General features: G+C 46.6%; 2 pseudogenes; both read right to left on the reverse strand.

Moving 5' to 3' along the window:
* Positions 1-25798: 25798 nt before the first annotated feature.
* Positions 25799-29177, reverse strand: LOC123057079 (ABC transporter I family member 11, chloroplastic-like; annotated as a pseudogene).
* A 21588-nt stretch (positions 29178-50765) lies between these two features.
* LOC123057080 (ABC transporter I family member 11, chloroplastic-like) lies at positions 50766-58849 on the reverse strand (annotated as a pseudogene).
* Positions 58850-60948: the final 2099 nt, after the last annotated feature.

A 60948-nucleotide genomic window follows, 5' to 3' on the forward strand; every position in this document is an offset into this window, starting at 1 on the left:
ATACATGTGTGGATACATAGACAACACCATGTCCCTAGTAAGCCTCTAGTTGACTAGCTCGTTGATCAATAGATGGTTACGGTTTCCTGACCATGGACATTGGATGTCGTTGATAACAGGATCACATCATTAGGAGAATAATGTGATGGACAAGACCCAATCCTAAGCCTAGCACAAAGATCGTGTAGTTCGTATGCTAAAGCTTTTCTAATGTCAAGTATCATTTCCTTAGACCATGAGATTGTGCAACTCCCGGATACCATAGGAGTGCTTTGGGTGTGCCAAACGTCACAACGTAACTGGGTGGCTATAAAGGTACACTACGGGTATCTCCGAAAGTGTCTGTTGGGTTGGCACGAATCGAGACTGGGATTTGTCACTCTGTGTAACGGAGAGGTATCTCTGGGCCCACTCGGTAGGACATCATCATAATGTGCACAATGTGACCAAGGAGTTGATCACGGGATGATGTGTTATGGAACGAGTAAAGAGACTTGCCGGTAACAAGATTGAACAAGGTATCGGCTACCGATGATCAAATCTCGGGCAAGTATCATACCGATAGACAAAGGGAATTGTATACGAGATTGATTGAATCCTTAACATCGTGGTTCATCCGATGAGATCATCGTAGAGCATGTGGGAGACAACATGGGTATCCAGATCCCGCTGTTGGTTATTGACCGGAGAGTTGTCTCGGCCATGTCTGCATGACTCCCGAGCCCGTAGGGTCTACACACTTAAGGTTCGATGACGCTAGGGTTATAGGGAATAGATGTACGTGGTTACTGAATGTTGTTCGGAGTCCCAGATGAGATCCTGGACGTCACGAGGAGTTCCGGAATGGTCCGGAGGTAAAGATTTATATATGGGAAGTCATCATACGGTCACCGGAATAATTCGGGGGTTACCGGTATTGTACCGGGACCATCGGAGGGGTTCCGGGGGTCCACCTGCCCTGGAGGGCCCTATGAGCTGTGTGTGGAGAGGGACCAGCCCCTTAGTGGGCTGGGCGCCTCCCCCTAGGGCCCATGCGCCTAGGGTTGGGGGAACCCTAAAGGTGGGGCGCCCTCCTTGCCTTGGGGGGCAAGGCAACCCCCTGGCCGCCGCCCCCTCCTCAGATTGGATCTGAGGGGCCCGGCCCCCCTCTCCCTTGCCCATATATATATGTGGGGGTGGGAGGGCAGCCGCACCCAAGTTTTGGCGTAGCCCTCCCCGTCTCCCAAGTCCTTCTCCTCTCCCGCGATGCTTGGCGAAGCCCTGCAGGATTGCCACACTCCTCCTTCACCACCACGCCATCGTGCTGCTGCTGGATGGAGTCTTCCCCAACCTCTCCTTCTCCCCTTGCTGGATCAAGGCGTGGGAGACGTCACTGGGCTGCACGTGTGTTGAACGCGGAGGAGCCGTTGTTCGGCGCTTAGATCGGAATCAACCGCGATCTGAATCGCTGTGAGTACGACTCCTTCATCTGCGTTCTTGCAACGCTTCCGTTTAGCGATCTACAAGGGTATGTAGATGCACTCTCCTTCCCCTCGTTGCTAGATTACTCCATAGATTGATCTTGGTGATGCGTAGAAAATTTTAAATTTCTGCTACGATCCCCAACAGTGGCATCATGAGCTAGGTCTATGCGTAGTTTCTATGCACGAGTAGAACACAAAACAGTTGTGGGCGTCGATATTGTCAATTTACTTGCTGTTACTAGTCTTATCTTGATTCGGCGGCATCGTGGGATGAAGCGGCCCGGACCGACCTTACACGTACGCTTACATGAGACTGGTTCCACCGACCGACATGCACTAGTTGCATAAGGTGGCTAGCGGTTGTTTGTCTCTCCCACTTTAGTCGGATCGGATTCAATGAAAAGGGTCCTTATGAAGGGTAAATAGAAATTGGCATATCACGTTGTGGTTTTCGCGTAGGTAAGAAACGTTCTTGCTAGAAACCTATAGGAGCCACGTAAAAACTTGCAACAACAATTAGAGGACGTCTAACTTGTTTTGCAGCATATGCATTGTGATGTGATATGGCCAAAAGGATGTGATGTATGAGATTGATCATGTTCTTGTAATAGGAATCACGACTTGCATGTCGATGAGTATGACAACTGGCAGGAGCCATAGGAGTTGTCTTAATTTATTTATGACCTGCGTGTCAACATAAACGTCATGTAATTACTTTACTTTATTGCTAAAGTGTTAGCCATAGTAGTAGAAGTAATAGATGACGAGACAACTTCAAGAAGACACGATGATGGAGATCATGGTGTCATGCCGGTGACAACGATGATCATGGAGCCCCGAAGATGGAGATCAAAAGGAGCAAAATGATATTGGCCATATCATGTCACTATTTGATTGCATGTGATGTTTATCATGTTTTTACATCTTATTTGCTTAGAACGACGGTAGCTTAAATAAGATGATCCCTCACTAAAATTTCAAGAAAAGTGTTTCCCCTAACTATGCACCGTTGCGAAGGTTCGTTGTTTCGAAGCACCACGTGATGATCGGGTGTGATAGATTCTAACGTTCGAATACAACGGGTGTTGACGAGCCTAGCATGTACAGACATGGCCTCGGGACACATGCGGAACACTTAGGTTGACTTGACGAGCCTAGCATGTACAGGCATGGCCTCGGAACATGGAAGACCGAAAGGTCGAACATGAGTCGTATAGAAGATACGATCAACATGAGATGTTCACCGTTGATGACTAGTCCGTCTCACGTGATGATCGGACACGGCCTAGTCGATTCGGATCATGTTTCACTTAGATGACTAGAGGGATGTCTATCTGAGTGGGAGTTCATTAAATAATTTGATTAGATGAACTCAATTATCATGAACATAGTCTAAATTGTCTTTGCAAATATGTTGTAGACAAATAGCTCACGTTGTAGCTCCCTGTTTTAATACGTTCCTGGAGAAAAGATTAAGTTGAAAGATATTGTAAGCAATGATGCGGACTAGGTCCGTAGTCCGAGGAGTGTCCTCACTGCTACACAGAAGGCTTACGTCTTTGATGCACCGCTCGATGTGCAAACCCCTACAATGTCGTCTGTGGATGTTGTGAACACCTGACAGACACATCCTGATGACTACTTAATAGTTTAGTGCACCATACTTTACAGTTTAGAATCGGGATTCCAATGACGTTTTGAACGCCATAAGACATATGAGATGTTACAAGAGCTGAAATTGGGATTTTAGGCTAATGCTCGTGTTGAGAGGTATGAGACCTCTGACAAGTTCTTTTGCCAACAAGATGGAGGAGAATAGCTCAGCTAGTGAGCATGTGCTCAGTATGTCTGGGTGCTACAATCACTTAAATCAAGTGGGAGTTAAACTTCCAGATAAGATAGTGATTGATAGAGTTCTCTAGCCACTATCACTAAGCTACTAAATCTTCGTGATGAACTATGAAATGCAAAGGATGGAGTTGATCCCGGAGCTGTTCGCGGTGCTTAAGACCGCAAAAGGTAGAAATCAAGAAGGAGCATCAAGTGTTGATGGTTTAACAAGACCACTGGTTTCAAGAAGGGCAAGGGCTAGAAGGGAAACTTCACGGATGGCAAACCAATTGCCGCTCCAGTGAAGGAACCCAAGGTTGAACCCAAAGCCGAGACTAAGTGCTTCTATTGTAAGGGGAACGGTCACTGGTAGCGGAACTACCCCAAATGCATGGTAGATAAGAAGGCTGGCAACTTCAACAAAGTATATACGTGTTATTAATGTGTACCTCACTAGTACTCCTGGTAGCACCTGGGTATTGGATACCAGTTCAGTTGCTATTATTGGTGACTTGAAGCAAAAGCTACGGACTAAACGGATACTGGCTAAGGGCGAGGTAACGATGTGTGTTGGAAGTGTTTCCGAAGTTGATGAGATCACCATCGCACGCTTCATCTGCCTTCGGGATAAATGTTATCAGGTGTCTACGTTGAGCATGAATATGATTAGATCATGTTCATTGCAATACGGTTATTCATTTAAGTTAGAGAATACTGGTTATTCTGTTTACATGAATAATGCCTTTCATGGTCATGCACCCTATGTGAATGGTTCATCGAATCTCGGTCGTGGTAATACACATGTTCATGCCAAAAGATGTAGAGTTAATAATGATAGTACCACTTTGTTGTGGCACTGCCGCTTAGGTCATATTGGCGTAAGATGCATGAAGAAACTCCATATCGATGGATGTTTGGAGTCACTTGATTTTGAGTCGCTTGACACATGTGTGCCATGCCTCATGGGCAGGATGACTAAGACCCTGTTTTCAGGTACAATGAAATGGGCAAGTGACTTGTTGGAAATCATGCATGCTGATGCGTGTGATCCAATGAGAATTGAAGCGTGCAGTGGATATCGCTATTTTCTCATCTTCACTGATGATTTGGGTAGATATAGGTATATTTACTTAATGAAGCACAAGTATGAAAAGTTTGAAAAGTTCAAGCGATTTTAGAGTGAAGTTAAGAATCATCATAACAAGAAGATCATGTTCCCATGATCTGATCAAAAGGGGATTTTCTGAGTTATGAGTTTGGCAATCACTTAAGACATTGTGGAATTGTTTCACAGTTGAAGCCACCTGGAACACCACAGATAAATGGTGTGTCCGGACGTCGTAATCGAACCTTATGAGATATGGTGCGATCTATGATGTCTCTTACTGATCTACCGTTTTTCATTTTGAGGATATGCGTTAGAGACAGCTGCTTTCACTTTAGATAGGACACCATCTAAGTCTGTTGAGATGACGTCGTGTGAACATTTGTTTGGCAAGAAACCAAAGTTGTCGTTTCTTAATGTTTGGGGCTGCGATGCTTAAGGCTTCAGCCAGAGAAGCTCGAACCCAAAGCGGACAAACACATCTTCATAGGATGCCCAAAGGTGACAGTTGGATACACCTTCTATCTCAGATCCGAGGGCAAATTGTTTGTCGCTAAGAACGGGTCCTTTCTCGAGAAGGAGTTTCTCTCGAAAGAATTGAGTGGGAGGAAGATAGAATTTGATGAGGTTGTCGAACCTTTACTTCAACCAGAGAGTGATGCAACACAGAAAGATGTTCTCTGTGGCGCCTACATCTGTTGAAGAGGAAGTTAATGATAGTGATCATGAAGCTTCGGATCAAGTTGCTATCGAACCTCGTAGGTCGACAAGGATATGTACTACTCATAAGTGGTACGGTAATCCTGTCTTATATATCATGTTGTTAGAGAACAATGAAGCTACGAGCTATGGAGAAGTGATGGTGGGCCCGTATTCCGACAAATGGTTAGAAGCCATGAAATCCGATATAGGATCCATGTATCAGAACAAAGTATGGACTTTGGTGGACTTCCCCGATGATCGGCAAGCCATTGAGATAAATGGATCTTTAAGAAGAAGACGGACTTGGACGGTAATGTTACCGTCTATGAAGCTCGACTTGTGGGAAAGAGTCTTTTCACAAGTTCAAGGAGTTGACTATGATGAGAATTTCTCACCCGTAGCGATGCTTAAGTCCGTCGGAATCATGTTAGCATTAGCTGTATTTTTTGATTATGAAATCTGACAGATGGATGTCAAAACAAGTTTTCTTACTAGTTTTCGTAAGAAAAAGTTGTATGTGATACAATAAAAGGTTTTGTTGATCCTAAGGATGCTAAAAGGTATGCTGGCTCTAGCAATCCTTCTATGGACTAGAGCAAGCATCTCGGAGTCGGAATATATGCTTTGATAGAGTGATCAAAGCTTTTAGGTTTATACAATGTTTGCTAGAAACTTGTATTTACAAGAAAGTGAGTGGGAGCACTACAACATTTCTGATAAGTATATGTGGATGACATATTGTTGATCTGAAATAATGTAGAATTTCTGGAAAGCATAAAACGGTTGTTTGAAGAGTGATTTTCAAAGGAAGGCCTGGATAAAGCTGCTTACAAATTGGGCATCAAGATCTATAGAGATAGATCAAAACGCCTGATGATACTTTCAAAGAACGCACACCTTGACATGATTTTGAAGGAGTTCAAAATAGATCAGTCAAAGAAGGGGTTCTTACCTGAGTTGTAAGGTGTGAAGTTGAGTAAGACTCAAAGATTGACCATGGCAGAAGAAAAAGGAAGGACGAAGGTCGTCCCCTATTCTTTTGCCATAGGCTCTATACGGTATGCCATGCTGAGTACCGCACCAGATGTGTGCCTTGCCACATGTCTGGCAAGAGGGTACAAAGGTGATCTAGGAGTAGATCACCAGATAGCAGTCAAAATTATCCTTAGAGGAATAAGGAAATGTTTCTCGGTTATGGAGGTGATAAAGAGTTCGACATAAAGAGTTACGTCGATGCAAGCTTAACACCTATCCGGATAGCTCTGAGTAGAGATACCGGATACGTATAATGGAGCAACAATTTGGAATAGCTCCAAGTGGAACGTGGTAGCAGCATCTACGATATAAAGTTTTGCGAAATACATAGGGATCTGAATATGGCAAGACCCGTTGACTACAACCTCTCTCACAAGCATAACATGATCAAACCCAGAACTCATTGAGTGTTAATCACATAGTGATGTGAACTAGATTATTGAGTCTAGTAAACTCTTGGATGTTGGTCACATGGCGATGTGACCTGTGAGTGTTAATCACATGGCGATGTGAACTAGATTATTGACTCTAGTGCAAGTGGGAGACTATTGGAAATATGCCCTAGAGGCAATAATAAATTAGTTATTATTATATATATTTCATTGTTCATGATAATCGTTTATTATCCATGCTAGAATTGTATTGATAGGAAACTCAGATACATGTGTGGATACATAGACAACACCATGTCCCTAGTAAGCCTCTAGTTGACTAGCTCGTTGATCAATAGATGGTTACGGTTTCCTGACCATGGACATTGGATGTTGTTGATAACGGGATCACATCATTAGGAGAATGATGTGATGGACAAGACCCAATCCTAAGCCTAGCACAAAGATCGTGTAGTTCGTATGCTAAAGCTTTTCTAATGTCAAGTATCATTTCCTTAGACCATGAGATTGTGCAACTCCCGGATACCGTAGGAGTGCTTTGGGTGTGCCAAACATCACAACGTAAATGGGTGGCTATAAAGGTACACTACGGGTATCTCCGAAAGTGTCTGTTGGGTTGGCACGAATCGAGACTGGGATTTGTCACTCCGTGTAACGGAGAGGTATCTCTGGGCCCACTCGGTAGGACATCATCATAATGTGCAAAATGTGACCAAGGAGTTGATCACGGGATGATGTGTTACGGAACGAGTAAAGAGACTTGCCAGTAACGAGATTGAACAAGGTATCGGATACCGACGATCGAATCTCGGGCAAGTATCGTACCGACAGACAAAGGGAATTGTATACGGGATTGATTGAATCCTAGACATCATGGTTCATCCGATGAGATCATCGTGGAGCATGTGGGAGCCAACATGGGTATCCAGATCCCGCTGTTGGTTATTGACCGGAGAGTTGTCTCGGCCATGTCTGCATGACTCCCGAGCCCATAGGGTCTACACACTTAAGGTTCGATGACGCTAGGATTATAGGGAATAGATGTACGTGGTTACCGAATGTTGTTCGAAGTCCCGGATGAGATCCCGGACGTCATGAGGAGTTCCGGAATGGTCCGGAGGTAAATATTTATATATGGGAAGTCATCATACGGTCACCGGAATAATTCGGGGGTTATCGATATTGTACCGGGACCACCGGAGGGGTTCCGGGGGTCCACCTGCCCCGGAGGGCCCTATGAGCTGTGTGTGGAGAGGGACCAGCCCCTTAGTGGGCTGGGCGCCTCCCCCCCTAGGGCCCATGCGCCTAGGGTTTGGGGGAACCCTAAAGGGGGGGCGCCCCCTTGCCTTGGGGGGCAAGGCAACCCCCCTGGCCGCCGCCCCCTCCTCAGATTGGATCTGAGGGGGTCGGGCCCCCTCTCCCTTGCCCCTATATATATGTGGGGGTGGGAGGGCAGCCGCACCCAAGTTCTGGCGTAGCCCTCCCCCTCTCCCAAGTCCTTCTCTCCCGCGATGCTTGGCGAAGCCCTGCAGGATTGCCACGCTCCTCCTTCACCACCACGCCGTCGTGCTGCTGCTGGATGGAGTCTTCCCCAACCTCTCCTTCTCCCCTTGCTGGATCAAGGCGTGGGAGACGTCACTGGGCTGCACGTGTGTTGAACGCGGAGGCGCCGTTGTTCGGCGCTTAGATCGGAATCAACCGCGATCTGAATCGCTGCGAGTACGACTCCTTCATCCCCGTTCTTGCAACGCTTCCGTTTAGCGATCTACAAGGGTATGTAGATGCACTCTCCTTCCCCTCCTTTCTAGATTACTCCATAGATTTATCTTGGTGATGCGTAGAAAATTTTAAATTTCTGCTACAATCCCCAACAGATACTATGGATCAAACCCTAACAAAACTAACTCGATTACATGGTAAATCTCATCCAACCCATCACCGTCCAGCAAGCCTACGATGGAATTACTCACGCACGGCGGTAAGTATCATGAAATTGGTGATGGAGGATGGTTGATGATGACGACGGTGACGAATTCCCCTCTCCGGAGCCCCGAACTGACTCCAGATCAGCCCTCCCGAGAGAGTTTAGGGCTTGGCGGAGGCTCCGTATCGTAAAACACGATGAATCCTTCTTCTTTATTTTTTTCTCCCCGAACACGAATATATGGAGTTGGAGTTGAGGTCGGTGGAGCTCTAGGGGGCCCACGAGGTAGGGGGTGCCCCCACCCTCGTGGCTAGGGTGCGGGCCCCCTGGCCTTGATTCTTTGCCAGCATTTTTTATTATTTCCAAAAATAATCTCCATGGAGTTTCAGGTCATTCCGAGAACTTTTTATTTCTGCACATAAATAACACCATGGCAATTCTGCTAAAAACAGCGTCAGTCCGGGTTAGTTCCATTCAAATCATGCAAGTTAGAGTCCAAAACAAGGGCAAAAGTGTTCGGAAAAGTAGATACGACGGAGACGTATTAGTTCGCGGTGTTGGCCTGTGGTGGAGGGCACCTCATCTTCGGTAACTCCGGCTGGCACAGTGGCTTCCTGGCACGGTACATCAGTTGTTGAATGTTCTGGCATTCACGACGGCATCCTGAGCAGTCATATATGGCACATCGGCTCAGTTGGTGGTGAGGTTGGTGCCTCCCGCATTGTGGCGGCGCCCTCATCACTCAGGAAGTGTTTGTGCCAGTGTGGGGGTGGCGACACTTGCAGGTCTTCCCGCATTCGTTCGGTAATGTGGGGGTGCGTAGGAAGATTTGCTCCGGGCAAAAGTTGACATCGCGATGCCTGCGGACGTCACACTCCTCCTGGGGGTCGTTGTCGAGCTCTTCTACATCCTCAGCTCTTGGGTCACATCTTCGGGTCAAGGTTGAGCGGCGTGAGATTCCCTCCTGAGGGTGTCGCCTTGAAGTTTTTGTTACCGTGGGTGCTTTCCAAGGGCTGGACTAGCACGACATCGTGGCCAAGGTGGAGCAGCGTAGCATCTACCACATCGACGACAATGAGTCTCGGTGGCGTGGTGCTGCAGGGGCTCTGTTGGGAAACGTATCATGGAAAACAAAAAAAATCTACGCTCACACAAAGATCTACCCATGGAGATGCATAGCAACAAGGGGGAGAGTGTGTCTACGTACCCTCGTAGACCGAAAGCGGAAACGTTTGACAACGTGGTTGATGTAGTCGAACTTCTTCTAGCTCCGACCGATCAAGCACCGAACGTACGACACCTCCGAGTTCTGCACACATTCAGCTCGGTGATGTCCCTCGCCTTCTTGATCCAGCAAAGTGTAGAGGTTGTAGATGAGTTCCGTTAGCACGACGGCGTGGTGATGGTGATGATGAAGTGATCCGCGCAGGGCTTCGCCTAAGCACCGCGAGAATATGACCGGGGGTGTAAACTATGGAGGAGGCGCCGCACACGGCTAACAATTGATGTTCTATATGCTAGGCGCCCCCCCTCATATATATAGGTGGGAGGGAGAGGGGAGAGGCCAAGGGATGCCCTAAGTGGGTCCGAAACCCACATGGGCTCCTACCCTGGTTCGCCCCCCCTCCCCCTTCCTTGTATGGGCGCCATGGGAAGGAAGGGGGAGGTGGCGCCCCCCCTTTCTCCCTTGAGGAGGGGAAGGAAGGAGGGACTTGCCCTCCCCCTTTTCCTTTCCCTAGGGCTGGCCGGCCTGGTGGAGGGGCACACCAGCCCCTTCTAGGCTGGTCTGTTCCTCCCTTGGCCCATTAAGCCCATATCTTTGCCGAGGGTGCCCGGAACCCCTTTCAGTGACCCTATATGTACTCGGTACCCTCCGAAACACTTCCAGTGTCCGAATACCATCGTCCTATATATCACTCTTTACCTCTCCACCATTTCGAGACTCCTCGTCATGTTCGTGATCTATCTGGGACTCTGAAAAACATTCGGTCATCAAATCACATAACTCATATAATATAATATCGTCATCGAATGTTAAGCGTGCGGACCCTACGGGTTCGAGAACTATGTAGACATGACCGAGACACCTCTCCGGTCAATAACCAATAGCGGAACCTGGATTCTCATATTGGCTCCTACATATTGTATGAAGATCTTTATCGGTCGAACCGTTATGAGAACATACGTTATTCCCTTTGTCCATCGGTATGTTACTTACCCGCGATTCGATCGTTGGTATCTTCATACCTAGTTCAATCTCGTTATCGGCAAGTCTCTTTACTCGATCTGTAATACATCACCTAGTGACCAACTCCTTAGTATTTGCTTGCAAACTTATGATGTGTATTACCGAGAGGGCCCAGAGATGCCTCTCCGTTACTCGGAGTGACAAATCCTAATCTCGATCTATGCCAACCCAACAAACACCTTCGGAGATACTTGTAGAGCATCTTTATGATCACCCAGTTACGTTGTGATGTTTGATATCACACAAGGCATTCCTTCGGTATCTGGGAGTTGCATAATCTCATAGTCGAATGAATATGTGTTTGACATTAAGAAAGCAATAGCAATATACTGAACGGTCATTATGCTAAGCTAATGGATGGGTCTTGTCCATCACATCATTCTCCTAATGATGTGATCCCGTTATCAAATGACAACTCATGTCCATGGTCAGGAAACCTTAACCATCTTTGATCAATGAGCTAGTCAAGTAGAGGCTCACTAGGGACAAAGTGTTTGTCTATGTATTCACACATGTATTTAGGATTCCGATCAATACAATTCTAAAATGAATAATAAACAATTATCATGAATAAGGAAATATAAAATAACAACTTTATTATTGCCTCTAAGGCATATTTCCTTCAGGCTCGACGGAGGATGTGTGATGATGGACACACGCATGGCGGTGGCGATGTTTGGCGCCATGGCGCCATTGACAGCTGGCCGGTCTAGCAATGATGATGCAGATTTCTTCCTGGAGATGGATCATCCGTACGATGGTGGTGGTGGCTTCTGAGGTGTGTGTTGGAAATATGCCCTAGAGGCAATAATAAAAGAATTATTATTATATTTCCTTGTTCATGATAATTGTCTTTATTCATGCTATAATTGTGTTATCCGGAAATCGTAATACATGTGTGCATAATAGACACCAACATGTCCCTAGTGAGCCTCTAGTTGACTAGCTCGTTGATCAACAGATAGTCATGGTTTCCTGACTATGGACACTGGATGTCATTGATAACGAGATCACATCATTGGGAGAATGATGTGATGGACAAGATCCAATCCTAAACATAGCACAAGATCGTATAGTTCGTTTGCTAGAGTTTTCCAATGTCAAGTATCTTTTCCTTAGACCATGAGATCGTGTAACTCCCGGATACCGTAGGAGTGCTTTGGGTATGCCAAACGTCACAACGTAACTGGGTGACTATAAAGGTAGACTACGGGTATCTCCGAAAGTGTCTGTTGGGTGACATGGATCAAGACTGGGATTTGTCACTCCGTATGACGGAGAGGTATCACTGGGCCCACTCGGTAATGCATCATCATAATGAGCTCAGAGTGACCAAGTGTCTGGTCACGGGATCATGCATTACGGTACGAGTAAAGTGACTTGCCGGTAACGAGATTGAACGAGGTATTGGGATACCGACGATCGAATCTCGGGCAAGTAACATATCGATAGACAAAGGGAATAGCGTACGGGATTGATTGAATCCTCGACATCGTGGTTCATCCGATGAGATCATCGTGGAGCATGTGGGAGCCAACATGGGTATCCAGATCCCGCTGTTGGTTATTGACCGGAGAGTCGTCTCGGTCATGTCTGCTTGTCTCCCGAACCCGTAGGGTCTACACACTTAAGGTTCGGTGACGCTAGGGTTATGAAGATATGTATATGCAGAAACCCGAATGTTGTTCGGAGTCCCGGATGAGATCCCGGACGTCACGAGGAGTTCCGGAATGGTCCGGAGGTAAAGAATTATATATAGGAAGTGCTATTTCGGGCATCGGGACAAGTTTCGGGGTTATCGGTATTGTACCGGGACCACCGGAAGGGTCCCGGGGGTCCACCGGGTGGGGCCACCTGTCCCGGGGGCCACATGGGCTGTAGGGGGTGCGCCTTGGCCTAGATGGGCCAAGGGCACCAGCCCCTATAGGCCCATGCGCCTAGGGTTTCCACCATGGAAGAGTCCATGTGGTGGAAGGCACCCCTAGGTGCCTTGGGGGGGAGGGAAACCTCCCCTTGGCCGCCGCCCCCCCTAGTAGATGCCATCTACTAGGGCCGGCGCCCCCCTGGCACCCCTATATATAGTGGGGGGGAGAGGAGGGATTTTACACCAGCCCCTGGCGCCTCCATCTCCCCCCGTTACGTCTCTCCCTCGTAGTCTCGGCGAAGCCCTGCTGCTGTGACGCCCTGCATCCACCACCACGCCGTCGTGCTGCTGGATCTTCATCAACCTCTCCTTCCCCCTTGCTGGATCAAGAAGGAGGAGACGTCTCCCGTCCCGTACGTGTGTTGAACGCGGAGGTGCCGTCCGTTCGGCGCTGGTCATCGGTGATTTGGATCACGTCGAGTACGACTACATCATCACCGTTCTTTTGAACGCTTCCGCTCGCGATCTACAAAGGTATGTAGATGCATCCAATCACTCGTTGCTAGATGAACTCCTAGATGATCTTGGTGAAACGAGTAGGAAAATTTTTGTTTTCTGCAACGTTCCCCAACAGTGGCATCATGAGCTAGGTCTATGCGTAGTTCTTCTTGCGCGAGTAGAACACAATTTGTTGTGGGCGTAGATTTGTCAACTTTCTTGCCGTTACTAGTCCTTTCTTGCTTCAGCGGTATTGTGGGATGAAGCGGCCCGGACCAACCTTACACGTACGCTTACGTGAGACCGGTTCCACCGACTAACATGCACTAGTTGCATAAGGTGGCTGGCGGGTGTCTGTCTCTCCTACTTTAGTTGGAGCGGAATCGATGAACAGGGTCCTTATGAAGGGTAAATAGAAGTTGACAAATCACGTTGTGGCTTTAACGTAGGTAAGAAAACGTTCTTGCTAGAACCCTAATTCAGCCACGTAAAACTTGCAACAACAATTAGAGGACGTCTAACTTGTTTTTGCAGCAAGTGGTTTGTGATATGATATGGCCAAAGTTGTGATGAATGATGAATGATCTATATGTGATGTATGAGATGTTCATGCTATTGTAATAGGAATCACGACTTGCATGTCGATGAGTATGACAACCGGCAGGAGCCATAGGAGTTGTCTTTATTCTTTTATATGACCTGCGTGTCATCAAGAAACGCCATGTAAATTACTTTACTTTATTGCTAAACGCGTTAGCCATAGTAGTAGAAGTAATAGTTGGCGAGCAACTTCATGGAGACACTATGATGGAGATCATGGTGTCAAGCCGGTGACAAGATGATCATGGAGCCCCAAGATGGAGATCAAAGGAGCTATGTGATATTGGCCATATCATGTCACGTTTATTATTTGATTGCATGTGATGTTTATCATGTTTTGCATCTTGTTTACTTAGAACGACGGTAGTAAATAAGGTGATCCCTCATACTAATTTCAAGAAGTGTTCCCCCTAACTGTGCACCGTTGCGACAGTTCGCTGTTTCAAAACACCACGTGATGATCGGGTGTTTTATTCAGACGTTCACATACAACGGGTGTAAGACAGATTTACACATGCAAACACTTAGGTTGACTTGACGAGCCTAGCATGTACAGACATGGCCTCGGAACACGGAAGACCGAAAGGTCGAGCATGAGTCGTATAGAAGATACGATCAACATGAAGATGTTCACCGATGTTGACTAGTCCGTCTCACGTGATGATCGGACACGGTCTAGTTTAACTCGGATCATGTAATACTTAGATGACTAGAGGGATGTCTAATCTAAGTGGGAGTTCATTAATAATTTGATTAGTTGAACTTAATTATCATGAACTTAGTCTAAATATTTTACAATATGTCTTGTAGATTAAATGGCCAACGTAGTCCTCAACTTCAACGCGTTCCTAGAGAAAACCAAGCTGAAAGACGATGGCAGCAACTATACGGACTGGGTCCGGAACCTGAGGATCATCCTCATAGCTGCCAAGAAAGATTATGTCCTACAAGCACCGCTTGGTGACGCACCCGTTCTCCCTGCAGAACAAGATGTTATGAACGCTTGGCAGGCACGTTTCGATGACTACTCCCTCGTTCAGTGCGGCATGCTTTACAGCCTAGAGCCGGGGCTCCAAAAGCGTTTTGAGAGACATGGAGCATATGAGATGTTCGAAGAGCTGAAAATGGTTTTCCAAGCTCATGCCCGGGTCGAGAGATATGAAGTCTCCGACAAATTCTTCAGCTGTAAGATGGAGGAAAACAGTTCTGTCAGTGAGCACATACTCACTATGTCTGGGTTGCATAACCGCTTGACTCAGCTGGGAGTTAATCTCCCGGATGATGCGGTCATTGACAGAATCCTCCAGTCGCTTCCACCAAGCTACAAGAGCTTTGTGATGAACTTCAATATGCAGGGGATGGAAAAGACCATTCCTGAAGTATTTGCTATGCTGAAATCAGCAGAGGTAGAAGTCAGGAAGGAACATCAAGTGTTGATGGTCAATAAAACCACTAAGTTCAAGAAAGGCAAGGGTAAAAAGAACTTCAAGAAGGACGGCAAGGAGGTTGCCGCGCCCGGCAAGCAAGCTGCCGGGAAGAAGCCAAAGAATGGACCCAAGCCCGAGACTGAGTGCTTTTATTGCAAGGGAAGCGGTCACTGGAAGCGGAACTGCCCTAAGTACTTAGCGGATAAGAAGGCCGGCAAAACAAAAGGTATATGTGATATACATGTAATTGATGTGTACCTTACTAGTGCCCGTAGTAGCTCCTGGGTATTTGATACCGGTGCAGTTGCTCACATTTGTAACTCAAAGCAGGGGCTGCGGAATAAGCGGAAACTGGCAAAGGACGAGGTGACGATGCGCGTCGGGAATGGTTCCAAGGTCAATGTGATCGCCGTCGGCACGCTACCTCTGCATCTCCCTTCGGGATTAGTTTTAAACCTTAATAATTGTTATTTAGTGCCAGCTTTGAGCATGAACATTGTATCAGGATCTCGTTTAATTCGAGATGGCTACTCTTTTAAATCTGAGAATAATGGTTGTTCCATTTTATGAGAGATATGTTTTATGGTCATGCTCCTATGGTGAATGGTTTATTCTTTATGAATCTCGAACGTGATGCTACACATGTTCATAATGTGAGTACCAAAAGAAGTAAGGTTGATAATGATAGTCCCACATACCTGTGGCACTGCCGCCTTGGTCACATAGGTGTCAAACGCATGAAGAAGCTCCATGCTGATGGACTTTTAGAGTCTCTTGATTATGAATCATTTGACACATGCGAACCATGCCTTATGGGTAAAATGACCAAGACTCCGTTCTCAGGAACAATGGAGCGAGCAACCGACTTATTGGAAATCATACATACTGATGTGTGCGGTCCAATGAGTGTTGAGGCTCGCGGTGGCTATCGTTATGTTCTCACCCTCACTGATGATTTAAGTAGGTATGGGTATATCTACTTAATGAAACACAAGTCTGAAACCTTTGAAAAGTTCAAGGAATTTCAGAGTGAGGTTGAAAATCAACGTGACAGGAAAATCAAGTTTCTACGATCAGATCGTGGAGGAGAATACTTGAGTCACGAGTTTGGGGCACACTTAAGAAAATGTGGAATAGTTTCACAACTCACGCCGCCTGGAACACCTCAGCGTAATGGTGTGTCCGAACGTCGTAATCGCACTCTGTTAGATATGGTGCGATCTATGATGTCTCTTACCGATTTACCGCTTTCTTTTTGGGGCTATGCTTTAGAGACTGCCGCATTCACTTTAAATAGGGCTCCGTCGAAATCCGTTGAGACGACACCGTATGAATTATGGTTTGGGAAGAAACCTAAGCTGTCGTTTCTAAAAGTTTGGGGATGCGATGCTTATGTCAAGAAACTTCAACCTGAAAAGCTCGAACCCAAGTCGGAAAAATGCGTCTTCATAGGATACCCAAAAGAAACTATTGGGTACACCTTCTACCTCAGATCCGAAGGCAAGATCTTTGTTGCCAAGAATGGGTCCTTTCTGGAGAAAGAGTTTCTCTCGAAAGAAGTAAGTGGGAGGAAAGTAGAGCTTGATGAAGTATTACCTCTTGAACCGGAAAATGGCGCAACTCAAGAAAATGTTCCTGAGGTGCCTGCACCGACTAGAGAGGAAGTTAATGACAATGATCAAGATACTTCTGATCAAGCCCCTACTGAAATTCGAAGGTCCACAAGGACACGTTCCGCACCAGAGTGGTACGGCAACCCTGTCTTGGAAATCATGCTGTTAGACAACGGTGAACCTTCGAACTATGAAGAAGCGATGGCGGGCCCGGATTCCGACAAATGGCTAGAAGCCATGAAATCCGAGATAGGATCCATGTATGAAAACAAAGTATGGACTTTGACTGACTTGCCCGTTGAGCGGCGAGCCATAGAAAATAAATGGATCTTTAAGAAGAAGACAGACGCGGATGGTAATGTGACCATCTATAAAGCTCGGCTTGTCGCTAAGGGTTATCGACAAGTTCAAGGGGTTGACTACGATGAGACTTTCTCACCGGTAGCGAAGCTGAAGTCCGTCCGAATCATGTTAGCAATTGCCGCATTCTATGATTACGAAATATGGCAAATGGACGTCAAAACGGCATTCCTTAATGGTTTCCTTAAGGAAGAATTGTATATGATACAGCCGGAAGGTTTTGTCGATCCTAAGAATGCTGACAAAGTGTGCAAGCTCCAACGCTCGATTTATGGGCTGGTGCAAGCATCTCGGAGTTGGAACATTCGCTTTGATGAGATGATCAAAGCGTTTGGGTTTACACAGACTTATGGAGAAGCCTGCGTTTACAAGAAAGTGAGTGGGAGCTCTGTAGCATTTCTCATATTATATGTAGATGACATACTTTTGATGGGAAATGATATAGAACTCTTGGACAGCATCAAGGCCTACTTGAATAAAAGTTTTTCAATGAAGGACCTTGGAGAAGCTGCTTATATATTAGGCATCAAAATCTATAGAGATAGATCAAGACGCCTCATAGGTCTTTCACAAAGCACATACCTTGATAAGATATTGAAGAAGTTCAATATGGATCAATCCAAGAAGGGGTTCTTGCCTGTGTTACAAGGTGTGAAATTGAGCTCAGCTCAATGTCCGACCACGGCAGAAGATATAGAAGAGATGAGCGTCATCCCCTATGCCTCAGCCATAGGTTCTATTATGTATGCCATGCTGTGTACCAGACCTGATGTTAACCTTGCCGTCAGTTTGGTAGGAAGGTACCAAAGTAATCCCGGCAAGGAACACTGGACAGCGGTCAAGAATATCCTGAAGTACCTGAAAAGGACTAAGGAAATGTTTCTCGTTTATGGAGGTGACGAAGAGCTCGTCGTAAAGGGTTACGTCGACGCTAGCTTCGACACAGATCTGGATGACTCTAAGTCACAAACCGGATACGTGTATATTTTGAATGGTGGGGCAGTAAGCTGGTGCAGTTGCAAGCAAAGCGTCGTGGCGGGATCTACATGTGAAGCGGAGTACATGGCAGCCTCGGAGGCAGCACATGAAGCAATATGGGTGAAGGAGTTCATCACCGACCTAGGAGTCATACCCAATGCGTCGGGGCCGATCAAGCTCTTCTGTGACAACACTGGAGCTATTGCACTTGCCAAGGAGCCCAGGTTTCACAAGAAGACAAGGCACATCAAGCGTCGCTTCAACTCCATTCGTGAAAATGTTCAAGATGGAGACATAGAGATTTGTAAAGTACATACGGACCTGAATATAGCAGATCCGTTGACTAAACCTCTCCCTAGAGCAAAACATGATCAACACCAGAATTCCATGGGTGTTCGATTCATCACAATGTAACTAGATTATTGACTCTAGTGCAAGTGGGAGACTGTTGGAAATATGCCCTAGAGGCAATAATAAAAGCATTATTATTATATTTCCTTGTTCATGATAATTGTCTTTATTCATGCTATAATTGTGTTATCCGGAAATCGTAATACATGTGTGAATAACAGACACCAACATGTCCCTAGTGAGCCTCTAGTTGACTAGCTCGTTGATCAACAGATAGTCATGGTTTCCTGACTATGGACACTGGATGTCATTGATAACGAGATCACATCATTGGGAGAATGATGTGATGGACAAGACCCAATCCTAAACATAGCACAAGATCGTATAGTTCGTTTGCTAGAGTTTTCCAATGTCAAAGTATCTTTTCCTTAGACCATGAGATCGTGTAACTCCCGGATACCGTAGGAGTGCTTTGGGTATGCCAAACGTCACAACGTAACTGGGTGACTATAAAGGTAGACTACGGGTATCTCCGAAAGTGTCTGTTGGGTGACATGGATCAAGACTGGGATTTGTCACTCCGTATGACGGAGAGGTATCACTGGGCCCACTCGGTAATGCATCATCATAATGAGCTCAGAGTGACCAAGTGTCTGGTCACGGGATCATGCATTACGGTACGAGTAAAGTGACTTGCCGGTAACGAGATTGAACGAGGTATTGGGATACCGACGATCGAATCTCGGGCAAGTAACATATCGATAGACAAAGGGAATAGCGTACGGGATTGATTGAATCCTCGACATCGTGGTTCATCCGATGAGATCATCGTGGAGCATGTGGGAGCCAACATGGGTATCCAGATCCCGCTGTTGGTTATTGACCGGAGAGTCATCTCGGTCATGTCTGCTTGTCTCCCGAACCCGTAGGGTCTACACACTTAAGGTTCGGTGACGCTAGGGTTATGAAGATATGTATGTGCAGAAACCCGAATGTTGTTCGGAGTCCCGGATGAGATCCCGGACGTCACGAGGAGTTCCGGAATGGTCCGGAGGTAAAGAATTATATATAGGAAGTGCTATTTCGGGCATCGGGACAAGTTTCGGGGTTATCGGTATTGTACCGGGACCACCGGATGGGTCCCGGGGGTCCACCGGGTGGGGACACCTGTCCCGGGGGGCCACATGGGCTGTAGGGGGTGCGCCTTGGCCTAGATGAGCCAAGGGCACCAGCCCCTATAGGCCCATGCGCCTAGGGTTTCCACCATGGAAGAGTCCATGTGGTGGAAGGCACCCCTAGGTGCCTTGGGGGGGAGGGAAACGTCCCCTTGGCTGCCGCCCCCCCTAGTAGATGCCATCTACTAGGGCCGGCGCCCCCCCTGGCACCCCTATATATAGTGGGGGGAGAGGAGGGATTTTACACCAGCCCTTGGCGCCTCCATCTCCCCCCGTTACGTCTCTCCCTTGTAGTCTCGGCGAAGCCCTGCTGCTGTGACGCCCTGCATCCACCACCACGCCGTCGTGCTGCTGGATCTTCATCAACCTCTCCTTCCCCCTTGCTGGATCAAGAAGGAGGAGACGTCTCCCGTCCCGTACGTGTGTTGAACGCGGAGGTGCCGTCCGTTCGGCGCTGGTCATCGGTGATTTGGATCACGTCGAGTACGACTACATCATCACCGTTCTTTTGAACGCTTCCGCTCGCGATCTACAAAGGTATGTAGATGCATCCAATGACTCGTTACTAGATGAACTCCTAGATGATCTTGGTGAAACGAGTAGGAAAATTTTTGTTTTCTGCAACGTTCCCCAACAGTGTGTGCATGTCGTGTACACTTTGGGTTAGTTGCACCGGGTGTATGCTCCTGGTACATCATGCGAGCGGATAGGAGTTCTAGATGGTGGGGAGTGATGACACTCCCCATTATTAAGTGTGTAAGTGTGAGTGGTGGACTCGGCTTGTTTTATGTATGTTCTTGTCAGGCCTTTGTTGAATAATTGAATAAATATGGATGCGTGCATCTATTGATGCCAAGGCTTGGGGTTTCAACCTCCATTTTGAAAAAACTATTTGACCAAACCAATGAGGCCATACGTGGGTATTCAACTAGGAGAGAAACCTGAGTAAACTCCATGCAATGCATTCAACAACAAAGAACGTCGAGTGAATAACGGCATGAACAGGTTCAACCAATGAAGGTCGTACCTAGAGTTTCTACCCCTAGAACTTGACCTCATGCACCCATAGAGCACCACCAAGCCGATGTTGCCCCATGCGTCCATCACCTACTGATCCATCATTGCACAGCGGCGTAGACGCACAATCCTAACGTGGACCTAGCCACAAAGATAGAACCATGTCCATGCAACACTTGCTGTTGAGAAGCACGTAAGAATGCCTGTCATCCCCGCCGATCCCATGCCACTAAAGGCCTGACTACCGACACAGAGCCAATTTGGACCACTCAAACTGAGCACCTTGGACAAGGGTGGAATCCCGGCATCAAGCAAAAGTTGAGTCGCCACATGCCATCTTGGACCATGTAGAGCACTCAAAATCTCCGCATCGAGCAGGAGACATCCAATGTCTGAAGCACGTCGCCATGAACCTTGAATAAGAGGCTAAACCCATTGATCGTACGCCTCGCGGAGACGGTTAGCAGCATGGGGTCGCGCCGCCATGCGCAAAATAACCAATGCACATGCAACTATACAGTCACAAATTGCATCGATACATGGACCAGTAAGATGTATTGCCATCGTGAATCACCACCACCATTGTTGATGCCATGACCGGCAGCCACGCTTCCCAATTGAATAATTAAATTGTATGAAGATATGTAAACTATGTCAATAGCGCTAATCGCTCCATTCCAACATATTCAGTGTGCATGCTCTACCCCAATAAACAAGTTGAGCATGCAGCCAGTTTTGTTTACAAACTGATAAAACCAGTTTTTATGCGACTTGAGGCTTATTGTTGTGTTTGTTGCTACTGTTAAAGAGCTATCTCTTTGCAATCTTTGGCTTTTCTTCTATGCAACCACCCGTTGGCAATTGTGTCCTTAGCAACAAGTGGTCTTGCATTCCAAAGGCAGTGCAATTAGCTTAGTTTGGATGTTTAGATTAGAGTTCCTAGTGTCCATTTCTGCTCTCATGTTACTGAATATCTTAGTTCCCTGAATCATAATTATTCCGCAAGAAGTTCTGAAGCAATGCAGCTTGCATGGATTGGAAAATACATTGTCTCTGCTGCCTTAATCTAGCTGCAATTACCATTATAGTTTGTCTGGTGTCCTCCAAATGTCCACAAAGCGGCTTAGGAAAGTAACGAGCAGGAGCACTAGGTTTTTTTTAGGAAAAGCAGGAGCACTGGTGTGTCCTAGATCTACCGACCAAATTGGTCTTGCGTGTCAGTTTTGTGTGGTGTTGTTTTATCGTAAAAAAAGACAGGTTCATGCAAGAGCGCCGAGGTGCACCCCGAATCTTAGTGTGGGTCACTGGTGGAAGAGCTTCAAGGAAAGAAATGGCAAGAGGCCAGGGCACAAGAGCAATACTGTCTTCTATGTTTTCACATCAATTTCCCCCAACGCCTCCTATTCTTAAGTAAGACACGCATCCAGACTCTGATTCTTAGTCACATGCTCTTTCATTTTTGGCTTCTTGACATGGCTACTAGGTACAACTTCGCTAGACCGTTTTCTCTCCTAGGTTCCTGCTTTGGCTGTTACCACTTCACTATTCTACATGGTTTGATGTATCAATAGTACATGGTGAAGAGTCAAATATGGTTGGTATATAAAGACAGCAAAAGGTATTGATGGTTGATAAGATGTACAACAAAAAGGTATGTGGGTGCATTTCATTCGCTTAGACTCTTCAAGATAATTAACTGAGAGCACCTCTGTATTTGTGCACATGAATAGAGCATACACAAAGTGGCATCATAGTATTATTGACGAACATCCGGTAGGTATGGAGTCACTCCTGATAGATTTTGTAACATATGCCTTATACTCATTCAAATATCACATTAATATTTCTAGCTATCCATTTTTCCGAAAAGGGGGGTACTTCGGCCTCTACATCACATGATGCACACATGCATACTATCAAACATGGAATAAGTTCAAGTCACTGAGTACTAGATGGTAAAACAAATAAACGGAAAACACGAACACATGCGGTCGAACCAGGGATTATCTAGCTCATTCACATAATCTACGAGTGGCTCGCCAGCCAAACTATTTGAACAAACCCTGTGCAACCATTTCCAGCTGACTGCATCCAGAGGCCATAAGCACTCGCGTCCACACACTGCAGTGATGACCACATGCAGATTAAAGCCATAGGTCTGTAGATAACCTGCAAGAAATTAGGAGAAGACAATATGTTTAAGACCTAATCATTCCGGTAATTTCATATTGCCCAGAGAATGGCATAAACTCCCACACGGATTTGGCCCTTCAGCATATGATGAATACCACCTAACTAGTTTCTAAAAAAATTTAAATACTCGTTGGTGGTGCTAAATTGTATGTAACATGAACCATGCACCAGATCAAGGTAGTAAACGGGCATGACAGAAATAAAAATGATGAATTGTCTCCTCCTAATCACAAAAACAACATTTTTGCTGCCATGCCAATTATGCTTAGCAAGGTTATCTTTGGTTAGAACTACATCCCTCTGCAAAATCCACATGAGAACTTCGATCTTGCAAGGAACCTTTGTTTTCCAAATATGCTTTCTGGGAAAAATAGGTCCAGAATCTATGAGACCCGCATACATAGACTTCATAATGAAGACACCATTAGTGGTTAATCTTCACTCGAATTAATCTGTCATCTGAGTTAGATTAATTGACATCAATCTAGAACTCAAATGGATCCACTTAGTTCATTTGTCACCCACCAACGCCCTACAAATTTGGATGTTCAAAGGGCCGCCCCGAAGATCAGAAGCCACTGAATCCTCTTTTCTGAACACAAAATTATACATGGTCGGGTATTGTAGAACTAATGGCATGTCACCCAACCAGGTATCATCCCAATAACTCGTCGATTGGTCATCACCAATCTTTAAGGAACCTCTCTTAAAAAAGGATGACTTGACATTCATCAAGCCCATAGACCGGCAGTGCACGTCCTACCCCCTCCCCCCCCCCCCCCCCCCCCCCCCCGCCCCCGTGCAAGATGGTGCTTCCAGATTAGGGTCGTCGTCGATCGAAGCATCACCAAACGCCGCTTGATCCTCGCCGCACTGGTTGCCTGAGCTCGTCAGTTCACTGCAATGCTCGTCGTTCGCAGCATGTGGGTGCAAAACTATCATGTGCATCATCGGCTCGCTCCGTAGGTTCTCCTATCGCCGATTGAAGCTCTTTTTTTTAATCTACGGTTGAAGTTTTTGTGTCAATGTAGTAGCTTTTTTGGTTGCGCAGTGGCCTGTTTGAAGCTTTTCTGTAAACGGTTGCAAATTTTCTGGTTGAGCAGTGATTGATTGAAGTTTTCTGCCTCGTTAGTTGAAGCTTTTTCTGTCAATGGTTGCAACACTGCAAGCGGTGGTAATAACATTGCCTTCGTCGGTCACGCGCCATCGCTCGCGTTGGTTGCAAGCAAAAGGATCCTATAGTCCTAGCATGTCAAGTCTCTGTTCCAGCACCCGCCCAACACTCTTGCAGCATGTTCCCCCGGCGCATTTGCATCTCGTGTGTGGCAGAGCTGAGGACTGCGTGTGAGGGAGAGGAATAAGGAGGCACTGGGTGTGGCCGTTTCTCCGCCCCGCGATGGTTCGTCCTAGTAGCAGGTGGCGGTGGTTGGTCTGCAGCAGCAGCACCCCAATTCGCCCGACGGGTTGCGATGGTGAGGGAAGAGAAGGCGAGCAACACGTCCTAAAAAGGTAGAAGAAAGGAGTGCTGCTTATGTATAAGAAACAAGAGGTGGGGTAGGGCATGGAATAAAACAAAGGGGGCGCATGATGGTGGGATCCGACGTCGCTCGAGTGACCGACGCAAGCCGTGATCAGTCAGCCAGGAGGAATCATTAGCATCAATAAATTGTGAAACCTACCCCGCCATAAAATAATAGTATATGTTTCCAATGCCAATAAAAATTAACACATCCGATGGTATTTAACATCGATAAAATGGCCAAATAAAACATACGCCAACCAGAAATATCACAAGTACTGTTACGCCTTGGGTCGTCGACAGAAGGCTTGGTGGGGAAAACCTCGGCGCGCCAAGTGATTCGATGTGCAACACCTCTAATATTTATTTGTGTCTAATATTGGCAAGACAAACCTCTCGCCAAGCGGAATATATTTTCCAGTATTTTGGGTGTGAATGATGAACAATAAATGCGGGGAGAAATATTTGCAACATGTCATATGGTTCTCCCTATTTTTTGTAGTATTTTCAAAGGGGTTTTCCCTAGTATACCGGGCATACGAGTGAACTATTAAGCCGTGAAAAAATGACTTGCAATCGTGCAATATCCATGGTTTCTTACAACTTGTTTACCTATATTTTTCACTTGAGAAAATCAAAAGATGCATGGTTTATTGCAATGAATCAAGTGGTTTAAAATACACATGATCTTTGGGGGAACTCACATATCACAAGCACTCAGCATTCTTGCAATTTATCAAGTGCTTTAAAATACAAATGATCTTTGGGGAGCTTGCATTTCACAAGCACTCAGGCTTCATACGCATATCCTCACCAGTCACCAAATATTTTCCTAGATTTGGAGGCAAACGGCGCACACGCCTCCAACTTACTCTGGTGGGGGGGGGGGGGGGGGGGGGGGGGGATGACCACGAGAATAACACATGAAAGGAGTGAACACAACATAGAGAGGGGTTGCTCGATACTCCTTGTGTTCGCACATGTGGCGGTGAAAGGAGCTTCATAGCCAAATCAAGAGGATGGCCAAGTCGTTGAACCAGAAGGTGTAGACGTAAGAGGCCGGAGCACGAGAACGGTGACATTTTCTAGCTTTTTCCGCCAATTTTCCCCAATGCTTCCTATTCCTAAGACACACATGAAAGCTCTATGGTTCCTAGCTACGTCTTCTTCTTCCATTTTGGCTTTTCGTTTTTTGACACAGCTGCTACGTACCACATCAGTAGACCACTTTCTCTCCTTGGTGCTTTGCTTTGGCTGCTAGCACCTCACTATTGTATACTGTTTGATGAACCAATAGTGTGTAGCGAAGACTCAAACATGGGTGGTATATAAAGAGAGCAAAAGGTGCATTCATGGTTGAGGAGATGCGCGCCGAGAGGTGCATTTCATTTGGTCAGACTCTTCAAGATATTTAACTGAGAGCGCTTCTGTGTTTGTGCACATGAACAGAGCATATGTGAAATAACATCATGCTATTATTGACAAAAATCCGGTAGGTGTGGAGTCACTCTCAATAGATTTTGCAACTTGCCTTGTACCATTACAAACATTACATTAGGATCCCTAGCTAGCTATGAGCCTGTTCACTGCAACAACAAATGGGTCAGCATTCCAGCTGCACACACACAAAAAAAACATTATCAATTTTCCGAGGAATAAAAATGTTAAACTATACAGGTAAAGGTTCCTCCTTCAAAACACCCCCCATTTCCATTCTCCATGACCGGTCTACCAGCGGGTATAGTTCTCTGCAAAATGTTTTTAATCAGATATTTTGACAGCCTCAGTTAAGCATTGTGTTCAACAGTGGCTCCGATGGCGCACGGCTATACAAAAGTATCGTGTTCTATGGTGAGTACTAAATTACCTTAGGTCATGACTTACAACCAGTATGGTGTGGTCTTTCTTTAGGTCCCTCAGGAGATTCATAACATCAGCCCGAGCTTTCCAATCTGATGATGATGATACAAATTTAGTAACCACATCTAAGAGAGCATATACTATTTAAAAGAAAAATTATTTGAAACCACACAATATTCCTAGCAAGTCTGGGCTGTGGCACAAAGATGACAGGATGCACAAGCAGAATTATATTAAACAACTGCTCTCGCTGATGTGCATTTAGATGGGTTCACAAATGGCTCAATACAAGGGGAAGAAAATAATCTACAGATATTAGTTTGATATGGATATTCAAGTACATACCAAGTCCAGCGAGGGGCTCATCAAGCAACAATAAATCAGGAGTTTGAACCTAGAAAATAAGAAGATAAAGGCAAAATATTATCCATCTTCACTTCTAAAAACAGAACGATCCACCAGTCCTAATATAATGAAAACATTACCAGTTGAATTGCCAAAGCAAGTCGCCGCTTAAACCCACCACTGAGAGACTGTGGATCCTTATCCAATGAAATGGCACTTTGACCAACCTAGCGTTAAACAAATTATCTTCAGAAATCAATTGTGTGTGGTCTCAAACTACAAATTCACTCCGCAACGCAACAAAATGGTATGTATGAGAGATAATCATTACAGAGTTAATGGCATTCTGAAGTTTTAAAGTGAGTTGCTCCCTCAAAGGAATGTCTGCCTTTTGCCTTGGCCATCCAAAAGTAACTTCTTCAAGTATAGTATCTGATAAGAAGTACCTACAGGTTTAAAATATCTTATTTTGCAGTGAAACTTCTCAAGCACTCACAAAAAGCATAAGCATTCATGCTAATATGTAAAAAAAATTTATTAGTGAATGTAGTAATTCAATGTTTAAACCTCTCAGGAAACTGAAATACAATACCAACTCTTTGAGGAGCTAACACTTCCGACAGACCCATTGGATTTCCACTATCATCATACTTCTGAATGCAAATTGAACCAGAGGTAGGTTCTGATAGACCGGCCAAAAGCTGAGAAATCAAACTATCACCTTAAGATGAAAGATGCAGAGTTAAACATGTCATGCAGCATTTCAATGCAAACCTGTAAAAGAGTGGTATTTCCACTCCCACTCCGTCCAAATATCAAACCAAAACTGCATGAATTAGTTGTCTCGTCAATACAAAAGGCATCCAAGAAACACAACTATTACAATATAAAACGAATGCTTACCTTTTCTCCCGGAGAGAGACTAGTTTGATTCAATAAGTTTCGCTCAGTTCGAGGAGGTCGGTAGCTGACTTTTCTAACCTAAACAAGTGAAATTCAATATACGTCCATGTAATGTAAATGCAAACCATGGTTGCACGGATGTTATACAACGTACGGTATATCTGACAGTAGCAGTTCCCCAAACAATGGACTATTTGTTTAACATATTTGAGTTACAAACAACTTGTATTCAATCACCAATATTTATTATCGACATCAAAATTTTAATCCAGCTATTATGTATGTCTCCTATTAAAATCCCAATAGGCAAGGACGAAAGTACTACATGTGCATCATATACAATAACACTGAAGGACATAACAAAACAACAATTCAGGATACTTAACTACTGGATTATACCGATTGCGGAGTGCTACCTAGCTTTTGTGTGATAAGATGCTAAGATCCTGGGCTTGAAGACCCGTATAAAGATTTAGACAGAAGAAACGTAATGAAATCCAGATTTTCAACAAAAACTAGGGCCAGAGTTGAGGGAGATTCCTCAGTTTGGTGATTACTGAGAGTTAAACAAGTGAACTCACACATCACAAACAACCTATCAGATCTAAGAGTAATGAATCTTACCCGCTGACAAATGTTCGCCAACTTTATCAACATTAACACTACAACTAATTTGTCTCTCTAGATTAAATATAAAAAAATTGTCCAGACAGAACTAGGAAAAAATCCTCATACCACAAAAGAGGGGCAAGAAAAAAAATCACCTCCAACTGGGAGTACCCAGCTCAGACCCGTTCTGCCCGACATCTCCAAGAAAACCTCCTCGAAACCATCAAGGGACGCAAAGGATAAGAGCGAAAAAAGATGAGAGCACATACGGTTCAAGGATAAGAATGGCATGCCTTGTCATCTTAACCGGACAAGATGAAATCGCAGGAGGGAAAGCGACATGGGCGAGCATAGTTTCTAAGTGGTGGGGAGCTTCAGGAAGTGGGACTCGAACAGACGAGGGACTGGAAAGTGCAGAAGTATGGTCAGATGGAAACTGATGTGCAGCAAAGTGAAACAAATGCCTCAGTTTCAATTCAAGAGAACAATGTCTCACAAAAAAGATCAAGAGGAGGAAGATTGCAATTCATCTAGTAGCAGTTCAGCTATAAGCCCAATGTTGTCAATGGCATGATAAAGTAACAGTTTTGTACATTCACATCCTATAGAGACGAGATGATAAAGCTAGAGTTGATGCTTAGAATCAACTTCCTCGTGAAACTTCCGGCAATGGAGGCAGCAACTTCAGTATTGTCTACACTCTACAATACCAGAGAAGCTACTGTACATCAAACAAAAGCCTTAAACTTAGTTGTGGTTTCTTCACATTTCGTAACTAAGAAGGGTGCTATGTCAGGCTGCTAAGTTCAGTTTTATAACTAAGAATGACACTGCAACTGCAAAGCCGAGAAAACTACCTAGAATAGTGCACTAACATAGCGCACATTGGTGCTGCTCAGTTCCAGATTACAGAAAATCCACCGCATCTGCATTGAACAGCGGCCAGACGTGCCAGCTCCTGGTGTGCAGCTTGAGAAATTTCTCACCAGAGAGTCAGAAAACGCAGACTTCAGACGGACTGGGACGCTGAGGTACCAATCCTGGCCGCCAATGGAGCAGGGAGGAGATGCGGGCGTCGAGCGCCGCCGTCCTACTGCCACGATGGGGAGGGCGTCGGCCCGCACCAGCTCGGCGTCGACCAAGGAGATCGAGGGGGCGTTGGGCATCGCAGTCCTGTTGCCTCGATGGCCGGCCTGATGTCGACCAGGGAGAGATAGCAGAGGAGACGGGTGAAAGAAAAAACAATGAATTACGGAATCAGTTGATCTATACCGTATGTTTTTAATTCGATGCCTACCACAATAGTTTGCAAATTTTCGCTGAATGCGCGTTTTCACTGGATACTTCATTTATGAAGACGGGGGGCCATAATAAGTATACAAAATTTAGCAACCGTTCACATGACGACACCCTTTTTTTAGGGACATGATGACCCCTTTTAGTTTGCGGAGGGGTCGGCAAGGGAGACGGGTTCCTTGCCGGTGTTCCGGGCAGTGGCTGGTTTGGAGTGGTGCGATTGCCGGTGAAAACCGTGTCGACCTCGGTCATGGCAGACGATGGCGGCGTCTTGGGCGTCGTCTCCTTGTCGATGGCATCGCCGGTTACAATCGTCGTCACCTTGTTCCATTTGCTTCGGGGGAAACCCTAGATTTGGATTCCCGGATCGGACGATGAGGTGGCCTTCGGGGCCGCCCTCCCTCTTGGGGGCATCATTTTGGAGCAGGTGCTGGCGGGAGAGAGGACAAGAGGAGTGGTGTTGTGTCTACCGCAATGACGACGACGAGTCTCGCCGTCATGGCGCGGCGGAGCCTCGGCGACGAACGCGTCTTGATGGGCGCGAGCAGGTGGTGGAGCTGTCTAGCGTCGTCATGGCGTCAATGGCAGTATGGCCTGGCAATATGAATGCGTTGATCGCTTCTGAAGATGGGGACGGCGGAAGATGGTGGCGGTGGGTCCAGAGCATGCGCGTTGCGGGTCAGCCAGATCGGGTGGTGCTCTCGTCCCGATGCGGGGCAGCTGCGTGAGGTCACTGAATTAGATAATGCGTGTTCATGTGGTTCAGGCACAATATGAAGAGTGCAGATGTTGCAACTTTATTCGCCAGATAAGTGGCTTTGGGTTGATCCATGTAGTCATACTCTGTTGAATAATAATAAAGGTGGTTGATCGATGCAGAGGCCATGGGTAATCCTCCTTTTTGAAAAAAAAAAGTTTGTCGAGAGAAGCACTTTGTCTAAAGGATGCCTTGATCCCTTTTATCTATTGTATGAACTCTCATGGTGGAAAGGCGGTATGGTCCAATGGAGCGAGAGGGAGAAGGAACGGTCATGCTTCTGAATGCAAATTGAACCAGAGGTAGGTTCTGATAGACCGGCCAAAAGCCAAGAAATCAAGCTATCATCTTAAGATGAAAGGTACAGAGTATAACATGTCATGCAACATTTTAAATATTTAATGCAAACCTGTAAAATAGTGGTCTTTTCACTCCCACTCTGTCCAAATATCAGACCAAAACTGCATGAATTAGTTGTCTCATCAATACAATGCATTCAAGAAACACAACTATTCCAATATAAAACGTGTGCTTGCCTTTTCTCCTGGAGAGAGAGACTAGTTTGATTCAATAAGTTTTGCTCAGTTCCAAGAAATCGGTAGCTTACTTTTCTAACCTAACAGAAGTGAAGTGAAGTTCAATATACGTCCATGTAATGTGAAGACAACCCATGATTCCATAAAAGTTATACAACCTACGGTATATCTGATAGTAGCAGTTCCCCGAACAATGGCTTATTTGTTGAACATATGAGTTGGGAATGGTGGGCGGATTGGGTCAAGCAAACAATTCAATAAGAGAAGAATAGCTTATGGCTTAGAAATGATGAGCATTCATATGAAATCCATGGCTTGATTCTTAAGGTGATCCTGCACCCGATACATACTGTTTTTTTTTTGAAACGCGGTTCCTTAGGGCCTGATTCATTAAAAAAAGGTCGAAGAGAGGTGCCTAGTTAATTAATGGAAAATCGGGCGAAAACCATCACAACATGCCTGCAAAAACAAGGCACACAGGGCGACCTGGCAACCCACACAAGAACGCACACACGCCGTCGAAGAGAAAACCACGAACAAGCGTCGAGGCCTGCGTCGGTCAATGCCAAACAGTCCACCGCACACGCCGACGACCAGGCAGCTCCGACTCTGTCGACGAGCATTGTAGGGGGGAAGCGTTGGGCCTGCGTCGAGCCGGCACCGGAACCGACCACCCGTCCCGTGTCATCGTCACCGCGGAAGCACCTCCTCTACAGCTCCGACTTCAGGAAGACAAATGAGGCACGGCAACCCTCGAACACGCCGGATGAGACCGACTACCAAAGCTCGGCAGCCACCCAACTTCGCTCAAAGCCGCCATCGTTGCCAGAGACATACTATTTGAAAGCCATTGTTTTACCAACCGGAGCCATGAAACTTTCAACCAAATAGGAGGGACCCGGAAGAAGAGACAAATGAAAACTATCTCTAGAGACAAATGACATCTTCAACCTGTAGCTAGAGCCATTCACTTTCATCTTTCATGTGTATGGATGGTAGGCTTTTGGTGCCTGACCGCGAAGAAAATATTTTGTCAAACGGAGGCAAAAGATTTGCCTGATATATTAAATGAGGAGGAGAAAGAGTTTGTTACAACACAATGCCCAGAAACGGCATGGCAATTACTCTCGCAATAAGAAAGACCCTAATTTTTTCGCCCCGGCTTTAACCCAAAGGTTAGACTCTTCGATCACATTGTTTAGCAAAACATGCGGAGGGGCACTCTTGTGTCTAAACACCCTTGAATTACTCTCATTCCAGATCATCATGAAACCAACATGGTTATCGAAGCCTTCGCTTTTTGGTTGGCGATGCCCTCGGTACTCAAACTCGCCCACCATTCCTTGATGGAGTCGTACAAGTGCCATGCGGACGTGTCCACGTCATGGATGCAGAGCTTCTGAATCACCATGTTCCAGAGCCTGAGGGTGAAGCGGCATCTGAAGAATAGATGGGGACCGCATTCCTGCACCCCTCTGCACAAGGGACAAGGGCCACAGTTTGGCCAGCCTCTCCTCTGCAATCTGTCTGCAGTCCAGATCATATCTTGAAGCGCGAGCCAAGCAAAGAACTTGACTTTCGGAGGGGCCCAAACCTTCCAAACCATTTGGTCCATGGGGGAGAGGACCAAGCCCAAAAACTGTGCCCTGTACACGGAGGCCGCGGAGTAGTTCCCGGAAGCCGTGTGCTTCCAAAGGATGTCATCGTCGGCAAGCTCATCAAGGTGGACCTCTTGGAGTAGCGTCCATAGGGTGAAGAATTGTGAAACATGCTCAATGGAGGCCGGTGTAGGTGGCCTGATTTTGAGAATCCACGCGCTCTCCTTGAGAGCCTCCCGCACCTTCCAGCGCTTCCGCGAGGAAGCCTCATAAATGAGCAGAGCGATGTCCCTGGGCTTGCGGCCTAGAAGCCAAGGAGAGTCCCAAAAAGGTGTCCGCGCACCATTGCCAACCGTGATGGTGGTACATGCGTAGAAAAAATTTAGGTCATCCTCATCACACGGGTTCCCACCTCCAACCCACAGCTTTGTGGGCTCCTTCCACTCATACCAAGGCCACCGCAGACGCAAGGCCCGCGCGAACTTGAAGGTGTTTAGGACCCCAAGCCCACCATAGTCAAGCGGCCTACTGACAGTGTCCCAATTGACCTTGCACTTTGCCCCAGTTGTCTTATCCGGTCCCGACCAAAGGAATGCCCACTCGAGTTTGTTAATGTTTTGCAGGATGGTGGTTTGTATGACAAGTGGCGTGATGAAGTAGATGACTTGGGAAGCGAGAACCGACTTCATGAGCGCCGCGCGTCCAATGGTGGTGCTGTTTTGGCCCTCATATGCTGTCAATCTACTCGCCACTTTATCCACTAAGAATTGAAGATCAGCAAGCTTCAGCCTCCAAATCGATAGCGGTAGCCCCAAATAACGCAGCGGAAAGGCAGCCCTAACAGCCGGCAGCCCATGGGTTATGCGGTCCAAGTCGAGGTTGCCATATCTAATGGGCACCATTGAGCTCTTATGGAAGTTAGTGCACAGACCGGTGATGTCCCCGAACCCCCTCAGAATGGCCGCCAGGTTGTCCACATCTCTTTTGATGGGCGCAACAAACACAGCCGCATCGTCCGCGTAAAGAGAGGTACGCACGATGACCCCTCTCCCACGGATCTTGTGCAGAAGGCCTTTCCTAGTTGTCGTGTCGAGGATTTGCTTCAAAGGGTCGATGGCAATGACAAAAAGGAGAGGAGAGATGGGGTCCCCCTGCCGAAGCCCTTGGCCATGCTTGATGGGAGAGCCAGATACCCCATTCAAGAGAACCCTTGAAGATGAGGAACAAAGGAGAGTCGCAATCCACTCCCGAAATTTGCTAGGGAAGCCACGCCTCCGCAGGAGGTCAAGCAAATACTCCCACTTGACGGAGTCAAAGGCCTTGTGAATATCCAGCTTGAACAGGAGAAAGGGGTCTTGCTCTTGTGCAGGCGACGAGCAAGGTTCCTAATAGACATGAAGTTGTCATGGATACTCCGCGTTTTGATGAAGGCACTTTGGGCGTTGGAGACGAGGGCGGACATGTGCGGTCCAAGCCTACTAGAGAGCACTTTGGCGATGAGCTTGGCGACCGCATGAATGAGACTAATAGATATGAAGTCAACGATGCTCTCCGCCCCATCCTTCTTGGGAAGCAACACAATATTCGCAGAGTTGAGCCAGTGGAGGTTTGTTGTGTGAGGGAGTTGAAGCGCTGGATCACCGCCATGAGGTCGAGCTTGACGATGGTCCAACACTTCTTGAAGAACAGGCCGGTGAAGCCATACGGCCCCGGGGCCTTGTCACTAGGCATGCTATTTATTGCCTCGAGGACCTCCTCCTCAGTGAAGGGCGAATCAAGCTCGTGCAGGTCATGCGTGCCTCGAGGACCTCCTCCTCAGTGAAGGGTGAATCAAGCTCGTGCAGGTCATGCGACTCTAGATTGAGCTCCTCCCAATTGAAGTCCGTCGTACTTCCGCTTCCTCTTTTCATGACATGCGAGAAGTGGTCATGGATTATCTTCTCCTTGGCCTTGCGTTCGGCTACCCACCCTTGATCGTTCATGATGCGGTGGATGTGGTTTTTTCTCCTCCGCGCGTTGACTCGACCGTGAAAGAACTTGGTGTTGGCATCTCCTTCTTTGATGTTAGCGATTTGGGCACACCACTTTTTGCGTGCTTTCTCAAGCACAGCCAAGCTTATCACCCTTCTCTTAAGGCGAGCACGAAGGTCACGCTCCTTAGAGGAGAGAAGCCTGCTCTCCTGGGCAATGTCGAGGCGAAGGATAACCAATAGGGCGGCGTGAAGATGGACCTTAGCCTTGGAGAAGAGGCCTCTACTCCACTCCGAGAGCCGCATGGTCGTCTTCTTTAGCTTGTGGAAAAGCAGAATGTAAGGGTCGGTGTGCTCAATTGGCTCTGCCTAGGCCGTTTGGAACACTTCGGTGAATCCGGGCATAGACGCCCAAAAATTCTCGAATCTAAAGGTCCTAGGCCTCTGCGGCCCCTTATCCTCGGCCCCTTATCCTCGGCAAGCAGAAGGGGGCAATGGCCAGAGAGAGACGAAGATAGCGCATGGAGAACATGATCATCAAAGGTTGTGTCCCACTCCGCATTGCAAAAGAAAGAGTCAAGCTTGCACAAGGTAGGATTTGACCTCTCATTGCTCCAGGTGAACCTCCTGTTCTGGAGATGGATTTCTTTGAGCTCACACTCATGGAGAGAAGCCCGGAACCGGTTGATTCGGTTGCAATTTACATTCCACTTGTTCTTGTCCCTAGCTCGATAAATCTGGTTGAAATCCCCGGAGGCTAACCAAGCCACCCCCGCAGGTGGCTTCTGTGCAACAATCTCAGCAAAGAACACATTGAGCAAGTGGTCGGTAGGGCCGTAGACGGTGGTTAGCTTGAAGCTCACGCCCGAGTCACGGACCCGAATCATGGCCGAGAGGCAGAAGGTAGTAACGGTGATGTTGGACCGTTCCACCAAGAGATCATCCCAAAGGAGCTGGATACCCCCCCCCCCCCCCCCGGTACCATTTGTCGGACGCTGCACAAAGCTGCGCAATCTATGGCCCCCCAAAAAAGCCGCTGTGAACAGGTCGATATTGCCGAGCTTCGTCTCTTGGAGGCACACAACATGGCAAGAGGAGGAAGCGATAGTGGCGTTGACTGTCGACCGCCTATCAGGGCAATTGAGGCCCCTGACATTCCAGCTCAAAAAATTGATCGGTTGTGTCAACATGATCTAACTATGATAGCCCTTGACCAAAGCCACATAACATGTGCCAGGATAGTGGAGTTCGAATCAGCAGCATACAAACTACAGAAAGATACAAAAGCCAACTTCAACGGGTGTACAGCCACCCCTACAGACCTGAAACAAGGCATCACCACAATACGCCCATACAGCACACTTCCAGTATAAATCTGGACCTCTAAGCACGTACGCATATTAACTAACATTGGAAACTGAAGGCCCTAGGCGTATCGGCATATTGAGCAGCAACTCAAGTTGCTGCCTGATGTAGCATAGCCTCCTCGTCAATCCTCTCTAGGTCCAGCGCGGCTCTACCTCCATGCGTCAGGAGCGCCTCTTCCACAGCAGCAGCATCAATGTCGTCGAGCTTGAATAGGCCCCTCATGGCTGTGAGCACCTCCGGCGAAAGCTGCTCCTTGAAGCGGTCCGCGAATGCGTACAGGGCAGCCGCAGTCACGTCCTCGCCATCTTTGACGATGCCCAGAGAACGGCAAACCAGGATTTCAACCGCACGAGCCACGGGCGTGGCCTTCGGACGAGCCGTCACACGAGGCATGAGAACAGTCATGTTTCTAACTTTTCCCATCAATTTTCCCCAACGCTTCCTATTTTTAAGCAGGACACACATCAGAACTCTATTGTTCCTAGCTACATGTTCTTCTTCCATTTTGGCTTCTCATTTGTTGACACGGCAGCTACGTATCACTCCACTAGACCTTTTTCCCTTCTCATTGTTGCTTTGGCTGCTACCACTTTAGTATTGCATGTAGCGAAGACTCAAACATGGACGGTATAAAAAGACGGCGCAAGTGCATTATGGTTGAAAGGGTACTCACAGATGTGCAAGGAAAAGGTTTGCGGATGTATTTCATTTGGCCAGTCGCCCAGGGACGTGAATTTTTGGGACATGCGGCCACGCGCTGCCGCAATCAAGCCCGTCCGCCCGCGCATCGCGATGACTATTTTTAATAGGACATTAGGGAATACAGGGCAGGCTAATTTTCCAGCTTCTGAAATACATCTCATTATACGGTACATAGTGTGGACCAGCCCCGCATTCAATACCGTACGAATACACCAGCCATGCAACGCTCAGGCAATGGAATAATTGCTCTTTCTGTTGGGTGGACATAATTGTGTGCTCGCCCGAGTTTGTTTCTCGCACTGCTCATCTTGTCTTCCCGTCGTCTGTGGACGAACAGAGCTAGGTCTGGCGATGGATTCTGCACAAACGGAGATCAGGTCAGCCCGTTGAAACCATCTTTCTGATTCGTCCTTCACCTATGCCTTTGGGTGTCTTGCTTTCACATGTTTTGATCTAGATTTTGGTTGGATCCCCTAGCTTAAAGTCATTGTTGGCCGTGAGTTCTCGGTCTGGGTCAGCCAGTGAGACGGACCCGCCATCCCCATCTATTTGCCTCGTTTTTGCAAATCAATCGGGGCGCCTCTGTACACTGCGAGAGGTTGCTGAAGATGAACCAGGCGGCAGATTTGCGGATATGCTAAATTCTGTTGAGGGTGTTGCTGAAGATGGATCATCCATAGTAGATTGCTGGGTGCATTTACATTTTTGCAGGGGCAGCTGGGCGTATTCACTCTTCTGCTGTGTCTTTACTAGATGCATCGCATGTGGGCTGGAGGAGCGATGAATTATTGCCGTTGGCCTGGGTGTGGTGCACACGCACTGCGTGGGGTTAATGCCATGCATGTGTCTGGCCGTGGTTTAAATAAATTTGCATCGTTCCGCGAGATTAGTCTGACTTACTAATTCACAAATGCTCATAAACGATGGATATGTATTAAAGATAATCCAGCCGCCTGCATATGTATGTTTGTCTGCAGCTGGAGCTGGGAGGACAGGTGCACATTACATGGACATGGAGCAGGCGGATAAGAAAAATGCATAACGGAAGAACAAATCCCTCGACCGCTCGGGTGGTGGGGAGTCGGCGCTTGGCGGCGGCAGTTCGGGGGCCTTCGTCCTCGCCAGATCTGGAGGCATGCTACTCCCTCCTTCCCGCTCCTTCCCCTTTGCGCTTGTGGCCGGTGGATGCTGCTGGTTCCGGTGCTTCTGGGGATGGTGGTGCAGATTGGGACCGGGGGAAACCCTAGGCCGGCTGGTTCGGCTCGACAGCGGCGTCGGCTTCGGGCGACGCATCCTTCCTGAAGGCGGTGTCGTGGTCCTTATTCTTGTCACCTCCGGTCCTCTCCCGGGTGAAAACCCAAAATCCGGTCTGGATTGGGCAGCGGTGGCGCCATGGGCGTCATCCCCTCCTTGGAGGCGTTGCCTGGGGAGCTAGGATTCGGGTGTGGGCTCATGAAGTGGGGGCTTTGGCTGCCGGCTGGATTTCTGCAGCTGCTCGCGGCGGCTTTCATGTTGTGCAGAGTGCCCCTTGTATCTTTAGGGTGTTTCCTGTTTTTGGTGTTCGCGTCGGAGGAGCGGCGTGGCATCTGGTACGTCGACAACGGCGAGTCTCGGCGGCATGGAGCAGTAGGGGTATCGCCGGTGGGCGTGTGATGATGGACGAGCGCAGGATGGTGGCGCTGTCTGGCGTCGTGGTGGCGTCGATGGCAGAGAGGCCTGGCACGGTTCATGCAACAGTACAACTCTGAAGATGGATTGATGGTACGTGGCTGCGGCGGCCTCATAACCGGCAGGGGCCTGGTTGAAGAGCACGCCGAACTGGTGGGTGCCCATACCCGGAAGGAGTCCTGGTTGGGACCTCGGGTCTCAGATGTTAGGTTTGGCTGCGAGGTCTGTTTGGTATTAGGCCCAGACCATCAGTGCTCCTTTATCAGTTAGATAGGAGTAGCGACAGAGGTTGCGAAGATGGTGGCTTTGGTCTTACTGTTGTACGACTTTGTAAGGTCTTGTGTTATAATCAATAAATTGGCCGTATGCATCGTCCGGATGTAGAGGCCGGGGGTATTCCTCCTTTTCGAAAAAAAATCCATCGCACGAGGGGGAGCTTCAGAACTTGTGGATGCAGGGAATGGTCATTAGCAGCATGTTGGCGACCCCCAAGATGAAAATGTTCTTCACCCATGCTTGATTCTGCTCAAGCAGTGTGACGTGCCGATACACAGATGCATGTCAAATCAGATGTCCCCAGCAGGCGCTAAAGTACTGATTTAAACCAGATTCTATTTTTTGTGATTCAAGTTAACTATGAAGAATGGAGGCAAGTGATTTTTCAGTGATAAAATCGATGCATGTAAGAGTTTTAAATCAGTAGTCTGAAACAAGTAACGAAACTAAAATACCTCATTTTCCAAATTGAACAATACTGGATGGAGAGCTCTAGTGTGATTATGGACAGGGTGCATGCTTCCAATGTAGTTAACGCTTCACGACATGCTCCGCGACCATCTTCTAATCAATAGCATGGATCAATGTAGTTATTGTCATGCAGCTGGCCATTTGTACTGACATGTTGATCAACGCATGTCTTCAATGCGCGAGTCTGCCTTCTGGGTCATCTCCTGGCAAGGTCAGAAGTAATGCATAAACTGTACTAATTGTATACGGTGGATGAAATTCATTATACATGCTCGAGGTATTAGAGCTGCACGAATCGTGTGAAAACGGTCGGTCTTAATAACGACCTCGCGTGGCTGTATGTCCACTCATGATTTATCGAGTCGCCCAGTCTCTTCAGTAATTAAAGAGTACTTCTGCATTAACTTGTGCACATGAGCAGACCACATGCAAAATATCATCCGATGACTATTGACGAATATCCACTAGGTAAGGAGTTAGTCTTACTTAGATTTAGCAACATGTCAGTACTTCTGCTTTCGAATAAAATAAAATAAATATTTACACTAAGATTTCCAGCTGGCCATGGGCCTGTGACTGCACAACAAATGGGTTAGCAAATGCAATACTTTTTCTGTAGTGATCTAAACATTCTTATATTTTTTTACGAAGGGAGTAACATTCTAATTGCACCAAAAATTTCGTCCTAGCTGGCTGCGAAGCGAGAAACGTGTGGCTTCAAAAATCTCACGTCAAGACCAAGACTTAAGGTGCTGCATGCTTGCGTCGCACCACATGTGAAGTGGGACACTGCAAAGTATACCCACGTGGTTGCATTGCATGGGAGCATGTCATGCGTGACTTGTTTTGCACAGAGAAGGAACGAAGCAAAAGTCTGCACGCGCGGCCGGTGAGCGAAACAAAAGTCTCTCGTCTCGACCCGTCCACACAGCACATCGGCTTTGCAAATTCACTCCCCTGACTTCCAAACAGCACAGCGGCTAGGAGGCCGACCACGCCAGCTTCAAGTTTCCGAGGACTAAAAGGTGGTCGGCGCCGGCACTGGACTAGCACCAGCCCGTCTCCGTAGGCCGGACAGGTATTCAGAGACCTACGTACATTTGCAATTTTGCATGCGTGCGTGCTTCGTAGAGTTCTCAAAAGATCAAGATCGAAGAGCACGCTCGTTTGCTTCCTGCAATGGAGAACCGCGGCGGCCGCTGCACAGCTTGTTTGTCGCCAGTGTGGTGGCACTTGTTTTTCTTTATTTGCAAAAATATTTCATATCTATTATTAAAGTACAAAGAACCTCAAACATAATAAAAATTACATCAAAATACTGAGACCATCGAAGGATTATTATCGCCGTCAGAACGAGCCACGGATACGCCATCATCCTGGCTCTCATTGACTGGAGATCTTCGTCGCACGCTTTGTGCGGTGCGTCGATGCAGCGTGGCCCATGCCGTCAAAGCAGAAATATCACAAGTATGGCCGTGCCTTGGGCAGCGATTGGACATGCAACACCTTTAATGCTGCTTTACGTCTAATATTGGTGAAACAAACCTCACGCCATGTGTTCTAGATGTGTATATACGGAAGAACAATCAACATGGGGCAAGTCACCTGAAAAAATTATTTTGGTCAGTCAATTCCTATCAGCCGTTGGATAGTTCATTGAACGGTCAAGATTGCATCTTCAACCTCCTGCTGCTTGCTTCTTCAACTTCAAACCGCCTCGTTGCCGCCTGCTTCCGCCGCCCCGCGGCCCGCAGCGCTTCGCACACACTCGCCACACCGCCCTTCCCCCAACCACGGCCCACCGTCGTGCTGCTGGCCATCCCTCTAGCCCCGATGCCGATGGAGATTTTCCCCGGCGACCTTGCACTACCGCCGTGATGCCACCCCCACCACCGTTGCCCTCCGGCGAACTTCTTCGCCCTTCTAAAAATCGACTGACCCAAAACCGAAGTCGGTCAACTGATGACATTTAGCTAATGTGTCTATTGACCCAAAACCGAAGTCAATCAACTGATGACATTTAGCTAATGTGTCTATTGACCCAAAACCGAAGTCAGTCGACTGACATTTAGCTAATGTGTCTATTGTTTGTTCAAGTGTCTGTTCAAGAAGCCTTTCTTCCTTCTTTGTTCTTCTTCGTGTTGGCTTGTCCGTACCCGAAACAGAACATGTAATTCTTGTTCTGCTCGTTCTGGAAGGTTCTGGAAGTTGCGGAATCAATCCCTCCTGGGGCCCTCATCTTTTGTAAGGTTCTATGATGCGGAATCAATCCATCTTCTGGCCTGCATCTTGTAATAACCACGGTAAATGCTGAATCAGGGACCGTACTAAATGATGTTAAACACGTCGGATGCTATGATAGACAATCGGCACATTCCTCCCTGTTCCAAATACATGTAATATCTTGCCCTCTCATGTTCGGCATTAATGGAGAAAATGATGAATGCGGTCAGGACTTCAGTGGTACCCATTCCGGCAAGATTTACCGCATTCCAGATCCGTGGGGTTCTGATTTCGGGATCAGCTAGAGCTAGGAGCAAAAAACACTTGTTTGCAATCTACCCTTGTCTTATGTTTTTCCGTGTTTTTTGTGGTATCTCCTCGCAGGTTTTTCCTAGTATATCGGACGTACCAGTGAACTATTAAGCCGTAAAAAGATGACTTGCATTTGTGCATAATCCATGGTTTCTTGCAAACTGTTTGCTTGTATTTTTCACTAGAGAAACTCAAATGATGCATGGTTTCTTGAAATTAGTAAGTGTTTTAAAATACAAGTGATCTTTGGGGAACTCGCATTTCACAAGCACTCAACATTGGAGATACTAGGCTTGGCACGCATATGCTCACCCGTCACTAAACACTTCCCCTGGATTTGGAAGCAACGGGCCACGATGTGTCTCCGGTGTGTAGCTAAATCCCACTAGCTTTCATCTGTCTCATCGAATGATCGGAGAGGGGAATGACCACAAGAATAACACATGAAGGGACGAGCGAGCTGAACACAGGGATGAGTTGCTTGTTGAGAAGCTCGATGCTCCTTGTGCTGGCATATCCGGCCGCGGAAGGAATATCATGGCCAAATCAAGAGGATGGCCAAGTTGTTGGGGTAAAAACTGTAGACGACCACTGGAGTAATCGGCAAGATGCCGAAGCATGAGAATAGTGTCATTTTCTATCCTTCTCCATCAAATTTCCCCAATGCATCCCATTCTTAAGACACACATCAAAACTCTGGTTCCTAGTTACATGTTCTTCCATTTTGGCTTCTCCTTTCTTAAAAAGGCTACTATGTATCATTCCACTAGACCTTTTTCTCTCCTCGGTGCTTTGCTTGGGTCGTTACCACAACCACTTCGCTATTGTAGATGGTTTGATGAATCAATATTATGTAGCGAAGACTCAAATATGGGTGGTATATAAAGACAGCAAAAAGTGCATTCATGGTCGAGGAGTTGCGCAATGAAAGGTTCATGGGTGCATTTCATTCGGTCAGACTCTTCAACTTACTTTAACTGAGAGCACCTCTGTATTTGTGCACATGAATAGAGCATATGTAAAGTAGCATCCTACTATTATTGACAAACATCCAGCAGGTGTAGAGTCACTCCTAATAGATTTTGTATCATGCCATTATACTATTTGACCAAAGCAGAGAGCTAGGTTACAACATGTACGAGAGTCAACACATGAGCTCTCTCTCTCCCGAAACCCATCTAGGGTTAGGCCGCCTCCACCCTCTCCCTACCGCCATCGAATCACCACCGGACAAAGCCCGGGCGGGAGGAGGATGGCAGCGACGGGGCATCCCTCCCACGTAGTTATGGGCGTGGTTGCAGCGGCTCTCGTGTGGCATCCAGGTGGAGATGGTGGTGACCTTGGCTGGCGGTGTTGGCCCGTGGTGGAGGGCACCTCATCTTCGGTAACTTCGGCCGGCGCGGCGGCTTCCTGGAACAGTACATTGGTTGTTGAATGTTGTGGCATTCACGACGGCATCCTGAGCAGTCATATCTGGCACATCGGCTCAGTTGGCGGTGAGGTCGGTGCCTCCCTCATTGTGGTGGCGCCCTCATCACTCAGGAAGTGTTTGTGCCAGTGTGGGGGTGGCGACACTTGCAGGTCTTCCCGCATTCGTTCGGCAATGTGGGGGTGCGAAGGAAGATTTGCTCCGGGCAAAAGTTGACATCGCGACGCCTGCGGACGTCACACTCCTCCTGGGGGTCATTATCGAGCTCTTCTACATCCTCAGCTCTCGGGTCACATCTTCGGGTCAAGGTCGAGCGGCGCGAGATTCCCTCTTGAGGGTGTCGCCTTGAAGTTTGTTGTACCCTGGGTGCTTTCCTAGGGCTGGACTAGCACGACATCGGGGCCAAGGTGGAGCATCGTAGCATCTACCGCATCGACGACAATGAGTCTCAGTGGTGTGGTGTTGCAGGGGCTCTGTTGGAAAACGTAGCATGGAAAACAAAAAAAATTCTACGCTCACGCAAAGATCTATCCGTGGAGATGCATAGCAATGAGGGGGAGAGTGTGCCCATGTACCCTTGTAGACCGAAAGCGGAAGTGTTTGACAACGCGGTTGATGTAGTCGAACTTCTTCTAGCTCCGACCGATCAAGCACCAAACGTACGGCACCTCCGAATTCTGCACACGTTCAGCTCGGTGACGTCCTCGCCTTATTGATCCGGCAGCACGACGGCGTGGTGACGGTGATGGTGAAGTGATCCGTGCAGGGCTTCGCCTAAGCACCGCGAGAATATGACGGGGGGTGTAAACTATGGAGGAGGCGCCACACACGGCTAACAATTGATGTTCTATATGCTAGGCGCCCCTCCTCATATACATAGGTGGGAGGGAGAGGGGAGAGGCCAAGGGGTGCCCTAAGTGGGGCCGAAACCCACTTGGGCTCCTGCCCTGGTCCCCCCCTTCCTTGTATGGGCGCCAGGGGAAGGAAGGGGGAGGTGGCGCCCCCTTCCTTTCTCCCCTGAGGAGGGGAAGGAAGGAGGGACTTGCCCTCCCACTTTTCCATTCCCTAGGGCTGGCTGGCCTGGTGGAGGGGCACACCAGCCCCTTCTGGGCTGGTCTGTCCCTCCCTTGGCCCATTAAGCCCATATCATTGCCGGGGGTGCCCGGAACCCCTTCCGGTGACCCTATATGTACTCGGTACCCTTCGGAACACTTCCGGTGTCCGAATACCATCGTACTATATATATCAATCTTTACCTCTCGACCATTTCAAGACTCCTCGCCATGTCTGTGATCTCATCTGGGACTCCGAACAACATTTGGTCACCAAATCACATAACTCATATAATACAATATCGTCATCGAACGTTAAGCGTGCGGACCCTATGGGTTCGAGAACTATGTAGACATGACTGAGACACCTCTCCGGTCAATAACCAATAGCGGAATCTGGATGCTCATATTGGCTCCTCCATATTCTACGAAGATCTTTATCGGTCGAACAGTTATGAGAACATACGTTATTCCCTTTGTCCATCGGTATGTAACTTACCCGAGATTCGATCGTCACTATCTTCATACCTAGTTCAATCTCGTTACCGGCAAGTCTCTTTACTCATTCCGTAATACATCACCTAGTGACCAACTCCTTAGTCATTTGCTTGCAAGCTTATGATGTGTATTGCCGAGAGGGCCTAGAGATACCTCTCTGTTACTCGGAGTGACAAATCCTAATCTCGATCTATGCCAACCCAACAAACACCTTCGGAGATACCTGTAGAGCATCTTTATCATCATGCAGTTATGTTGTGACGTCTGATATCACACAAGGCATTCCTCCGGTATCCAGGAGTTGCATAATCTCATAGTCGAAGGAATATGTATTTGGCATTAAGAAAGCAATAGCAATAAACTGAACAATCATTATGCTAAGCTAATGGATGGGTCTTGTCCATCACATCATTCTCCTAATGATGTGATCCCGTTATCAAATGACAACCCATGCCCATGGTCAGAAAACCTTAACCATCTTTGATCAACGAGCTAGTCAAGTAGAGGCTCACTAGGGACAAAGTGTTTGTCTATGTATTCACACATGTATTTACGTTTTTGGTCAATACAATTCTAGCATGAATAATAAACATTTATCATGAATAAGGAAATATAAAATAACAACTTTATTATTGCCTCTAGGGCATATTTACTTCAGGCTCGACGGAGGATGTGTGATGATGGACACATGCATGGCGGTGGCGATGTTTGGTGCCATGGCGCCATTGACGGCAGGCCGGTCTAACAAGGATGATGCAGATTTCTTCTTGGAGATGGATCATCAGCTCGATGGTGGTGGTGGCTTCTGAGGTGTGTGCATGTGGTGTACACTTTGGGTTAGTTGCACCAGGTGTGTGCTCCTGGTACATCATGCAAGCGGATAGGAGTTAGATGTTGGGGAGTGATGACACTCCCCATTATTAAGTGTGTAAGTGTGAGTGGTGGACTCGGGTTGTTTTATGTATGTTCTTGTCAGACCTTTGTTGAATAATTGAATAAAGATGGATGTGTGCATCTATTGATGCCGAGGCTTGGGGTTTCAACCTCCTTTTTGAAAAAACTATTTGACCAAACCAATGAGGCCATACATGGGTATTCAACTAGGAGAGAAACGTGAGTAAACTCCATGCAATGCATTCAACAACAAAGAACGTCGCGTGAATAACAGCATGGACAGGTTCAACCAATGAAGGTTGTACCTAGAGTTCTACCCCTAGAACTTGAGCTCATGCACTCATAGAGCACCACCAAGTCGATGTTGCCCTATGCGGCCATCACCTACTGATCCGTCATTGCACAGCGGCATAGACGCACAATCCAAACGTGGACCTAGCCACAAAGATAGAACCATGTCCATGCAACACTTGCTGCTGAGAAGCACATAAGAATGCCCGTCATCCCCGCCGATCCCATGCCACTAAAGGCCTAACTACTGACACAGAGCCAATTTGGACCACTCACACTGAGCACCTTGGACAAGGGTGGAATCCCGGCATCGAGCAAAAGTTGAGTCGCCACATGCCATCTTGGACCATGTAGAGCACTCAAAATCTCCGCATCGAGCGGGAGACATCCAATGTCTGAAGCACGCCGCCATGAACCTTGAATAAGAGGCTAAACCCATCGATCTTACGCCTCGCAGAGATGGTTAGCAGCATGGGGTCGCGCCGCCATGTGCAAAATAACCAATGCGCACGCAACTATACAGTCACAAATTGCCTCCATACAAAGACCGGGAAGATGCATTGCCATCGTGAATCACCACCACCATTGTTGATTCCATGACCGGCAGCCATGCTTCCCAATTGAATAATTAAATTGTATGAAGATATGTAAACTATGTAAATAGCGCTACTCCCTCCATTCCAACATATTCAGTGTGCATGCTCTACCCTAATAAACAAGTTGAGCATGCAGCCAGTTTTGTTTACAAACTGGTAAAACCAGTTTTTATGCGACTTGAAGCTTATTGTGTTTGTTGCTAATGTTAAAGAGCTATCTCTTTGCAATCTTTGGCTTTTCTTCTATGCAACCACCCTTTGGCAATTGTGTCCTTAGCAACAAGTGGTCTTGCATTCCAAAGGCAATGCAATTAGCTTAGTTTGGATGTTTAGATTAAGAGTTCCTAGTGTCCATTTCTGCTTTCATGTTACTGGATATCTTAGTTCCCTGAATCATAATTATTCCGCAAGAAGTTCTGAAACAATGTAGCTTGCATGGATTGGAAAATACATTGTCTCTGCTGCCTTAATCTAGCTGCAATTACCATTATAGTTTGTCTGGTGTCCTCCAAATGTCCACAAAGCGGCTCAGGGAAGTAACGAGCAGGAGCACTAGGTTTTTTTAGGAAAAGAAGGAGCACTAGTGTGTCCTAGATCTACCGACCAATTTGGTCTTGCGTGTCAGTTTTGTGTGGTGTTGTTTTATCGTAAAAAAAAGACAGGTTCATGCAAGAGCGCCGAGGTGCGCCCCAGATCTTAGTGTGGTTCACTGGTGGAAGAGCATCAAGGAAAGAAATGGCAAGAGGCCAGGGCACAAGAGCAATACCGACTTCTATGTTTTCACATCAATTTCCCCCAACGCCTCCTATTCTTAAGTAAGACACGCATCCAGACTCCGATTCTTAGTCACATGCTCTTTCATTTTTGGCTTCTTGACATGGCTACTAGGTACCACTTCACTAGACCGTTTTCTCTCCTAGGTTCCTGCTTTGGCTGTTACCGCTCCACTATTCTACATGGTTTGATGAATCAATAGTACATGGTGAAGAGGCAAACATGGTTGGTATATAAAGACATCAAAAGGTATTGATGGTTAATAAGATGTACAACAAAAAGGTATGTGAGTGCATTTCATTCGCTTAGACTCTTCAAGATAATTAACTGAGAGCACCTCTGTATTTGTGCACATGAATAGAGCATACACAAAGTGGCATCATAGTATTACTGACGAACATCTGGTAGGTATGGAGTCACTCCAGATAGATTTTTTAACATATGCCTTATACTCGTTCAAATATCACTTTAAGATTTCTAGCTAGCCATTTTTCCGAGAAGGGGAGTACTTCAGCCTCTACATCACATGATGTACACATGCATACTATTAAACATGGAATAAGTTCAAGTCACTGAGTACTAGATGGTAAAACAAATAAACGGAAAACACGACCACAGGCGGTCGAACCAGAGATTATCTAGCTCATTCACATAATCTACGAGTGGCTCGTCAGCCAAACAGGTTGAACAAACCCTGTGCAACCATTTCCAGCTGACTGCCTCCAGAGGCCATAAGTGTTCACATGCATACGCTGCAGTGATGACCACATGCAGATTAAAGCCATAGGTTTGTAGATAACCTGCAATAAATTAGGAGAAGACGATATCTTTAAGACGTAATCATTCCAGCAATTTCATATTGCCTAGAGAATGGCATAAACTCCCACACGGATTTGGCCCTTCAGCATATGATGAATACCACCTAACCAGTTACTAAAAAAATTGAAATACTCGTTGATGGTGCTAAATTGTATGTAACATGAACCATGCACCAGATCAAGGTAGTAAACGGCCATGACAAAAATAAATGATGAATTGTCTCCTCCTAATCACAAAAATAACATTTTTGCTGCCATGCCAGTTACGCTTAGCAAGGTTATCTTTGGTAAGAACTACATCCCTCTGCAAAATCCACACGAGAACTTCGATCTTGCAAGGAACCTTTGTTTCCAAATATGCTTTCTGGGAAAAATAGGTCCAGAATCTATGAGATCCGCATACATAGACTTCATAGTGAAGACACCATTAGTGGTTAATCTCCGCTCAAATTAATCTTCCATCTGAGTTAGATTAATTGACATCAATCTAGAACTCAAATGCATCCACTTAGTTCATTTGTCACCCAGCAACGCCCTAAAATATTGGATGTTCAAAGGGCCGCCCCGAAGATCAGAAGCCACTGAATCCTCTTTTCTGAACACAAAATTATACATGGTCGGGTATTGTAGAACTAATGGCATGTCACCCGACCAGGTATCATCCCAATAACTCGTCGATTGGTCATCACCAATCTTTAAGGAACCTCTCTTAAAAAAGGATGATTTGACATTCATCAAGCCCATAGACCGATAGTGCACGTCCTACCCCCTCCCCCACCCCCTTGCACCCCCCTGCCCCGCGTAGGATGGTGCTTCCAGGATAGGGTCGTCGTCGGTCGAAGCATCACCAGACGCCGCTTGATCCTTGCCGCATTGGTTGCCTGAGCTCGTCAATTCACTGCAATGCTCGCCGCCATTGCAGCATGTGGGTGCAAAACTATCATGTGCATCATCGGCTCACTCCGTAGGTTCTCCTGTCGCCGATTGAAGCTTTTTTTTAATCTACTGTTGAAGTTTTTGTGCCAATGTAGCAGCTTTTTTGGTTGCGCGGTGCCCTGGTTGAAGCTTTTCTGTAAACGGTTGCAGCTTTTCTGGTTGAGCAGTGATTGATTGAAGTTTTCTGCATCGTCGGTTGAAGCTTTTTCTGTCAATGGTTGCAACAATGCAATCGGTGGTTTCAACATCGCCTTTGTCGGTCACGCGCCATCGCTCGCGTTGGTTGCAAGCAAAAGGATCCTATAGCCCTAGCATGTCAAGCCTCTGTTTCAGCACCCGCCCATCACTCTTGCAGCATGTTCCCCCGACGCATTTGCATCTCGTGTGTGGCAGAGCTGAGGATTGCGTGTGAGGGAGAGGAATAAGGAGGCACTGGTTGTGGCCGTTCCTCCGCCCCACGATGGTTCGCCCTAGTAGCAGGTGGCGGTGGTTGGTTTGCAGCAGCAGCACCCCAATTCGCCCAACGGGTCGCGATGGTGAGGGAAGAGAAGGCGAGCAACATGTCCTGAAAAGGTAGAATAAAGGAGTGTTTCTTATGTATAAGAAACGAGAGGTGGGGGTAGGGCATGGAATAAAACAAAGGGGAGCGCATGATAGTGGGATCCGACGTCGCTCAAGTGACCGACGCAAGCCGTGATCAGTCAGCCAGGAGGAATCATTAGCATCAATAAATTGTGAAACCCGCCATAAAATAATAGTATATGTTTCCAATGCCAATAAAAAGTAACACATCCAATGGTATTTAACATCGATAAAATGGCCAAATAAAACATACGCCAACCAGAAATATCACAAGTACCGTTGCGCCTTGGGCCGTCGACAGAAGGCTTGGTGGGGAAAACCTCGGCGCGCCAAGTGATTCGATGTGCAACACCTCTAATATTTATTTGTGTCTAATATTGTCAGGACAAACCTCTCGCCAAGCGGAATATATTTTCCAGTATTTTGGGTGTGAATGATGAACAATCAATGCGGGGAGAAATATTTGCAACATGTCATATGGTTCTCCCTTTTTTTTGTAGTATTTTCAAAGGGGTTTTCCCTGGTATATCAGGCATATGAGTGAACAATTAAGCCGTGAAAAAATGACTTGCAATCGTGCAATATCCATGGTTTCTTACAAGTTGTTTACTTATATTTTTCACTAGAGAAAATCAAACGATGCATGGTTTATTGCAATGAATCAAGTGGTTTGAAATACACATGATCTTTGGGGAACTCACATATCACAAGCACTCAGCATTCTTGCAATTAATCAATTGCTTTAACATACAAATGATCTTTGGGGAGCTTGCATTTCACAAGCATGCGGGCTTCATACGCATATCCTCACCAGTCACCAAATATTTCCCTAGATTTGGAGGCATATGGCGCACACGCCTCTCCAACTTCTAGTCATATCTCTTATCCCACTACCTTCAATCTCTCTTATCGAACTCTGGGGGAGGGGAATGACCACGAGAATAACACATGAAAGGAGTGGGCACAACATAGAGAGGGGTTGCTCGATACTCCTTGTGTTCGCACATGTGGCCGTGGAAGGAACTTCATAGCCAAATCAAGAGGATGGCAAAGTCGTTGAGCTAGAAGGTGTAGGCGTAAGAGGCCGGAGCACGAGAACGGTGACGTTTTCTAGCTTTTTCCGCCAATTTTCCCCAATGCTTCCTATTCCTAAGACACACATGAAAGCTCTATGGTTCCTAGCTCCGTCTTCTTCTGACATTTTGGCTTTTCTTTTTTTGACACCGCTGCTACGTACCAATGTACCATATCAGTAGACCACTTTCTCTCCTTGGTGCTTTGATTTGGCTGCTAGCAACTCACTATTGTATATGTTTGATGAATCAACAGTGTGTAGTGAAGACTCAAACATGGGTGGTATATAAAGACAGCAAAAGGTTCCTTCATAGTTGGGGGGTGCGCAACAAAAGGTCTGTCGGTGCATTTCGTTCGGTCAGACTCTTCAAGATACTTAACTGAGAGCGTTTCTGTGTTTGTGCACATGAACAGAGCATATGCGAAATAACATCATACTATTATTGATGAACATCCGGTAGGTGTGGAGTCACTCTTAATAGATTTTGCAACTTGCCTTGTACCATTATAAACATTACATTAGGTTCCCTAGCTAGCTATGAGCCTGTTCACAGCAACAACAAATGGGTCAGCATTCCAGCTGCACACGCACAAAAAAACGTTATGAATTTTCCGAGGAATAAAAATGTTAATCTATACAGGTAAAGGTTCCTCGTTCAAAACACCCCCCCATTTCCATTCTCCAGGACCGGTCTACCAGCGGGTATACTTGTCTGCAAAACGTTTTTAATCAGATATTTTAACAGCCTCAGTTAAGCGTTGTGTTCAACAGTGGCTCCGATGGCGCACGGCTATACAAAAGTATCGTGTTCTGGTGAGTACTAAATTACCTTAGGTCATGACTTACAACCAGTATGGTGTAGTCTTTCTTTAGGTCCCTCAGGAGATTCACAACATCAGCCCGAGCTTTCCAATCTGATGATGATGATACAAATTTAGTAACCACATCTAAGAGAGCATATACTATTTAAAAGAAAAACTATTTGACACCACACAATATTCCTGGCAAGTCTGGGCTGTGGCACAAAGATGACAGGATGCACAAGCAGAATTATATTAAACAACTGCTCTCGCTGATGTGCATTTAGATGGGTTCACAAATGGATCAATACAAGGGGAAGAAAATAATCTACAGATATTAGTTTGATATGGATATTTCAAGTACATACCAAGTCCAGCGAGGGGCTCATCAAGCAACAATAAATCAGGAGTTTGAACCTAGAAAATAAGAAGATAAAGGCAAAATATTATCCATCTTCACTTCTAAAAACAGAACGATCCACCTGTCCTAAAATAATGAAAACATTACCAGTTGAATTGCCAAAGCAAGTCGCCGCTTAAACCCACCACTGAGAGACTGTGGATCCTTATCCAATGAAATGGCACTTTGACCAACCTAGCGTTAAACAAATTATCTTCAGAAATCAATTGTGTGTGGTCTCAAACTACAAATTCACTCCGCAACGCAACAAAATGGTATGTATGAGAGATAATCATTACAGAGTTAATGACATTCTGAAGTTTTAAAGTGAGTTGCCCCCTCAAAGGAATGTCTGCCTTTTGCCTTGGCCATCCAAAAGTAACTTCTTCAAGTATAGTATCTGATAAGAAGTACCTACAGGTTTAAAATATCTTATTTTGCAGTGAAATTTCTCAAGCACTCACAAAAATCATAAGCATTCATGCTAATATGTAAAAAACTTATTAGTGAATGTAGTAATTCAATGTTCAAACCTCTCAGGAAACTGAAATACAATACCGACTCTTTGAGGAGCTAACACTTCCGACAGACCCATTGGATTTCCACTATCATCATACTTCTGAATGCAAATTGAACCAGAGGTAGGTTCTGATAGACCGGCCAAAAGCTGAGAAATCAAACTATCACCTTAAGATGAAAGATGCAGAGTTAAACATGTCATGCAGCATTTCAATGCAAACCTGTAAAAGAGTGGTATTTCCACTCCCACTCCGTCCAAATATCAAACCAAAACTGCATGAATTAGTTGTCTCGTCAATACAAAAGGCATCCAAGAAAGACAGCTATTACAATATAAAACGCATGCTTTCCTTTTCTCCCGGAGAGAGAGACTAGTTTGATTCAATAAGTTTCGCTCAGTTCCAGGAGGTCGGTAGCTGACTTTTCTAACCTAAACAAGTGAAATTCAATATACGTCCATGTAATGTAAACGCAAACCATGGTTGCACGGATGTTATACAACGTACGGTATATCTGACAGTAGCAGTTCCCCAAACAATGGACTATTTGTTTAACATATTTGAGTTACAAACAACTTGTATTCAATCACCAATATTTATTATCGACATCAAAATTTTAATCCAGCTATTATGTATGTCTCCTATTAAAATCCCAATAGGCAAGGACGAAAGTACTACATGTGCATCATATACAATAACACTGAAGGACATAACAAAACAACAATTCAGGATACTTAACTACTGGATTATACCGATTACGGAGTGCTACCTAGCTTTTGTGTGATAAGATGCTAAGATCCTGGGCTTGAAGATCCGTATAAAGATTTAGTCAGAAGAAACGTAATGAAATCCAGATTTTCAACAAAAACTAGGGCCAGAGTTGAGGGAGATTCCTCAGTTTGGTGATTACTGAGAGTTAAACAAGTGAACTCACACATCACAAACAACCTATCAGATCTAAGAGTAATGAATCTTACCCGCAGACAAATGTTCGCCAACTTTATCAACATTAACACTACAACTAAATTGTCTCTCTAGATTAAATATAAAAAAATTGTCGAGACAGAACTAGGAAAAAATCCTCATACCACAAAAGAGGGGCAAGAAAAAAAATCACCTCCAACTGGGAGTACCCAGCTCAGACCCGTTCTGCTCGACATCTCCAAGAAAACCTCCTGGAAACCATCAAGGGACGCAAAGGATAAGAGACCGAAAAAAGATGAGAGCACACACGGTTCAAGGATAAGAATGGCATGCCTTGTCATCTTAACCGGACAAGATGAAATCGCAGGAGGGAAAGCGACATGGGCGAGCATAGTTTCTAAGTGGTGGGGAGCTTCAGGAAGCGGGACTCGAACAGACGAGGGACTGGAAAGTGCAGAAGTATGGTCAGATGGAAACTGATGTGCAGCAAAGTGAAACAAATGCCTCAGTTTCAATTCAGGAGAACAATGTCTCACAAAAAAGATCAAGAGCAGGAAGATTGCAATTCATCTAGTAGCAGTTCAGCTATAAGCCCAATGTTGTCAATGGCATGATAAAGTAACAATTATGTAAATTCACATCCTATAGTGAGATGAGATGATAAAGCTACAGTTGATGCTTACAATCAACTTCCTCGTGAAACTTCTGAAAATGGAGGCAGCAAGTTCAGTATTGTCTACACTCTACAATACCAAAGAAGCTACTGTACTTCAAACAAAAGCCTTAAGCTTCGTTGTGGTTTCTTCACATTTCGTAACCAAGAACGATGCTATGTCAGGATTACTGCTAAGTTCAGTTTTATAACTAACAATGACACTGCAACTGCAAAGCCAGACAAAACTACCTAGAATAGTGCACTAACATTGGTGTTGCTCAGTTCCGGATTACAGAAAATCCACCGCATCTGCATTGAACAGCGGCCAAACGTGCTAGCTCCTGGTGTGCAGCTAGAAAATTTTCTCACCAGAGTCAGAAAACGCAGACTTCAGACGGACTGGGACTCGAGGTTCCAATCCTGGCCGCCAATGGAGCAGGGAGGAGATGGGAGCGTCGAACGCCGCCGTCCTACTGCCACGATGGGGAGGGCGTCGGCCCGCACTGGCTCAGCGTTGACCAGGGAAGGGCGTTGAGCAGGGAAATCGAGGGGGCGTCGGGCGTCGCAGTCCTGTTGCCTCGATGGGGAGGGGCGCCGGCCTGATGTCGACCAGGGAGAGAGAGAGAGAACAGGAGGAGGAGGAGACAGGGTAGAAAGAAAAAACAATAAATTACGGGATCAGTTGATCTATACCGTACGTTTTTAATTCGATGGCCTACCACAATAGTTTGCAAATTTTCACTGAACGGGCGTTTTCACTGGATACTTCATCTCTGAAGACGAGACCATAATAAGGATACAAAATTTATCCCTAAAAAAAGGATACAAAATTTACCTACCGTTCACATGACGACCCCCCCCCCCCCTCCGTTTTTAGGGACATGACGCCCCCTTTTAGTTTGTCGAGGGGTCGGCGAGGGAGACAGATTCCCTGTCGGCGTTCCGGGCAGCGGTTGGTTCAGAGTGGTGCGATTGCCGGTGAAAACCGTGTCGACCTCGGTCATGGCGGATGATGGCGGCGTCTTGTACGTCATCTCCTTGTTGAAGGCATCGTTGGTTGCAATCGCCGTCACCTCGTTCTGACTGCTCTGGGGGAAACCCTAGATCTGGATTCCCGGATCGAACGATGAGGGGGCCTTCGGGGTCGTCCTCCCTCTTGGGGGCATCATTTTGGGGCTGGTGTTGGAACGAGAGGACAACAGGAGGAGCGTTGTTGTGTCTGCCGCAACGACGACAACGAGTATCGGCGGCATGGCGCAGCGGAGCCTCGACGACGAACGCGTGTTGATGAGCGCGCACAGGTGGTGGAGCTTTTCTGGTGTTGTGGTGAAGTCGACGACAGTATGGCCTGGCAAGCTGAATGTGTTGGCCGCTCCTGAAGATTGGATGGCGGAAGATGGTTGCGGCGGGTCCAGAGCGTGCGCATGCGGTGCGCGCTGCAGATCGGCCAGTCCAGGTGGTGCTCTCGGCCTAATGCGGGGCAGCTGCATGAGGCCATTGGATTAGATAGTGCATGTTCATGCGGTTCGGACACATTATCAAGAGTATAGGTGCTGCGACTTTATTCGCCGGATAGGTGACTTTGGGTTGATCCATGTATTCAAGTTATCAGACTGCATGCATCGATCGATGTAGAGGCCGGGGGTAATCTTTTTTTTTTTTAAAAAGTTTGCCGTGAGAAGCACTTTGTCTGAAGGATGCCTTGATCCCCTTTTATCTATTGTATGAACTCTCACGGTGGAAAGGGGGTATGGACCAATGGAGGGGGGAGGGAGAAAAAGGGTCATACTTCTGAATGCAAATTGAACCAGAGGTAGGTTCTCATAGACCGGCCAAAAGCTGAGAAATCAACCTATCACCTTAAGATGAAAGGTACGGAGTAAAACATATCATGCAACATTTTAATGCAAACCTGTAAAAGAGTGGTCTTTCCACTCCCACTCGTTCCAAATATCAAACCAAAACTGCATGAATTAATTGTCTCGTCAATACAAAAGGCGGTCAAGAAGTATGACTGTTGAGAGAGAGAGAGTGTGTGTGTGTGTGTGTGTGTGTTTTTGATTCAATAAGTTTTGCTCAGTTCTAGAAAGTCGCTAGCTGACTTAAGTGAAGTGAAGTTCAATATGCGTCCATGTAAAGGAAAATCATGATTGCATAAAAGTTATACAACCTACGGTATATCTGACAGTAGCAGCTCCCCAAACAAATGGATTATTTGTTGAACATATGAGTTGTGAATGGTGGACAGATTGGGTCGAGCAAACAATTCGATAAAGAGAAGAATAGCTTATGGCTTAGAAACAACGAGCATTAATATGAAATCCATGGCTTGATTCTTAAGGTGATTCCGCACCCGAGACATACTATTTGAAAGCCCTTGCTTTACCAAACTGGAGCATGAAACTTTCAACCAAATAGGAGGGAGCCGAAAGAAGAGACAAATGCCAACGATCTCTAGAGAATTAAAAAGAGGTGTGAAAAGTGTAAGGGGTCATCTTCAACTAGTAGCTAGAGCCATTCACTTTCATATTTCACTAGAAGGCCGGGCTTTGCTGCGTCATTGGCGTTGTTGGGTTTTTCGAAAAAATAATCACTCTGTTTCAAAATATAAGTTGTATTACCCTTTTCAAAAGTCAAACCTTTTAAGTTTAATCAAATTTGTAGAGAAATATATCAAAATGCATAATATCACATCTGTATTTTTAAATTCATCATGAAATGAATTTCCATACTTTTTTGTTTGATATAGTGGATGTCGATATTTTTGCTCTGAACTAGGTCAAAGTTAAAGAAAATTTGACTTTCTACAAAACTAGTACCCTTTATATTTTGGAACTGGTGAAAGATTTACTTTGCCCGGTGGGAGGGGATGACAGTGTGTGTTTTGTTTTTGTTTATATACAGTGATTTGGTGTCCTTTTCATGGTGTGATTACCGCCAACCAAACTATATTTATGTGGGAAAAAATTTGTGTCGATGGTCGCATGTACTATTATATTGGTGCTATAATATCACATGGTGGTGTTTCTTTTTTCTAGTTGGTGGGAGGTGAGCGGGGTTAATATGTTTTTATAGGCTGATCGCCGCTGATTGATTTGAAAAAAATCATAGGCCCGATGAAAATCGTAAACCAAATCCAAAATTGAATACCTTAATTGAATGAAAGATCTTCAAAATTGGGGAACATAATGAATTAAAAGAATTGAATGTGAGAGTTTGAGAAAGTGTTGATCCGGTCAAAATCGATTGACCCCATTCTAAAATGAATTCCTCAATTAATTGTGAGACCTTAAGAATTAGGAAGCATGTTATATACAGTATAAAAGAATTCAATGAGAAAGCTTTGAACAAATGTTGACCCGGTTAAAATCGGATGACCCAATTTTAGTCGAAAACCTTAATTAAATGTGGACTCTTTAAAACTAAAAAGCTTAGTGATATAGAGGATGTTTATGGATGGTAGGCTTTTGGTGCCTCACAGCGAAGAAATTATGGTGGATAGGTAGTTGGAGGAAGAGCCGTAGGATAACAATCAACAAAGTAGCAGGCAGCCGCGGCATAAGAACAGTTATGTTTTCTAACTTTCCCCATCAATTTTTCCCAATGCTTCCTATTCTTAAGTGGGACACACATCAAAACTATATGGCTCCTAGCTTCATGTTCTTGGCTTCTCGATTGTTGACACGGCTGCTGCGTATCACTTCACTAGACCATTTTTTATTAGATGAGTGAATAGTGTGTAGCGAAGACTCAAGCATATGGATGATATAAAAAGACGGCGCAACTGCATTATGGTTGAATGGGTACTTATAGATGTGCAAGGAAAAGGTTTGCGGGTGCATTTCTTTTGGCGGTTTGCGGGTGCATTTCTTTTGGCTAGTCTCTTCAATAATTAAGAGTACTTCTGCATTAACTTGTGCACATGAGCAGACGACATGCAAAATATCATTCGATGACTATTGACAAATATCCACTGGGTAAGAGCATCTCCAGCCCTTGGCCTCCCAAGAGGCATAAAAATCGCCTTTTGGGAGCGAGCCGGAGATACAATCGGCGTTGGGGGCGGTTGGGCGTCCAGTCGTCACCCCCAGGTGTCGAGATTGGCCCAGTTTTCGGCCCACTTTCGACGAATAAAGGCCCTATATGGGCGAGAATCGGCCCATATTCGGCATGGTTCGTCGTGACTCGGCGTTCAATTATGAACATAAATATATTTTTATCACATAGTTCATCATAGAAAATCAAATAGTTGAACAAAATAGTGCAACAACAAATAGTTCAATACAAATTATATAGTTGAACAAATAAAAACTCATATTTCATCACACGTCGAGCCCGGCGTCGCCCTTGAGCCTCCATAGGTACTCCACCAGATCCTGCTTCAGTTGATGATGCACCTGTGGGTCTCGGATCTCCTGACGCATACTGAGGTAGGCAGTCCAGGTTGCCGGTAGCTGGTGATCAACTTCGGCTAGAGGACCCTGCCTATAGTATGGTTCAGTGTCAAACACTGGCACTTCCTGCTCGCTCTCGATGATCATGTTGTGTAAGATGACACAGCAAGTCATGATCTCCCACATTTGATCTTTCGACCAGGTCTGAGCAGGGTAGCGGACAACAACAAATCGAGATTGGAGCACACCAAAAGCCCGCTCGACATCCTTCCTGCAAGCCTCCTGCACCTTGGCAAAGTAGGACTTCTTGCCAAATCCAGAGGTCCTGTGTGGCCACCGCCTCAAGTACCACAATGCAACCGACTTTCGCGTATTTGTACATCCCCTGCCAAGCAAATGGGTAGTTCTTCCATTTTCAATGCATGCAGTCGATGCTTCCAAGCATCCCAGGAAATCCTCTTGTTGCATTCTGTGCTAGGATCCGAGCAGTGTCTTCCGCATTGGGTGTTTGCAAGTATTGCGGTCCAAACACTGCCACGACTGCCCGACAGAACTTGTAGAAACACTCAATAGTTGTCGACTCGGCCATGCGCCCATAGTCGTCGAGCGAATCACCGGGAGCTCTGTATGCAAGCATCCTCATCGTTGTCGTGCACTTTTGGATCGAGATGAATCCAAGTTTGCCGGTGCAATCCTTTTTGCACTTGAAGTAGCTGTCTAACTCCCGGATGGAATTCACAATCCTGAGAACAAGCTTTCGGCTCATCCGACAACGGCGCCGAAATATTTTGTCGCTGTGCAGTGGAGCGTCGGCGAAGTAGTCGGAGTAGAGCATGCAGTTGCCTTAGAGATGATGTCGGTTCTTTGCTTTCATCAGCCCCTGCGCCGAGCCACCTCGCCGCGGCTTTTCATTGCTCGCCAGCAGGGCGAGCGGCGAGGACCATGAGATGTTTATCTTCCTGGACGTCAGCCTCGGCTTCCTCCTCCAGCAGCGCGATGAGCGCGTCCTCGTCGTCTGAGTCCATCGCCGAGGCAGGCAAATCGCCGAACACCTTGCGCCCGGTGGGCGCGTACCCGCCACTAAACTGCCCCTCCGCGGTCGAAAACGGCTTGAAAAACGCCCTGCTGCTGGTGGAGGGGCTGCCTCGGCGAACCTCTACTCTTTTCCCGGCGGGGATTGGCTATCTAGCGGTGAAGGATGGTGGGCGGCGCGGGGATATAGTTGTTGGCGGCCGAGCGCGTGGGGGGTGGGAGGCGAGTCGGGGAAGAAAAACTTGACTTTTCGCCTGACGGTGTGGGCCGGCCGTGCTTTTCCCTTGCGCCGGAACCCCCGAGCGCCCCCCCCCCCCAGTGCGCCGGGTTCGGCCTGCGATCGTCGGGCCCAAAAACAGGCCGAACCGGCGGATTTCGACGTCCTGAAAGCGCGACTAGGGTGTTTTTTCGGCACCGGCGCCGAAAAAGTGGCCTGAGGAGGCCTGTTGTGGGCACAGCTAAAAATGCTCTAAGGAGTTGATCTTACTTAGATTTTGCAACATGCCAGTACTTTCGCTTTCTAATAAAATAAAATAAATATTTACACTAGTAGATTTCTAGCTGGCCATGGGCATGTGACTGCAGAACAAATGGGTTAGCAAATATAGTACCCCCTTCGTAGTGATTTAAATGTTTTTATATTTCTTTATGAAAAAAGTAACATTCTAATTGCACGAAAATTTTCATCCTAGCTGGCTGCGAAGCACAAGAAACGTGCGGCTTCAAAAATCTCACATCAAAACCAAGACTTGAGGTGCTGCGTGCTTGCGTCGCACCGCATGTGGAGTGGGACACTGCAAAGTATACCCACGTGGTTGCATGGGCAGTGATCTGTGCCAGTGCACCGGCCCAACTGTTGGGCCGGTCTAGCCCAAACCGTCAGATCCAGTGCGCTTCGACCGTCCGATCTGCTTGTTGACTTTCATCTCCTTCGTTTTCTTCGTGCGCTGCGCAGCCGCCGCCCCCTGCTCGTGTGGATGTCATCCCTTCCGCCGACCGCCACCCCCTCGCCTGGAACTCCTCCCTCCGTTGGTCGCCGCCCTCGTCGCCGGTGCTCGCCGCCCTCGTCGCTGCTGCTCGCCATCGCAGCACACAGTCCTCGCCGGTTCCAGCAAGACGGCGTCGCCATCACGCCCAACGTCCCTATCCTTGCAGCACTAAGCCGTCGCCGCCATATCACGTCCGTCGCGGCACCACCCTGTCGCCGGCCGCAACTCTGACCGTCGTCGTCGATGCTCGCTGCTCGAGGTTGCACGAACAAAGGCCGTCCAAATCAACGCCATTTAGATAGATGTAGCAAAAACTTCGCCGGTGGTAGCAAAAAATAGCGACGGTTGCAGCAAAATCATTGTCGCCGTTGTCTAGCGTCACATCTGAGCCATTAATGGATGTAGCAAATTTTCTCGTTGGTCGTAGCAAAAGCCGACGACCGTTGCACAAAATAACCTCCGTCGTCGTGGGGACGTAGCTCCGTCAACGAAACATACAGCTGGATGCAGCTTTCCATCGTAGCAAAAATGTGTCGTTGAATGGATGTAGAAAAAAAAGCATCGGTCATAGCAAAAAATGACAACGTTTGCAGCAAATCATCGTCGTCGGTGGCACGAGGTCACAGCTCCGCCGTGATGGATGTAGCAAAAACCCTCGCCGGCAGTAGCAAAATCTATCTATGGTTGAAGCTTTTTTAGTTGGGCAGTGCCGATTGAAGCTTTTCTATCTATGGTTGAAACTTCTTTCAACTGTGGTTGAAACTTTTCTAGATCACGGATGCAGCACTGTATACACGCGGTTCCGGCCATGACAGCAGGTAGCTGTGGCATCTCTGCTATCCTAGCAGCAGGCAGTCGTTGCAGTTTGATGACAACAGTAGTTTCAGCACCGTCGGTCATCTTTACGTCGGCCCCGATCCATGCCGTTTGAAGCACCGGTGCAAGCAGCTAGGAGTAAAAACATCAAAGCTTCGTCGTTCATGACGAGGAAGAAAGAAGGCTGCGAGGGAAAGAAAGGACAGGATGCGGAGAAGAAGATAAAGTTGTTTGAAAAAAATATTATATGTGAGCCTGCCTATGTCTAGCGCGGGGGATCGCTAGAC

Source organism: Triticum aestivum, chromosome 3A (assembly GCF_018294505.1).
Source record: "Triticum aestivum cultivar Chinese Spring chromosome 3A, IWGSC CS RefSeq v2.1, whole genome shotgun sequence".
Lineage (NCBI taxonomy): Eukaryota > Viridiplantae > Streptophyta > Magnoliopsida > Poales > Poaceae > Triticum > Triticum aestivum.